The sequence below is a fragment of the Dipteris shenzhenensis genome, chromosome 8 (genome assembly GCF_047967505.1).
Source record: "Dipteris shenzhenensis isolate YYH24624 ecotype China chromosome 8, Dip_SZ_1.0, whole genome shotgun sequence".
Lineage (NCBI taxonomy): Eukaryota > Viridiplantae > Streptophyta > Polypodiopsida > Gleicheniales > Dipteridaceae > Dipteris > Dipteris shenzhenensis.
The window spans coordinates 40222256-40294344 of NC_141603.1; the positions used below are offsets into that span (position 1 = coordinate 40222256).

The 72089-nt window shown below is 42.5% G+C and overlaps 3 protein-coding genes across 3 annotated transcripts; 2 read left to right on the plus strand and 1 right to left on the minus strand.

Annotated features, from left to right (window-relative positions):
* Positions 1 to 6809: 6809 nt before the first annotated feature.
* On the plus strand, positions 6810 to 22598 carry LOC147899494 (pentatricopeptide repeat-containing protein At2g39620-like). Its single transcript, XM_087377969.1, has 4 exons — positions 6810 to 7181; positions 7267 to 9430; positions 10088 to 10119; positions 20477 to 22598. Exons 2-4 carry the CDS (start codon positions 7317 to 7319, stop codon positions 22273 to 22275), a joined length of 3945 nt encoding a protein of 1314 aa, XP_087234095.1. The 5' UTR covers positions 6810 to 7181; positions 7267 to 7316; the 3' UTR covers positions 22276 to 22598.
* A 9783-nt stretch (positions 22599 to 32381) lies between these two features.
* On the plus strand, positions 32382 to 35428 carry LOC147899495 (pentatricopeptide repeat-containing protein At4g39530-like). The gene has a single exon (XM_087378062.1). It carries the CDS (start codon positions 32825 to 32827, stop codon positions 35045 to 35047), a length of 2223 nt encoding a protein of 740 aa, XP_087234188.1. The 5' UTR covers positions 32382 to 32824; the 3' UTR covers positions 35048 to 35428.
* Positions 35429 to 52691: 17263 nt separating this feature from the next.
* LOC147899496 (pentatricopeptide repeat-containing protein At2g39620-like) lies at positions 52692 to 56077 on the minus strand. Its single transcript, XM_087378080.1, has one exon. It carries the CDS (start codon positions 55519 to 55521, stop codon positions 52708 to 52710), a length of 2814 nt encoding a protein of 937 aa, XP_087234206.1. The 5' UTR covers positions 55522 to 56077; the 3' UTR covers positions 52692 to 52707.
* Between the last annotated feature and the right edge of the window lie 16012 nt (positions 56078 to 72089).

Below are 72089 nucleotides of genomic sequence, written 5' to 3' on the forward strand. Positions count from 1 at the left end.
GTGGCTGTGAGGTGGTGGTGTAGGAATTTCTCTTGCACAACAGTGAATTGGGAACTCACAGTAAATTACAGAAAGTAATTGGAATCTCACTTCAGTCCAAGGGCATTATTGGCATTTTGGCAAGTCACTTTGGCACATTTGGCAAGTAGTGAATGCTTGATTTTGTTGCCAAACAATTGCGCGCTTGAGGTGATGCATTGGTGATGCAGTAAATGCCATTTCGATGCATTATGGATTTGCATTGGTGGATGTTGCACTGATGTTTATGGATAGTTGAGCTGAGCTCCTATTGCCATTGGTTGAGCAGGCATTTCTCTTTTGGTTCAGTGCATTTCTTACTTGGATTGCCAAGCATTGGCAGGTTACTGAGCTGCATATATTCTTGTTTATGCCTCTTTATGGCTGAGTGCTTTTGAGCATTGGATCAGCCAATTTATTTGGAGACCTGATTGGTCTAGACATCATTATATTTTTTGGTCATTTGGGTTGCCTATTGCACTATACTGCTCTTTGGTTGTGACCTATTGTGCCACAGATATGGCATCTACAGCTGGTAGTGCCCTCTTTGATATTGAGAGGTTGGATGGATCAAACTTTCAGTATTGGAAAGAGCAGATTTATGATGTGTTAGTGCAGAAGAGGCAGCATAAGCCCATTCAATGCAAAGGTGTCAAGCCTAATAGCATTAAACAGAGTGATTGGGATGACATGGATGAGCAAGCATGCTCTATCATTCAGGCATCACTCTCGAAGTCAGTCTACTTGCAGGTACAGGATGGTGTACAGGGTGTAGACTACCATGCATATGAGTTTTATACTCGTATATGCCGGATGTATGACCATGATAGTGTTATGTTACAGCATGATGGGCTGAAATGTCCTGATGGGCTGAAATACAGCCTTGATATGCACTCCAAAGGTCGATCAATTGGTAGAAACAGGTCATGTTCAAGGGGAAATTCTAGGAGCAAGTCTAGCTCTCGGACTTGTGTTAGATGTTTCTATTGTGGAAAGTATGGCCACATGAAAAAGTATTGCTGGAAATGGCTGAGAAAATACAAGAAGAAGAGCAAGGTTAAGAATGACAGGAAGAAGGAAAAGAAGCATGTTGAGCTTCAAGGCGTGGATGCCAGGGTTTCCACTGACAGTAGCAGTGATGAAGGCATTCTTTTGTCTATGTCTGACACCTCCTTGGCCACTGATGTACCCATTCTTGGTGATTGGATGTTAGATCCATGTGCTTCATATCATATGACCCCTCATAGGTCATGGTTCAGTGCATATCAGGAATGCATTGTGGAGAGTGGTTTGATGGGCATTGATCATTGTATGGATGTCTATGGTTATGGGGATATCCACCTTGTTATGCCTAGTGGCTCTATTCTTGTTCTACAGAGGGTTAGACATATACCAGGACTTGCTACAAGCAAGATCAGTACTAGACAGTTGGTTGAGGCAGGTTATCATGTCTCTTTGGGTGATCATGCATGGAAGATTGCTAGAGGCAATCTGGTTATGGCTAGGGGATCACGGGTTGGATTCTCTTATGCATTGCATGTATCAGGTGTCCAGGATAAGATGCTTATGATTAGTAAGCAGCCATCAGTTAGTCTATGGTATGCCAGACTTGGACATATGTCTACTATAGGTATGGAAGCCCTTATAACATTGAGATACATTCCTGTTATGGATGTCTCTCAAATTTTATGTCATGATTGTGATGATGATCAGCAGTCAGGATCCTCTTTTGTGAGGAAGACAGTCAGTGAGAGGTATGTTGAGCCATTGCAGTTGGTTCATAGTGCAGTTTGTGGGCCTATGCCTACCATTTCACTGGGTAGGGCCTCTTACTTTGTGACATTTATTGATGCTGCTACAAAGTACATATGGGTATATCCGATTCGGTAGAAGCATGATGTATATGATACATTTCAGCGCTTCTTGGGTAATGTTGAAAATCAATCAGGAAAGAAGCTATTGAGCTTGATGACTGATGGTGATGCAGAGTTTACCTCTTCTAGATTTCAGCATCTATGTGATACACTTGGTATCAGGAGGGTGTTGACCACTCCTCATCTTTCTGCTCACGATGCCTTGGCAGAAGGCATAAATCGGATTCTATTGGACAAGATTGGTAGCATGCTATGGTATGCAGGTCTTACCGAATGCTATTGGGCTGAGGCATGTAAGACAGCTGCATACTTGCTTAACAGGTCACCCAGGAGATCTTTGAATGGTAGAGTGCCATTTGACTTCTTGACAGGCAGGGCACCATGTTATGAGCATTTACGTGTGTTTGGCTACGAGGCTTATGCTCATGGTTCCCGATCGAGGAGGTGTATCTTCCTTGGATATAGTGAGTCCAGTGAGGACTACAGGTTATGGGATTCTTCAACTAGAGAGTTGATACGCAGCCATAATGTCTATTTCAGAGAGGATGCTATGTTTAGACAGCCTAGGACTGTGTATAGCAGGAGAGTGGTGTTCCAGGAGGGTGTAAGTGCATTGATACCTCCGAATTTTTTACAGGGGCAGCCCATATCCCTTGGAGTGGGAGGTTTTTCCCACAGTGAGCAGGTTGTAAAGTTGGGACAACCACAATTACTTCCTGATTAGACGGTCAGATGTCTCGAGTATTCCAAAGGTTTATACTCCTATGGATATTGTTGATGCATCTTCTATGGACAGTTACAATTTACTCCCAGGATGCGGAGTGCCTCTTGCAGATGAGGATGAGGCTATGCATGGTGAGGAGGATACCTTGGCTAATGATGCCCAGTATGATCCATTGGCTGGTTATGCTAGGACAGATGTGGTTTCTGCAGTTATTGACTCAGGTCATATTGCGCATGGGCAAGAATCATTGATATGTTTTCTTCGTAAGTGCCTCCATGGCCAGAAGCAATCCCCTCGAGCTTGGCTTCATAGGTTTGATACCGTTATGACAGCTCAGGATGTGATGCGCAGTGAGACAGGTTTGGATCCAATGGCTATGCATGGAGAGGGGGAAGTTACTGAGTACTCCATTGCCTGTATTGGCTCCATACTTGAAACATAGCAAGTTTGACGATCACAGATCAGTTGAGCAGCAAGTTATGGTTGATATGGTAGCCATAGTACTTCATGCATCCATGACTGTGTTGAGACTTGGTTCTCACATGTTTGCCATTGGGGCTACACTTCCAGTTCTTGCTTCCGTTGCAGTGGGAGTTGGTAGCATGATTATGGCAGATTTTGGCAGTAGGGAAGCGGTTGTGGACATCAGGTCCTTATGCTTCCAGGAGCAGCATGCAGGTGATGCAGGTTGGGTAGACCAGCAGAGGTCTATTGTAGGGCATGTGCTTATGGTCACAGGTGGTACAGAGACATTTTCTTTGCACAGTGACAGTTCGGGTGCTATGGACTTAGCATAGGAGCACGTGGTGGTGAGAGTTCACTCTCCCAGTGAGATCTGGCATGAGATCTTGGTTGACAGGCATCTACAGCTTGTCATTTTCTATCCTGCAAACCTGATGTCTACTAGCAGCTTATCCTCTATGCACTTTGCACATTGTAAAGTGCCGATGGGCATAGGATGACGGTCTGGTCATCTTGTTTTTCAGCCTATGGCTGATTGTATTGTATGTGTACTATACTCCCTTAAAGGATGGCTGATTGTATTGTATGTGTACTATACTCCCTTAAAGGCACACTGCCTTTAAGTGGGAGGTTGTTGGGGTAAAGGGCAGTGTGCCCACCCACTTGTACAGTGCCCATGTATACTCATATATATATATGATAGAGGAATAAGCTGGAGTAGCTTTTGCTCCACCACTTTTGGTGTCTCCTATCCCTTTGTGTGTGTGCTCTCCTCTTCCACATGGACTACCAATCGAATTCTACCAAGCTTTTTGGGACACACTGGGCTCGCTCCTTCTCCTCCTCTGGTAGGAGTCCAAAGCAAAGGGGTTCCTTGACTCACGGATAAACAAAGGTCCCAAGGAAGCACTAAAGAATTGGAGACTTCTTACCATGCTTAATACTAGCTATAAAATCTTTGCTAAATCCCTAGCTATTAGGCTTAAATTCAAAATGAAAGACTGGATAAGGGAAGAGCAAAAAGGGTTCATTCCGGGCAGGCATATCCTAGAGGCCATCCTAACCCTCTGGGAAGGTCAAACCAGGACATTTGCTTTCTACAACTAGATTTTGACAAAGCCTATGATAGAATGGAGTGGGGATTTGTTTTTTGCACTCTTCAAGACATGGGAGCAGGTCCTGGATTTATCTCATCCGTTGATACTCTTCTGAACCAACAAGGTGGAAGTGAACGAATCAATCTCCCCCTCGTTTTCTCTTAAAAGGTCTATTAGACAGGGCTACCCTTTAGCGCCACTCCTCTTCGCCATTGCAGTAGATGCTCTTGGTTGGCTCATCAAGGATGAGAAAGACATTGGGAACATCAGAGGAATCTAGGTTGGAAATGGGGTACAGATAATCTGTTAACAATTTGCAGACGACACGAACCTTACACTGAGCATAAACAGGGGTCTTCGGAACTAAGGCGGCTCCTCCCCAAATCCTCATAGACAAAGGAGGTAAGATCCTTAAGGAGAGTGAGGTCTTTCGTCTCCTCGAGATTCCAATGGGCTTCAGATGCACAAACAAAGATAGATGGGATTGGGTAATTGACAAGATTAGGGACAAAATCAATAGGTGGCAAGGTCTACAACCATCATTAGCTAGGAGAAAATTTGTTTTGAACCATTACATTTCCCCGTCCATTTTGTATTTTATAGCCTGTTGGTTCCCAACAAGAAAACAGTTTGACCAACTCAACAGATTGTTCCGAACGTTCTTGTGGGGGGGCTCCCTTGATCAGAACAAAAGTTCCAAGGTTAGATGGAACTTTGGTACCCTTCTGACAACGGAAGGTGGTGTGAGAGTTGTGGATATCGAAAAATCATCAGCAAGATTTATGGCTCAGTGGATTCTAAAAGCGTATCAAGAACCTGAATCAGTTTGGGCTATCCTTACGTTAAAAAATGTGAGAAAAGTCAAATTGGACCATTGCAGACACTGGAAAGAGATTCCTTTAGGCTCTCTTTTCTTTGGGCAAGAAAGGTGTGTCACGAAAGGTTCAGAGCTATGGAAAGGAATGTGGAGAGCCTAGGAAAGTATGTGGCCTTTTTTTAAATGGAAGGGGTTCACAAGGAAAATGGGTACCCTCTGTAGTCAAGACTCAGTCTGGTTCTCGATTCTGGACAGTGCTCAACCGTTAAGAGAGGATCAACTTAAAGCATCACTCAGACTAAGCAAGAGAGGGATCAAAGTCTGGGGAGATCTTTGGGACCGTGGTCAAGGTAAGTGGCACAATGACAAATTTCTCCTGGTATTGTTCAGACTAACCAGATTCAATTTTCTTCTAGTAAAGGAACGTCATGCACTCTGGACCAAAGAAAACCTCCCCTGGCTAGGTGCTCGACTACTTCCTACTACGAGAGAATTCAGATGGGTGGGTCAATGGAACTTAGCACCAGTCCTAATCTTCTATGACGGGGACAAGAGGATATGATAGCTAGACTCAACAAAACTTGGTTCCAGAGAGACGATGCGAATATTTGGTCTCTTAGATTCACCAAAGTCTGGGATAGAGGTGTTCTTGAGAAACATTCGTGTCTTCTTTGCCTTGTCTTACACCAGGGAATTCGGACTGCAATCCAAGCCCAAAAGATTGGTCATGGGAATGGATGGTGTAAACGTTGCAACAGAGCGCGGGAGGACATTCCACATCTGTTTCTCAATTGTGTTTTCTCCAAGGAAGTTTGGGACCTTCTACACAAGCGCATTGCTCCCGTCCCCCTTAGTTACTCGATCATCCTGCTTGGGGACTCTCCTAACAGGACCCCACAAAATTGGAATGGCATCAGAGCTGCAGCGCTTTGGTCAATTTGGCTTCAGAGATGCAATAAGTTGTTTAATAACGCTCTAATGGATACTAAAAGTGTTTTTGAATCCTTATACCGGTCTTCTCCACACTCAAGCCCAAGATTGTTTTTTTGTTGTTGAGGAGAGACTTGCAAATGAAGAATCCACTCTGCCAGACCAAGCCAAGGCGCTGGCAGAACTGGTGGAAGTAGAAAAAGAAGATTTTGTGAGGAACAGCCACGCCCCAGCCCCAACCCCATCTGTCTTGCTGTTTCCTCCTCCCCCCCCTCCGTCAGCACCTCCTTCTTTTGCGGGCCCAAACGTCGCACTTGTTGCACGAGTGGTTCCCCACCTAGCCATCTCTCCTCTTGTTCGTCCCTTCAAGAGGCCAATTTCACGTGCGGACCCATTCAACGTCTCTTATAAGGTTCACCGAGAAGCACTTATTGCATATGAATTCAGGGAAAGAATGCGTAACCCCATTGCCTCCCTGTCACTTTCTATTGCTGCTCCGCCAGTTTCTAATGCCTCTCCGTCAGCTTTCGTTGAAGTCAAAGAAGAACCGGTCTAAATCAAGATGTTTATCTTATGCTGCTATTGCGTTTGCTGAAACCTCTCCGGATCAGTTGTCATTCTGTTACCTTCTTGCTGTCTACATGTGCGGAGTCATGCTTCCTTGGACTGTTGTGTTAAACGATAGTTTTTATGATGTCTATCAGAGAAAGTTTTTCTATTGATAACGCTCTGGCAGATGTATATAAACTTGTAATATTGTAATATAACCCTCATTTTTGGAAATGAAAAATAAAAAATATGGAAACTTGCATAGAGGATGGATGAAGATAATTTTTCTTTGTTTGGGGGAAGGGAGGGGAGGGGTTCTATAGGGGCTTTCCCACGCGAGGAGGTGCGGTGGGGGTGTGGGCACCAGTGGCCAATGATCCTCCGGGGATTCTTTGGCCACCGGCGTCGCGTGTGTGGGAGATTTCACCTCGTGCACCGAGTGTGCGTGGGAACAGCTCCTTGGCATTCAAGCAGCTGTATCTTCTTGGAACTTCGTCCTAGACTCTAGTCATTCCCCGAGAGAGCGCTTCAGCTGGCTCTAGTTCAAAATGTATGCTTTCAGATACTGCAGGACAGATCTCAAGCACCTGCACAATTCTGGCAGTTGGTCCTGTTTGTGGTCATGCCTCGCAGGTAGCTCAAGTACCCATCTCTCATGGAAGCTGTACTTTATGGATCCCTCCCAGCGGTGGAACCAGCGGAACACCCAAGTAAGTTTGCGACGTGTCTATTCTGAATTATTCGCATAGTGCCGTAGATTTGCTAGTCTGACGAGTCGCTTTTGAATCTTAATAGACGAACCCAACATCTCTAGATTTCCAGCATAAAATTACCAAGGAGCGGCTATGGGTAGACGGCTGGTACGATCCAATTCGGTTAAATTCAGAGCCTCGAGTCGTCAGACCTGGTCAAATTCTGAAGACATTGTCTTATTGGAGTGTGGCAAGGGCAGCTTCAGATCTGGAGTACATGTGAATGCATCTAAAGCACAAGAGCTGCGAGAGAACAGTGGCTGGGAGACGCTCAGCTTAGAGGAGACACTCACTTTTTGGGAAAGGAAGCCCCAGCCGCTTTCAGTTGAGAACTTAACATGCATCTTGCGCGACTGCAGGAAAAAGAAAAATCCAATTTATACGAAGCGCCTGCATGCCTACATGTGCAAAATTGGGCTGGAAGATCATAGATCTCTTGGGAACTACCTTGTTCCAATGTTAGTGCAAGTTGGAAGTATGTACGATGCTCAGCAGGTTTTTAACAAGTTGGTTGATCGGAATGTGTTTTCATGGAATTCTCTCATCATGGGTTATATTGATTGTGGGGAATCACAGCATGCCCTCAACTTGTACGTGAAAATGCAAGAGGATTCTGTACTTCCTAGCAAGTATACCTTCTTGGCCCTACTGAAAGCTTGTGTGAGGCTGAAAGACGTGGAAATAGGCCGAGAGGTACATACTGAGATAGCCAGAAAAGGGTTTGAAAGTGATCTTTTTGTTGGCAGCAGCTTAGTTGATATGTATGCGAAATGTGGCTCCCTTGAAAAAGCACACGAAGCATTTGACAAGCTTCCAGTTCGAGATGAGATCTCGTGGAATGTACTAATTACAGGATATGCCGAGCATGGGCTTGGTGAGGAAGCTCTGAAGTGTTTCAAGCAAATGCAACTGGAGAGTCTCTTGCCAAACGCTCTCACATTTGTTTGCAGCTTGAAAGCTTGTGGCAGTATAGGAGACATAGACACAGGCCAAGTTATACATGTGGAGATTGCCAGAAAGGGATTGGAAAGAAACATTCTTGTTGGCAGCATCTTGGTCGATATGTACTGCAAATGTGGCTCGCTTGCAAAAGCACAGGAAGTGTTTGACAGGCTGCTGATTCGTGATGTAGTCTCGTGGAACATACTAATTGCAGGATACGCCGAACATGGTCTGGGTGAGAGAGCACTGAACTGTTTCGAACAGATGCAACTGGAGGGCTTCACTCCAGATGCTGTCACATTTGTTTGCAGCTTGAAAGCTTGTGGTAACATCAAAGCTATAGGGAAGGGCCAAGAGATACATGCTGAGATTGTGAGAAAGGGGCTGGAAAGAGAGCTTCTTGTCGGCAACACCTTGGTGGATATGTATGCCAGATGTGGCTTGCTTGCAAAAGCACGAGAAGCATTTGACATACTTCCAATTCGAAATAAAGTCGCATGGACTGCGCTAATCGCAGGATATGCAGAGCATGGTCCTGCTGAGGAAGCACTGAACTGTCTCGAACACATGCAGCTGGAGGGTGTCTCTCCAGATGCTCTCACGTTTGTTTGCAGCTTGAAAGCTTGTGGCAACATAGGAGCCATAGACAAGGGCCAAGAAATACATCATGAGATTGCCAGACAGGAGTTGGAAAGGGATCTTTTTGTTGGCAGCGCCTTGGTTGACATGTATGCCAAATGTGGCTTGCTTGCAAAAGCACAGGATGCATTTGACAGGCTTCCAGTTCAAAATGAGGTCTTGTGGAGTGCACTGATTGCAGGATATGCCAATCATGGGCTTGGTGAGGAAGCTCTGAACTGTTTTCAACAGATGCAACTGGATGGTATCCCTCCGGATGCTGTCACATTTGGTTGCAGCTTGAAAGCTTGTGGAAACATAGGAACTGTAGACAAGGGCCGAGGAATACATGCTGAAATTAGCAGAAAGGGGTTGGAAAGAGATCCTTTTCTTGGCAACACCTTGGTCGATATGTATGCCAAATGTGGTTCGCTCATAGAAGCACAGGAATTGTTTAACAAGCTGCCAGTTCAGGATGTCATCTGCTGGAATGCATTAATTGCAGGATATGCCCAGCTAGGAGAGAGTGAAATCGTTTTCCATATGCTTGAGAGGATGAGGCAGGCAGGCATTAACCCTGGGGGGGTCACATTTCTTATCATTCTTACTGTATGCAGCCACACGGGTCTTGTGGATAAGGGCCAGAGGTACTTTGAGGCCATGAGCAAAGACTGTGGCATCACTCCAACTATTGAGCACCACACCTGCATGGTTGATCTTCTTGGCCGTGCAGGACAATTAGACGAGGCTTTAGCAATGGCGAAGCAGATGCCTTTCCATCCTAATCTTGTAATATGGCATACAGTATTAGGTGCTTGTAGAAAGTGGGGCAATGTGGAGGTTGGAAAACAGGCATTTGAACATGCAATACGATTGGATGAAAAGGATGCTGTAGCTTATCTCTTGATGTCTAACATCTATGCACATGCTCATGTGCTGGAGGATGAAAAGGAGGTTGAAGCATCTTGCATCTCAAATTGCTTTCAAGTTCTGGTGACCATTCCATCATCTGTGAAGCTCTAAAGTTTTCCCTTGCACGCTCTTTAGAAGGGACTCTTTTCAAGAGGAGAAAGGGGACAGGTGCTAAGCTCACATAGGGTTTAATAGTGAAAAAGACACTAACCTTCAGCTTATAATTACAAGGTCAGCATCAGCCCAATCGTAATGTCTATAACGTGGCCGCAATGATGTAGATATAAGGCATCCATAGCCTAGCCTGTAATAGTAGCCATATGCATCTCATTAACACATCCAGTACTATCACAAGGGCAGCCTTCTGATGCTTGCTAGGCAAGGCCACATAGGATACATTGCCAAGTATTGCAATTGTTGAGGCGTAGATACGTCATCTCATATAAAAGGGCTCCCACAGACTCCAGAGCACTAGACGCTAAACGCTTTTGAAGGGTACGTTTGACAGACTAGGAAAGCTTGTGAAGTGAGGAGAAGGCAGGCCTGCTTGCAACAGAGGAGACTCAGCTTCAATATGCCCTCACACACAAGTGGAAGAGTAGGTTCCGGCAGGAGGCCTTGCGATGCGAGTTGGCAGAGCAGGAGTTTTGAGAGGGCAGCAGATACGTGAAGCACTACTGGCAGAGCTTCAGGAAGAGTCTTTGAGCACAATCAGCAATCTACAAAGAGACCTTGCATATACTCGTATGTAGGTGTGAGCATGCAAATCTCGAAACCGAGATGCCCAGGTCATCACAATTCAGCTCCAGCATTCCAAGAGAGAATGCCATGTGGCCCATGAGAAGCTGGCCATCGGCAGGAAAAGGGTGGTAGAGGTCTGCATGCACAGCTCGATTCAGTTCGTTCCAAATGGGACAGACTGAAAGCTAACACACTATGGGCGCCCAAGCTTGGACAAAGGTCATCCGTTTATCCAAAAGATGCCTTGCCATTAGTAGCCAAGATGGATTCTAGTAGATTTTTTGTCTCGTAGCCATAAATTGCAACTAAAACATGTATTAATAACATGTCAAAAATGCATTCCAAAAATGGAAACTTGGATGAAGAAGTATGCATGCATCCACCACAAGGATATATTGAGAATGGAGAAGAGAATCAAGAATGTTGATTGAAGAAAAGTGTATATATCTCAATACAAGCGCTCTCGAAGTTGGTACAACACAATTAAGAAGTGTTTTGGTGATCTCACAAAACTTCCTTGTAGATAAAGATGTACACGAAGAAATGCAGAGACTAGCTACTCAATCAAAATGGAAAAACATCAACAATGAAATCCACAACCATAAAGAAAGAACTATTCTTATTCAATCTTGAAACACAACATCATTACAAAAATACAAAGAAGACATCGTAGCCACTCCAACACTCATGAATTTAGATATTATTTGCTTACAAGAAACCCAGACTGAAAAAAGTGAAACACATCTCCCTTCAACTTTTAAATGCATAAACAACCGCTCCACTTGCATATTAGTACGAAATAACATCACCATTCAACAAACAAATAACATTGCACAACTCAGAATTGAAATAACAACTGCACACATCAAAACAAAAAACAACCAATACACAATTGCAAATATATACAAATCGCCATCTAGTAAATATAAATTATTCTTCCAATTATTAAGAACCACATTATCAAACATCAACAATGCAAACAACGTGATATTAAGAGGAGATTTCACCATCGACATATTAAAAAAAACAAAACAGTCACAAACATTAAAAGAAAATATGGCTAACTTCAAGTACAAGTTACAGTGCCATCACATCATGACAATATATGAAACACAATTGGATCACATCTGGAGCAACATACCAAAACAAGCCACTCACTGTGGAACATCATACGCATATTGGACGGATCATTCCATAACATACATGCATGCATAATAAGACAAAAAAACTCAAGAAATACTATACGTTGATTGATTTCTAAAGACAGGGGAGAAAACAAAGCACTACCTTCTCACATAAAACCCAAAATAATAATAGTAATACATATCAGGGAAAAGGTGAAAATCTAAAGGAATCATTGATTATCTCACAATGCTTCTCATGAAGGCCTGCGTATAGGAAAGTTCGAATGACTTACAAATGTCTGTGCAACATAGATAAAACCAAAATAGAAAAGGACCAAGTCACAGCAAAATAGGCAAGACACTTCTTTTAAAAAAAGGAACTAAAGCACTGCCTACAAGGCAATCCTAATAATGCCCCCCTCCCCCCCCAAAAAAAAAAACAAAATAAAAAAAGAATTCTAAAAAATAGGAAAACACTCGTTGAAACCTTTATAAAAAAACAAGCAGGGTGACAAAATATGAAGAGGGGAGAAGAGTGGGGATGAGGAGAGAGGGCACAGCTAGAGAGCACACCACAAATGACTAACTGTACACTAACTGTACACTAGATTTAGTTGAAAAAATATAATATATACAAACCCTTTTAGGATTAGGGTTAGGGGATCGAACCCTTTCCTTTATAGCACTCTATAAGGTTAGTGCTATGCACATATGATCACGTGATGGTGCTATGCACACATGATCACATGATGTTGAGCGTGAACGAGGCGTGAACTCTCAACACCTTCCCTCAAGATCAACATCATGAAGTAGGCCTTCCCTCAAGATGATGATTCTGGGGAATCAAAGAAGGACTGAGCATTACATTCCATCACACCCCTTTAATGGGAATGTCCTTCCTCTGCATCAAACCAAGAGCCAGTCGATGTTTCTCGAATAGCTCTTTACCGAGTGGTTTGGTAAAGATGTCTACAACATTTTCTTTGCTATCACAATGCTGCAGTGTGATGTCACCAAGTAACACTCTTTCTCTGATGAAGTGCTCTCTGACATCAATGTGCTTTGTCCTGGAGTGATATACTCGATTTTTGGCCAATGCTTGAGCCGATTGATTATCACAGTATATTGTTGTTGGCTTTGACTCATCAAAGTAATATGTTTCTGACAATAGTCTTCTGAGCCATATAGCCTCACATGCACCTATAGTGAGTGTACTATATTCTACTTCAGTCGAAGACAAAGAAATAGTTGGCTGTTTGTTTGACAACCATGATATAGCACCTTGACCAAGGAAAAATGCATATATCCTTGTGTCGATCTCCTGGTCTCATAATCTCCAACATAGTCACTGTCACAGTATCCATGCAATCGTGGATGACTTCCTCTGTATTCTATCCCAAACTGTCTTGTACCTCCGATGTATCTCAAGACTCTTTTGGCTACATTCCAGTGAGACTGTTTTGGATTTGCCATAAACTGTGCTAGTGAGCTTACTGCATAACAAATATCTGGCCGTGTGATTGTTAGATATATAAGAGATCCAATGAGCTACCTGTTGTATTTGTCATTGACTGTAGGCTTTTCTGAAACTTTAGTAAGTTTCAAACTCTATTCCATGGGAGTGGCTGCAATCTTGCAATCTGCCATATGAAACTTCTTCAGGAGACTGTCAACATACTTGATCTGACTCATAAATGTGCTATCTAAATCTCTCCAGAACTCAATTCCAAGACAATAGTGCATAAGTCCAAGATCTTTCATGTCGAACTCTACAGATAAGTCTTGTTTTAGTTTTCTGATGAAGCTATCCTTGCTTCCTATCACAATCAGATCATTTACGTATAAAAGTGCAATAGTAATGTCTTCCCCTTGAACTTTGTAGTAGAGAGTATGATCTGCATTGGATTTCATGTATCTTAGATCAGCAAAATACTTGTCAATTCTGCTATACCAACTTCTGGGTGCTTGCTTTAAGCCGTAGAGACTTTTCTTAAGATGGCAAACCTTTTTCTCCTTTCCTGGTTCAACATAACCTACTGGTTGTTGCATGTAGACTTCCTCATCTAGATAACCATTGAGAAATGCATTCTTGACATCGAGCTGATACACATTCCATTTATTGAGTGTCGCTAGTGATATCAAGAACCATATGGAATCCATCTTTGCTACTGGAGCATAAGTCTCATCATAGTCTTGACCATATTGTTGTGCAAATCCTTTTGCAATTAATCTGGCTTTGTATCTCTGAATACTGCCATCTGGATTGTACTTCACTTTGTATACCCATTTGTTTGCTATGGCCTTCTTTCCTGGTGGAAGGTCACATAATTCCCAAGTGTTATTTTTATACAAAGCATCCATTTCTTCATTCATAGCAGTTTGCCATTCTAGCTTGTCTACTGTGTCTTCGAAGTACACTGGCTCTTCTGTAGCCATGATGGTAGTCATAAGAGCATAGTTAGTGGTTTCCACCTGAATTGCTTTTCTGAGCATATGTCAATTTGGCTAGTGGTCTGCTTTCCCTAGTAGACCGTCTGACTGCTGTGGCACTGCTTGGGGTGTTGCTGGCAATTCTTGCTCTTCTTCATCAACCTGTTCTGTAGATGACTGTGAAGTCGATGCTTCTATCTCCTGTGTAGGTGAGGTTTTCCTCATCAAAGATTACATCTCTGGAGATAATGACTTTGTGGTTGATGGGATCATACAATTTGTATGCTTTGCTTTCTTCACTGTAGCCAACCATGATGCATTTGCATGACTTCGCATCCGATTTCCTGCGATGATCATCATGTATGTGGGCATATGCTATGCAACCAAATATGCGGAGATGCCCAATGCGTGGCTTGTGTCCAGTGAATGCTTCATAAGGAGTCATACCTTGTATCGGTTCGGTAGGAAGCCGATTAAGCAAGTAGTTAGCTGTAGCTATTGCTTCTGCCCAATATTGATTCGGAAGATGCTTTTCACTAAGCATTGCTCTAGCACTGTCTGCTAAAGTCCCATTCTTCCTTTCAGCTATTGCATTCTGCTGAGGAGTACTGCATTCTTCCTTTCAGCTATTGCATTCTACTGAGGAGTATTCTTCCTTTCAGCTATTGCATTTTGCTGTGAATTGTCTTCGTATGCCATGATTTTTACAAAAGTTCATGAATGTTGAAGACATGTATTCACCTCCTCTGTCTGATCTCATGACCTTGATCTTTCTGCCTGTCTGGTTTTCTACCATGGCTTTGAATTCTTGAAATCTAGAAAACACTTCATATTTCTCTTTCATAAAGTAGACCCAACAATATCTGCTGTAGTCGTCGATGAAGGTCAAGTAGTAAAGTGAACCATTGATGTTGCAGGTCTGGGCATAACACCATACATCTGTATGTATCAAATCAAGAATACCTCGTGCACGAGAGGTACTTCTGACAAAGTTGGTTCGCTTTTGTTTGACGAAGCAGCATGCTTCACAAACCTTTCCAAGAAACTGTAGCTTCGGAATCCCAATTGCCATATTCTGATTCCTGAGATCTAACAAGTACTTGAAGTTGACATGACCATATCTCTTGTGCCATTTTGCAGATAGTGGCATCTGTTGCATTTGAGCTGACATGGCATGCTTATCTGGTACTATAGCTAGCATTCTATATAAGCGTCCTTCCTTGACACCTTTTGCTACTAGCTGACATCTTTTGGATTTGTCTCTGATAGTGCATTCATCACCATCGAAGATGACTTTGTAGTTGTGTTCCGTCATTTGACCTACTGACAAAAGGTTCTTGCTAAGCTTCAGAACATAGAGTACATCTTTGTCTAATCCTTTTGTACCAGTGAAATTGTTCATAGGGATAACACCTGTCCCTTGAACTGGATTCGGTGTATTGTCTGCTGTGTAGATGACATTTTTCTATCCTTCTAATGGCTTCATTTCTGTGAACCATTCCTGATGATTTGTCATATGAGATGATGCACCGCTGTCGATGTACCAAGGATCCTGTTCCACTTGGTCGACTTGATAGCTAAAATCCTCTTTGGGATTAAAATTAGTGTCTAGGTGCATTGTATCAGTTTGATGCAATTTCTCACTTGCAAGAAACATATTTCCATGTTCATTTGCAAAATGATTGTGACTAGAATGTCCACCACGATGATTTTCTCTTCCTTGGGAATTCCCTCGATTATTGCTGGATTGACCGCCTTGGTCGTACTGCTTCTTGCAGCAATCTCTTTCATAGTGTCCAAACTTGTGACAGTAGTTGCACTGAATGTTTGACACATTGGTGGATGCATTCCCTCGTCCTTGGAATCTTCCTCGATTGGAATGATTTCCTCTTTGCTGATTCTGATGTTGCTGAGGAAGATGCTGATGCTGATGCTGATTTTGACTTTGATTTTGTTGATGATGACCACTTTTCTGATATGATCTACCTCTGTTTCTGCCTTTGCCTCTGCTTCTGTCTGAAGCTGTGAAAGCCTGATCATTAGAATGACCTTTACGTGCTTGAATGGCCTGAGTCCTGAGTTCTTTACCAAGTAGAATTGACTGAAGTTCTTCCAGTGTTGGAATTTACCATTGGATGGCAATACTCTGGACTAGATTCTCATATCCTTCTCCTAGCCCATTCAGAATGACTTGAACCATTTCTGCGGGGTTCATAGTCTCTCCTGCTGCTGCAAGTTGATTGTTGTAGTCTTTAATGCGGAGTACATAAGCATGACCGGTTTCACTACTGTTGCAAAAACTCTGGTTGATCTGGTTTCTCAAGGTGAGAATCCTGGATGTGTTCTTGGACTCGTAGAGAGCTACAAACATATCCCATGCTTCTTTTGATGTCTTGACTGTGTTGAGTTGTCCTAGCATGACATCTTGCACATTCTGCTTGATCAGGTGATAGGCATACTTGTCTTTCTTATCCCATTCTGCTTGAGCTCGGGCAATGGTAGGATCTGCTACTAGTGCGGAAACTGTTTGTGTAGATGTAGATCCCGTTGTAGATTCCGTTGTTGGTGCTGTGACAACAGATGGAGTAGAGCTACTGGTGGTTGGATCAGCCAATGGTCTAGGTGTAGACCCATCGACATACTCCCATTTGTCCTGGAGCACAAGAATGGTCTCCATTCGGTATTTCCATGTACCATAATTGGAGTTGTCTAACTTAGTAGATGCCTCCAGATTGAGGTTGCTAGTCGACATGGTGCAAAAAATGTACAAAAAAGTGTTGTGAAGATCTCTGTATGCATCAACTGCAAATACAATGAATTTGCCAAGTGAAATCTCTGTACCGTCGGTGAAGATAGAACTGCAGTAGATAAAATATGTTCTGTATTACAAGGCTTGTGGCAATGATGCCAGGAATAGCCAAGAGGCTTTACAAGGCTGAAATGATGTGCACGATGCCATGAGATAGCCGAATAGGCTTTATAATGGTGGCATGTGTGTGTGAAATCAAATGCTATCTGCCCACTGAATCAATCTGCAATGCCTCTGAACTCTGAAGTCTGCTCACTGAACTGATGAACGTAAGGTTTCAGGTAATGTAACGATGTGAAATCGAATGTGAGCATATGGACTGACTTCGAGTAGGTACTAGTCGGGAATTTCGGGCATGGCTTAGATTGGCAACTTGGGGAATTCAAAGTGTCCCCTCTATGGCGATCTAGTCTACTCTGATCTAGATCTAAACCAATCGTCGATCGATGAAAGAACAGCAAATAATTCCTTTTCTTTTGTTCTTTTTAAGTGCTAGGTCAGATGCGTCGATGTAGAGGCAAATGTGCGTGAAGGAAGTGGTTTTGTCGACGAGGCTCAAATGTGAGTGTAACTTGTGTTAAAATGTGCGCATGATGTAACAAGCGCGTAGAGCACAAAAAAACGAGCGACTTTCCTTTTCAGAGCACCCTCAAATTCTTCCTGGATCAAGAGATATGACTTGATCTAGGTGGAGGGGCAAAAGGAGTGCAAATGGTGCTCAATGATGATGTGTCACTATGAGTCACATGCAGTGATGATGTGGCACTATTCTTAGCAAGAGGTGTGCCAGTGAAGCTCTGTGCTGAGGTGGCAACTGTGTGCACATGCAGTGTGTGCACAGTGTGCTTGACAAGGGACTGTGCCTACAGGAGGTCAGTGCTGAGGTGGCACAGATGATGTCAGCAAGGTGACATGGCAATGCTGACGTGGTACTGATGATGTGTCCCTAATGATGTGGCACAGGTGACGTGGCAGTCGGTGATGATGTGTCACTAATGACGTGTCCTTGATGACATTACACAGGTGACATGGCAGTCGGTGATGACGTGTCACTGATAACGTGGCAGGTGACGTGTTTGCCTACATGGCACTCATGACGTTGCAAGCGAGGCTGATGTGGCAGATAGGATGCCACATGGAGGATAAGCGTTGGGAAGATGCCATGTGTCGAGTGGAAGGCCTACTGGAATCTTGAAGATTCTGATGGAATCTAAGAAGATTCCGTCCGTCTGTGGATTTCCGTCGATGTTGTAGTGTCAGCTCCTCCTCGCCTCTCTTGGGCCATCCGCTTTTGCATCACCCTCGAGACCTCCTGTGCCCTTGCTTACCTTCACGAAGAGTGCCGCGAGACTCCTGAAACGCTGCACCCGCGAATCAAGCCTGCAACCATCCAAGTTGATCTGCCGATAGACTAAAAGATCTGCCCCTCGCTACTTACATGGCGCACTGATTCGTTCTGAATGACCATGGAGAGAGGCTCGATGTTGCAGAAATTGTTGTTGAGTCACCGCAGAGAAAGGAGTTCGTTGTTGCTGTCGGCGGACAGTTGTGAGGCTGGAGATGCTTACTCGTTGGCGGAGCTTTGGCTCGTAGGAGGTCGGCCCTGCACTAAAAGTCAGGCGCTGCTATAGACTAGAGCTATGGCGTGGTAGGAGAGGCGTCAGCTAGTTGTGCGAGGCTGAAGCAGAGAAGCACTGTTGATCAGAGGCCCGTGGACGTTACTAGCTTCTAGAGCGTGGGCTGCTTTGCTGGAGGTGCGACCGTTTTGCTGGGTGGCGTAGGCTATTGCTGATGCCGCTGTTGGAGCCGAAAGGTGAGTCGAATGAGTCGCTTTGTGCCTTGCTTGCTTGCTTGTTACAAGAGACGGCTACAGATGTTGATGCTAGCTGAAGATGTGCGGTTACTAAAAGGTGCGCAGCTACAAGAACTATGGCACTGGAGGTGCGCGGCTTCGAAGGCAGTCGAGCATCTATTGCGTTGTAGAGGCTGTCGGGGCTTAGAGTTTGGATGTTCCGTTGCAGCAGCTGAGCCTAGCTTGTGAGCTTGGCGATATCATGGCCATGAGCTAAGTTGTAGATTGTTGGAGCGGGTTGGCTGGAGCACGGGCATCGATGGAAACTGCCTTGTAGTTTGGAGAAGGCGTAGGGCATCGTCTCTATTGTCTGCTTGTTGAAGAGTTTGTTGAAGCTCGTTTGGAAGGCCTTTCTCTTGCATATAGTTGCAGAGTTGCCTATCTTGGAGTTGTATGCAATCGAGATGCTGATAAATCAAGACAAAGCTCTCAAAACAAAGCTCTGTTTCTCTCAAGCCGCATAGGTAGGAGGTTGCTCTCTCTCCTTAACAGAAGAACAAATATCTTTCTCAAAAGAATGACGGAACCTCTCAATGAAATGCAACAGAAATCTCTCAATGCTCACAATGACGGAAATATCTCTCATAAACGGAATTGAACACTCAATGAACAGAAATGTCTCTCTCAACAGAAGTGAACTTGCTTGAAGAACACTCAAGAGAAGCTCTCAATCTCTCTCACACTTTCAAGAATCACAATGTCTCAGCAGAAGACAAGGGAGCTCTGATACCATGACAAAATATGAAGAGGGGAGAAGAGTGGAGATGAGGAGAGAGGGCACAGCTAGAGAGCACACCACAAATGACTAACTGTACACTAGATTTAGTTGAAAAAATAGAATATATACAAACCCTTTTAAGGTTAGGGTTAGGGGATCTAACCCTTTCCTTTATAGCACTCTATAAGGTTAGTGCTATGCACATATGATCACGTAATGGTGCTATGCACACATGATCACATGATGTTGAGCGTGAACTCTCAACACAGGGCCATAGTGGCACCGCCACCTTGTTTTTTTTCTTTTTTTTGCGTTGTACTGAAACTAAAAGTGCGAACAACACGTCCATACGGGGGGTGACCAAGATAGAATCCTGATGAGCTGGCCCTGCGGAGAGGTGCCTCCATTGAGGTATTGTGGAACAGGCCTCATAATTTAAAAGAGTAGATTGCTAATGTGAAAAATTCATACTCTCCTTATTTCAAGCATAAAATTACAAGGGAGTCGACGAGGATTCAGAAACCTTTGTGAAGGTGAAGGACAGCGTGGGGTGTTTGTAATCTTCCAGGTGCGTGGCTCTTGATACTGACATGAGGGTGGATTCCATGGAGTGCCCTAGGTTTCCCTCTTTAGATGGTTGTTGTACTTCAGAAGGGGACAATATAGGATTACACAGGCTATTGGTATGTGCCTCGATGAGGTGCATGGTTTGCTTTTAGAGCGAGCACACAGGCAGTACGACAATCTCTGGTATGCACTTGATGTTCTTAATTTGAGCCTTTATAGCATGCTGTGGAGAGAATGTGCTCTTCAACTCTCTTAGGTAATGCGAGATTGGAAGGAATTGGCTTCTTGGGCCTTTGATTGCTTGGTGGAGTGTGGCAAGACTGGCTTTACGTTTTGAGTGCTGGCGAATGCATCCAAAGCACCAGAACTTCGAAATAATAGTGCCTGGGAGTTTTGAGGAGGCACTTGCTTCTTTGGAACGAATGCCCCAGCTGCCTTCGGTTGAGGAACTTACATGCATCTTGCATAACTGCAGAAAAGAGAAAAATCTAGCGTGTGCCAAGCGGTTGCATACTTATATGAACAAAAATGCGCTGGAAGGTCATAGTTCTTTTGGGAACTATCTCGTTCCAATGTTGGCGCAGGTTGGAAGCATGTGCGATGCTCAGCAGCTTTTTTATAGGTTGGTTGATCAGAATGTATATTCTTGGAATTCTCTTATCAGGGGTTATGTCGAATGCGGGGAGTCACAGCATGCCCTCAACTTGTACCAGAAAATGCAAGACGATTCTGTAGATCCTAGCAAGTATACTTTCTTAGCCGTACTCAAAGCTTGCGCTAGGCTGAAAGATGCAGAAAGAGGCCGAGAAATACATGCTGAGATTGCAAAGAAGGGATTGGAAAGAGATCTTTTTGTTGGAAGCACCTTGGTTGATATGTATGCCAAGTGTGACTTGCTTGCAGAAGCGCACGAAGCCTTTGACAAACTCCCAATTCGAGATGAAGTATCATGGAATGCACTTATTGCAGGATATGCTGAGCATGGGCTTGGTGAAGAAGTTCTGAACTGCTTTGAACAGATGCAACTAGATGGCATCTCTCCGGATGCTCTCACATATGTTTGTAGCTTGAAAGCTTGTGGCAGTATAGGAGATATGGACAAAGGCAGAGAAATACACTCTGAGATTGCCAGGAAAAGGTTGGAAAGAGATCCTTTTGTTGGCAGCAACTTGGTCAATATGTATGCCAAATGTGGCTCGCTTGCAAAAGCAAAGGAAGCCTTTGACAAACTGCCGGTTCGAGATGTGGTCTCATGGACTGCTCTAATCACAGGGTATGCTGAGCATGGTCATGCCGAGGAAGCACTTGAGTGCTTTGAACAGATGCAACTGGAGGGCTTTGCTCCGGATGCTGTTACATTTGTTTGCAGCTTGAAAGCTTGTGGCAGCATAAGAGCCATAGATAAGGGCCAAGAAATACATGCTCAGATTGCCAGAAAGGGATTAGAGAGAGAGCTTTTTGTTGGCAGCACCTTAGTGGATATGTATGCCAAATGTGGCTTGCTTGCAAAGGCAGGGGAAGCGTTTGACATGCTTCAAGTTCGAAATGTAGTCTCGTGGACTGCACTAATCGCAGGATATGCTGAGCATGGGCTTGGTGAGGAAGCCCTGAATTGTTTCAAACAGATGCAACTGGAGGGTGCCTCTCCAAATGCTCTCACATTTGCTTGCAGCTTGAAAGCTTGTGGCAGCATAGGAGCCATAGACAGGGGACGAGAAATACATGCTGAGATTGCCAGAAAAGGATTGGGAAGTGATATTTTTGTTGGCAGCACGTTGGTTGATATGTATGCAAAATGTGGTTCACTAGCAGAAGCACGTGAATTGTTTGACAAATTGCCACTTCGAGATATTGTCTCATGGAATGCACTAATTGCAGGATATGCCCTGCTAGGAGAAAGTGAAAATGTTTTCCATATGGTTGAGAGAATGAGAGGAGAAGGTATAAAGCCAGGTGGTCCCACTATCCTTAGTGTTCTGACTGTATGCAGTCACACAGGTCTAGTGGAGAAGGGCCAGAAGCTCTTTGAGGCCATGAGCAATGACTCTCACATCACTCCAACTATCGAGCACCACACGTGCTTGGTTGATCTCCTTGCCCGTGCAGGCCAATTTGAAGATGCAGTAGCGATGGTTAAGAATATGCCTTTACATCCTAATCTTTCAGTGTGGCATAGTGTGCTGGGTGCTTGTCAAAGATGGGGTAATGTGGAGCTTGGAAGACAAGCCTTTGAACATGCAGTGCAATTGGATGAAAGGGATGCTGCAGCTTATGTCTTGATGTCTAATATCTATGCAGATGCTCGCATGCAAGAGGAGAGGTCAAGCCAATGGGAGTGAAACAATAAGCATGGAAGCAGAATTTCAGAATGCGGGATACAAGGCATTCCCAAAGCAAAACTATGTATGCAAAGCTAGAAGATTTTCCCTCAGAAAGGGGGAGGGAGAGTATGTCCCAGATTTGCTTTTGATATCTTGTCACGGGCACTTGCAGCCCGTGGCGTGCCTCAGCTACCACAGGAACAGCCACAGGACTGCCCATACGGTCCCACAGCCACGTGGATAGCCACGGGCTAGTGTCAGCAGCAGACAAGCTGCATAAACAGCCATACAGGGCTGTATAGAGGCAGGGCCTGCTGGTTTAATCCAGGAGTGGCCCAAGAGCCACATTGCAGGTAGGGGCATGTACATCAGGGTCCGGGGGGGAGGGGGAGGGCAGCTACAGGCCTGTCGGTCATCTACAGTCTGAGTCTCTAGTTACAGACTGGTCAACCTACAAGGGAGTGTTGGTAGCTGACTACCTAAATAAGCATCCCTTCCCCTCATTCAGATCCATCGTCCAAGAGTAGATCCAGCAACAGCGGTCGAATCTCCATCAGGAGCAGCAGCCTCACCTACTTGAGAGCAGCAGCTTCATCAATCTCAGTAGCAGATGCAGCTGCCTAGCCTCTTCAGCAGGTCTCCGCTTTTCCTGAGGAGCCCCTACAGTTCCTTCAGTACCTTCCCCTTCCATCCTTAATGGTTACATGTTGAGAATGGTGTAAATTGCACCATTGAGATAGTGTTCGAGGGACAAACCATAACTCTAATCCTAACCCTAAGGGATTGATGTATATTTTCAATTCTTTGGAATACAACCTAGTCCAACATGGTATTAGAGCCTACGGTGCTCACACTCCGTTCATGAGCTTAAAGTCCTTGCTCTTTTCAAGGCAGCAAGCCCTCCTTCTGAGACCACCTCCCTAGTGAGAACTTTGTGAGGCTCATTCTTTTTGTGACATCATAGGTTGTCACATCATCAATGTCACATGGTAGTACCACATCATCACAATGCCACATGGCATTGTCACATCATCATTTGTGAGCTCAACTGCCACATCAGTACATTGCTACCTCACAGTGCTAATCGGCACATTGTGCTACAGAGACACACTGCTTTAGTGTATAAACACACAATCCACATCACTATTATGGGTACACCTATGGACAAAAGTTTGGCAATTTTTCAAACTGCGATAAATTTTTTCCTTTAAGAAATTTGGAGCTGCAAATAAGAAAAAATGCTCGTCTGCTCAAGCTCCACACACTTGTTATCTCAGATCTGAATTTTGGCATACCCTTAGTGCAGTTTTTTACTCAAATCACTTCATTGAAATCAACACTGACTCAGTTGCAGCCTGTTTGAATCCAGCACGTAAAAAGAACCCAGAAAAGAAATCTCTTGATGCATTTTCCTCGCATCATTGTGTAGTCTAAGTAGACTAGCATATGTTACACAAGATTCTACTTTACCAAGCTAATTAAGCCCTTGGCTGAAAACCTGAATTTTTTACAACAGTGTCAGTCCATTTGGTTCTATCATTGATACTCACACATGTGATACCCTATCAGTACCTTGGTAGTGGGCAATTATGACTCACTTGGCATCATCACCGAAACACAAAAGAGACTTGAGCCCCTGCCTACAAGTTCAACTCCCTCGCTCTTGATGAGTTTCAAGGCTAACAAAGAAACAGTCAGATTGGGATGAGAAGACTCGGCTAGCATTGAATATGATAAATCTTAATGTTAAAGTTGTGTCGAGTTTTTGTACACCTCACCTAGTAGAGGTGCAATTCCTGGTGCAAGGTTTTGGTTCAATAGTTCTTTGGCGTTGTTGCAAGCTCTTTGGGAAAACTTTTGCAGGTCCCATGCAGAACACCTGCACAGGATGGGGGAGGATAGCTACAGCCAAATGAAATCCCCTGTTTCGAAGGGAGATAGAAGGCTACAATTCTCCAAATTAGAATGGTGGGGCTTGCTTGTGATAAATGAGAGAAAAGTGCTAGCCCACCAATGGGTTTGACTATAAGTTGTTTTGGTTATTGATAGAGGATGACCATATTGACTAAAGGGAATTTTCATTAGGGGAGATTTAGACTCAAAAAAAGCCCTTAAGATAAGGCCCTTAAGATGGGTCTAATCCTTGTTTAGAATTTAGACCAATGAGGAGGCTCAAGCATTAGAAGTTTGGAGGATTTCTTGTTGCTCCTCATTGGTGGAAAGAGTTGGTCCCCACTCCAAATTACTTTAATCACCAAGGTAGAGGGAATTGTTACCCTTAGGAGACCTTGTGCATCTCTATGGATGGTTGGATAGTATCATCCAATGGTTGTAGATAGGAGAGTAAATACACACGGTGGCGGTTGGGGCTGAAAAGAGATCCATAGATCTTAGAAAGATCTAATGGCTACAATACAATAGAAGAAAGCCCCGCATGCATGCTATTAGATGACAATTTGAATCAGACAATGGAGATTCGGCACTTCACGTGCGTTGTCAAATCAAGTCTGACATGATCCAATGGATCGTATGCGTGCAGATGGCGCGTGCTCGCATCTCGTTGGATGCAGATGAATCTACGGTCTAGAATAGGTGCTCACCACTTGCTACGCGCATCGCTTTGGACCATTGGATCTCTTTAGATCTAATGGTTGGCATAGGCTATGTGGGGAGCCACAAGACACGTTGCATGAGATGCACCTAAGGACAACCGTTAGATCCTTGCATGATCCAATGGCTAGAAACTTAATGGGGTGCCCACTGGCAAACAAAAATTCAAGATTAGTGGGGCTTATCATTTAATGCATTCATTGATTTTCCAACTTTCCCCCTTGAAATTAAGGAGATTAGTAGGAGATTTCTCATTCCCTTATCTTCGCTAATGTTGCTCGACTTCAGCATGGGTCTCATTAAGTTCATGGTACAGAATCGAGGTTGGTGACCTGAGGCGTGTATCACATCCTATAAAATCTTGGCTAAAGTACTCGCATTGAAGGCTAAATAAGTGGTGCATGACCAGCTTAGAGCAATTGATTCCTAGGTGACATTGAATGATACAATGGCTATAGTTTTGAATCTAGCCCATGATTAGGCATAGGACTCAGTCCCACCATGGGGTGTTATCATCAAAGTGTTGGAACACATTGATTTGGTCTTTTTATTTTGTATTGCAGTCAAAACCGTATGTGAAAGTGTTGAGTAGCTATGGACAAATCATATGTAGGTACAAAGAAACTAAGGAGATTGTCAATTTTATGAGTGAGTTAATAGAGGAATTAGTTGGACTACTTTCAATTGTGCTTTGAGCTATGACACATTTAATCAAATGGCTAATGGGCACGTCACAAGCACAATTAAGGTCCAAGACTTGGGACCAAACTTGTGAAAAATAGTGAGATTGGGACCAAAAGGTTCCCTAAGCAATACGAGTGTACAACCAAAGCACAAGATACCCCCCTTACTTTCTGAGTGCATTCTTCCTAAAGTTATGATACTCAAAACCATGCTCGAAGATAAGTTGAGAGCCATAATCAATCAAACAACGACTCTACCAGATCTTCGCATTAGATGAGCAAAGAGAGTGCACATACTTGAACGTTTTACTAGGAAGAAACAAAAAAGATACCATGATGAGAAAGCAATAGATTTTCATTTCAAAGGAGCTTTGGTCCTCTTTGATTCTCACCGTGAGCTTGGGTCCTATTCTCACCATGAGCTTTTCCCTTGGAAGATCCATGTATATGGCTCAAAGTGAATCTACCTTGCTACATCTCTCAGTCTTGGAGCTAGGTTCTTGCTAAGCATAGCGTTTGGAAAAACTACCACATCATCCTGTCCCTATACTAGTCTACCCATTAAGTATGAGAGGAATGATAAAGGTACTCTCCTTGTCTAGGGAAAATAATTTGATGTAGGACGTAAGAATATTGCCAAATTGGCAAAACCTTCAAGCAGATTCTTGGACAAAATTAATCTTTGTTACTTTTGACATGTCCAAGAATTAGGCGCATACAATTGTGTCAAATCGATCGATCTCTTAATGCAAATGTTAATTAATTTTTCTTGTTCAATTATTTATGCAATTCTGTGATTTTGTATCAAAGTGATTGTGAATGTAGGGTAATTGTGGCCATATAGAAATTTTGAAAATATAAGAACAATTAAGCTTTCATCTTGATACCACAGTTGTGACATTGTGAAATGTAATGTAATTGTTGCTGTATCAAAATGTTGAAGTAGAAGAACACTTAAGCTCTTCACATTGGTCTCATGGTTGTGATATAGTTAGTATAGGTAGTGTTGTCTTTGTATGGTGCATCCAAGGGATCATAAAGCAAGGATCAACTAGTATATTACTTCTTATAGGGCATGGTAATATTACAATGGGTACCTCTCTAGGTGTGAAGATCATAGGAGTCTCCATGTTGATGATTTGATAGATCAAGGGTGAATACCAAGTTCTCAATCCATTCATGAGATATTACTAGCCTCAAAAGCCTCTAAAATCATATGTAACTTTCAATATGTCAAAAAACAGTTCCGATAAAAGTCATACTTGCCTAGATAGCCTAGTTTCTCTCCCCATGATATTCATTGCTTTACATTTATTGGTAGTGCAAAGTGAACTGGGCGTACTACAAAGAACTTTTATGAGCTGCCTCGCTACAGAATCTAAATTTACGAGCTACTAGGAATTCGAGCTTGCTTGTACTAATCATGAGTTGCCATGAATTTGTGATTTGTGTGTGATTTGGTACCAAAATGGGGATGTGCACACTTGCTAGTTGCTAGTTGACAATCTTGCCTTGCTATTGACACATGCATGTAAGTTCCAAAATCTCATGCCATGCCCTACTAGACCATGCCTCAAATTTTCATAATAGGTCAGCTATGTGTAGTGTCTAGAATGGAAGGATTTGATAGATCTATGAAAAAATTGGATCATGAGGGGCATCCTAGTATTATAAAACTACCCGTAAATCCAGGGGCTAATATGAACTCCTACATGCAACTTCTATATGCAAGTTCTACGTGTAGAGAGAGAATGTCTTACAATTCCTACATGCAGAGAGAGAAGCTCTCCAACTTGTATAAATACCCCATAATGGAATGAAGCCCACACTCTTTGGGGCATTGTGTTTTCTACTTTGGTATTCCAAGCAAATGTCTCAAGTGTCTATGCTTCCTTGCACTCCACATCCAAAAGCATGTCCTAACCTTGCAACTCCTCCCCTCTCCTCCAACCTTGCAACCCATCCTCTCCGTCTCCTTCTCCCTTCTCCTCCTCCCTCTTCCTCCTTCTCCTTCTCCCTTCTCCTCCTCCCTCCTCCTCCTCCTCCTCCTCCCTCCTCTCTCTTCTTTCCCCCTCAGTCCGAAGATGGCTCTATACCCCAAATGAACTAGTTTGGCCACTATCCCACCAATGCATGTTCGTTGCCCTAGCATGTGACCATAAAACTTCTGAGCCTCTTGGTTCTATAGAAGGCTATCACTCAACCTCCTTACAACACCACGGGATGGCATGAATGAGTCCAAACTCTATACGACTCCTCATCAAGGAAGAAATCTTATGTGTGAGTGGTTGTCTTAAAAGATCCACCTATGGGAAGCAAGGTTGGTTTCAAAATCTACCTTGTGTGTCCTTTACCATGCTTAAACCCTAAACTCCATCCAAAAGGAAAGATCCACTAATATCAGTTTAAAATTGACCTTGGGAATCATGTTAGGTCACCAAACATCTCCCCCGCTCTTAGGGGAGGTGCTATTAAGGTTAGTGTCCTCCACCACTGCTAAGGCCCTACTTTTGCAAAAGGACAAGTGTGAACAAAGCCACTTTTAAAACTGACCTAGGGTTATCTCTTCCATTTCAAAAATTTTCTCCCTTGCAAGGAGAGATAGTACCAAGATTGGTTTTAATGCCAAGATCGTGTATCCTCGACCTTATCTAAGCCCCCCCCCCTTCCAAGGTTGATCTAAACCTCTCTTTCTAGCTTTTGTGTGTTTGTATGTATTTGTATATGAACGCGCGCGTGCACACACACACACACACACACACACACATGCACACATGCACACAAACCCCCTTTCTCGGCTTCCCTCATTTTCCTGTGGGCATTATCAACATCAATCTATGTTTAGGGGTACTATTGGCATGATTTTCTCATATCTATGGTTAGTACATTCATGCATTTTTTAGCTTTATAAGATTTATCCACTTTTTAATAACTGATATAACTGAACCCCCTTCCCCCCCTCCCATATTTTTTCTCTCTTCTCTTGCATGATCTCTTTGTCTCAACACTTATAGCCTTACCTTTCCCTCTTTAACAACAATGACTTCTTTGACAAAGCGTTCAATGTTTTATAGCAGTACTTCCCACCCCCACAATTTTTCATCACCACCACCTTTCCCATGCATGGTTGGCCATAGCCTTCTTGCTAGTTCAATCGGTCTCTCTCGATGGGCTTTATATAAGTGCTTGCATGTACACTCCCATCATACTCTCATGTCTCCTTATTAATTCATAGCTTCATTGCCTTCACCTTTCCTTATGGTTGCCACACTCACTTAGGGCACACCCCCTTCTCGTCATCCTCAGCTCTCGGGTTACCCCTTGCTCAGCCTTAGCTCCTGACGTATGCTTCTTCCAGGCGCCTATGCCTACTTGCTTTCTCTTTCATGGCCGTTCTTACTAAAGAGTTGTCTCCTTGTGCCTCTTTATTATCCATAGCCTCCCTTCATGGATTCCTCTTCTCCTTCACCGTTGCCTTGCTTTTGAGCACACGGTGTTATTGCTCTTTGTCTTGCTCCCTCTGTCATTTCAAGCTTCCATCAACACCTTGGATTTTAGCTGCATCTCCTTAAACAAAGCTATATTTTGGTCTATCTACTTGCTGAGGTGACTGTCTCCCCTCAGCTATAGCTTTTCTTGCTTCAAGACCCTTTTCGTTGCTTGATTTCTACTTTAGTCAACGGTGTTCCTTCAATGGATATACGCATCAGCGCATCCACACTCTTAGTGGATAAGAAGTTTCTCGATTTGTTTTTTATTTAGTTTTGAGTGCTAAACCTTCGCTCACATGATGCAATACTACAACACTGCAACATAGCAATCCTAGCCAGTCTCAATAGCATAGGATACTTTTCTCTCATTGTAATGTTTTTCCCTATCCAAACCGATGTATCTCTTAAGCCCAATTCTCTCAACTCGTGTTGAGCTTGTAGCTTTAAGTATTGGTACTCCCTTTTTGTTTGATGTGCATTAATCAATGCCTCAAACTCCTGACCGTTGCCTCTTAAGACATTTCGGCCATGAAAAGATACTGCTTATCAATTTCTACATGACCATACTCTCGAAGATGTCAATGGAAAGCTAGATGGAACCAAAGCCTTAAAGCAAGCTAAAATACTATTGTCACTAAACCTTTCTTTTAGGTTTTGAATAACTAAGCTAGCAAATTATCTTTGATATGCAATAGACCTATCTAAATCACTTCCATCAAGCTCTCTGTGTATGTGAATAGTTCGATACATATTACAACGAAGAGATGAACAGAGAGCATATAATTGACCCCTAAATGAACCAAAGTAAGGAAGGATCGTATATCTAGGATTATCAAAACTAAAGGCATTTATGTCTATCTGGTGCTCAGTAATAAATTCTGTCATAATTATTTCTATCTCAATATTAATGAGACAAGCAAATGAAATCTTAACAAAGGTGTTTTGAAACACTTTGCTAAGAATTAAAAGCCTCTCTAGAATATTTGCCATAAACTGAAGATTATATAGAAATTCAAAGCTAGATATTTTTCCAAAAAGAGAAGCATTCTCTGTTTTTGTTAGTGCCAATAATGGCTCAAGGGATTCAAAACTTTGTGAATGTCTACTCAACCAGCGGACTTTATGAATGCAACTCATATGCAATATGGCTCAACCAAACTCAATTTCCAACTTCTTAAAAAGTGCAATTTTTTAAAGCACTTTTTGAGAATAATCCAACAATTGAGCTCATACATTCATTGATATACTGTGCAATTGGAGAATCTTTAACTGCATTCGCTGATACACATAGACTAGCTCTATGTGCAACACAATGAATATTTTTCATAAAGGGATTATCCTTTTTCAAAAGAGTGGATAATCCTCGATGATGACCACTCATAGCAGAAGCTCCATCAGAGCCAAAGAAGATTATCTTTCTTATATCAGGACCTAGACAAGATAAAAATTGCATGGTTGCATTATGAAGACTCTCTGATATTCCACTCTCACAAGCCTTAAAAAATAGTTTTTGCGCTAGAATCCTCCAAAAAGGATGCATAGACAATAAGATGCTGAGTCACTGCAATGTCATTAGACCCATCCATCATTAGACTAAAGAAGGGAGACATCTTTACTCTTGAGATATGTGGGTTGAATGAACATAGCACAACCTTTGTCATTGTGATACATGCCAGGTGGCAATGCTGGAAAGTTACAAAATGAGAGTAGCTCTAAGGTAAGGGCATACTGGGTAAATGCAAGATCTTATTTTGCTACATGATATGCAGTAGCAAAAAGATTTAAAGTTGCAAGATTAGCCTTATCTTTGTTCTTGCTTAAAGCCTCAGTTATAAAGTGCCCTTTCTTTTCCATTTAAGTATGATGCTATTTTATGAGCTCGGGTCTTCGCATGTTCAGTAAGAGCACTATGCTGGATATTAATGGATCCAAACTTGCTTAGCATTCTGGACTCTGGAGCACTGATAGGAATTATAATCGAAGCACAACTCTCTTGGGTCAATATTCCATGCCTTGCAATCAGGATCTATGGTGATGTTCGTAAGGACTCGGGTTCTTTCATGAATTTGGACTGGCATAAGTGAAACTGCAAGTTGTTGGAGGCTTGCAGCATCCGAATTCCGAAGTCTGTATTGGTTAATTTTTGCACTAAAAAGTCACATTTCTATCAGCTCGTGCACTGCCGCAATATTATTGAAGAGCGCGGGCAGCAGCAAGTTGGGAAATCGATGGCTCTTCTTTCACTAGCCACCACTGATGTTTTCGTGGAAATCCCTAACAATGTAGAAAGCTGAATGATCAAATGCTCAAGGCAAACTTTGAGGCTTCTGAACATAAGCTTCAGATAATCGATAAAATTGAGTTAGGCGTTAAACAATAGTGAACAAATAAAGGCTTCGTAAATGATTGAAAGCATTGAGCAAGCGATAAGTAGCCAGCTCTACGAAATTACAAATAGCAAATAAAATTGATCGTTGAAGCATTGAATCACAATTTGCAAACTTCAAAGTACCTAGAGTTTAACTTTGGACTGTGGAGGTTGTTGACTGCTTGGAAGTTGGGAGTCTGGATTCGTGAATCGAGAGTATTCAAGCTTTCTTGAACTTTGAAGTTTGGTGAACTTTAGTCTTTGAACGTTGCATGCAGTGTGAGCAGCAAATCGATTTAAAGTTTGGTGACTGAGCTTTGAATATAGTGTTCATTGGCGAAGTGTGCAGTGTGTGCTATGTACTAGTTAGAAGGCTGTTGGAGTCTTGAGACTGCGGAAGACGATGTCACATTGAGTGACGAGTTTGGACTCTCAAGTCTTGAGTTTGTGGGACTGGAGAGTGAAAATTTCATTGGCTCAATCTACGGCTATAAAGAAATTAGATCTACAGCTATGAATTGATCTACTGTTTAGTGTTAAGAATTTTAAATATTCTCTTTTATATTATATTATATAATATATATGCCTAATTTTTAAAGTCACGGGTATTCTAAAGCAACCTTTAATTGTAGCCTAGATTTTCAAGGCGAATATTTCAAATACCTTTAAAATATATTTTCCCAATTTAGCAACCTCCTTGGCACAACTTATGCCGATTTTTTTAAATTTTAGCCGATGCAAAATACACAAAAGGGAGGTTTTTGGCCTTCCCTCATGGGAAGGTCTAATTGGAGGTAGTTGGAGATGAGAAAAATACATGTTTTAGAAATTAGCATTTTGATTTTTATGATTGGGCCAAGCTACACTTTCTATTTGCATCCCATCTTTTTCTCCCCCTCGTCTTCTCTCTCTCCGGGCAGGCCACATGAATGAAATTCATCTTGTTTTCTAGCACTCGTCTTGAGGGTTACTGAGAAATTCAAATGAAATGCGTTGCTATGATGAAAGTAGGAGGCACCCATCCTTCTCGCTGCAACGAAACCATGCAGCCTTTTTGTCGCCCACGTGCGTGGCAGGGAGTATTTCATAGTGGAGATCCACACCCTGCCTGCCTGCAAAGGTTCGTACGTCAAGCGCTCTCACCCATTGAGAGGCAGTGGAGCGGTGGGGGCTGCTGGCTTTACTCCCACTGGTACTGCATAGCAGACCTCAGGTTTTCACTACCGAGGGAGCAAAGAAAATGTGCAATGAGTCTGAACGAAATGATTTGCACAGGTAGATTGGCTAGTCTGACGAGTCTATGTAAATCTCAATAGAGAAACCCAACATATCACGATTTCAAACACAAAATTACGTATGGATAGAAGGCCTTGTGCAATCCAAGGCGCGAGCAAAAGGAGCTCAGAAGCAAGGTAATGCACCAAGCCAAAGCATTCAGAGGTCATGCCAGGTCAAACTCTGAAGACCGTGGTTTGATGGAGTATGGCAAGGTCGGATTTAGGTCTGGATTACAGGTGAATGCATCCAAAGTACAAGAACTGAGAGACAAGACTGGCTGGGAGAAGCTTAGCTTAGAGGATGCACTCACTTCTTTGGAACAAATGCCACAGCTGCCGTCAGTTGAGACCTTTTTGTGCATCTTGCATAACTGCAGAAAAAGGAAAAATTTAGCATATACCAAGCATTTGCATGCTTACATGTGTAGAAGCGGATTCGAAGATCATAGATCTCTAGGGAACTGCCTCATCCCAATGTTGGTGCAAGCTGGAAGTATGTGTGATGCTCAGAAGGTTTTTAACATGTTGGTTGACCGGAGTGTGGATTCCTGGACTTCTCTCATCAGGGGTTATATTGCACGTGGGGAGTCACAGCATGCCCTCAACCTGTACCAGAAAATGCAGGACTCTGTACATCCTAGCAAGTATACGTTCTTGGCCATACTGAAGGCTTGTGCTAGGCTAAAAGATGCAGAAAGAGGCCGAGACATACATGCTGAGATTGCCAGAAAGGGATTGGAAAGAGATCTTTTTGTTGGCAGCACCTTGGTGGATATGTATGCCAAATGTGGCTCAATTGGAGGAGCACAGGAAGTGTTTGACAAGCTTCAAGTTCGAGATAAAGTCTCATGGAATGCACTAATCGCAGGATATGCAGAGCATGGGCTTGGTGAGCAAGCTTTAAATTGTTTTCAGCAGATGCGACTGGAGGGCATCCCTCCAGATGTTGTCACATTTGTTTGCAGCTTGAAAGCTTGTGGGAACATAGGAGCCATAGACAAGGGTTGTGAAATACACGTGGAGATTGCCAGAAAGGGGTTAGAAAGAGACCTTTTGGTTGGCAGCACCATGGTTCATATGTATGGCAAATGTGGCTCACTTGTAAAAGCGCGGGAAGTGTTTGACAAGCTGCCATGTAGAGATGAGATCTTGTGGACTGCACTAGTTGCAGGATATGCTGAGCATGGTTTTGGTAAGGAAGCGCTCAACTGTTTTGAAGAGATGCAACTGGAGGGTGTTTCTCCAAATACTGTCACATTTTCTTGCAGCTTGAAAGCTTGTGGCAGCATAAGAGCCATAGACAAGGGCCGAGAAATACACGCTCAGATTGCCAGAAAGGGGTTGGAAAGAGATCTCTGTGTTGGCAGCACGCTGGTCGATATGTATGCCAAATGTGGCTCGCTTGTAAAGGCACAGGAAGCATTTGACAGGCTTCCAGTTCGTAACGTAGTGTCATGGACTGCACTCATTGCAGGATATGCTGAGCATGGGCTTGGTGAAGAAGCTCTGAATTGTTTTGAACAAATGCAATTGGAGGGTGTCTCTCCCAATGCTCTCACGTTTGTTTGCAGTTTGAAAGGTTGTGGCAACATAGGAGCTATTCACAAGGGCCGAGAACTACACGCCGAGATTGCCCGGAGTGGGTTGGGAAGAGATCTTGTTGTTGGTAGCAGTTTGGTCGATATGTATGCGAAGTGTGGATCGCTTGCAGAGGCAAGGGAATTGTTTGACAAGTTGCCAGTTCGAGATCTAGTTTCATGGAATGCATTAATCTTAGGATATGCACAGCTAGGAGAAACTGAAATTGTTTTCCATACACTTGAGAGAATGAGAGGAGAAGGCATAGTGCCAGGAGGTGTCACATTCCTCAGTATTCTTTCTGCTTGCAGTCACACTGGTCTAGTGGAGAAGGGCCAGATGTATTTTGAGGCCATGAAAAAGTCTGGGATCAATCCAACCATTGATCACTACACCTGCATGGTTGATCTCCTTGCCCGTGCAGGTCAATTAGATGAGGCGGCAGCTATGGTGAAGAAGATGCCTTTCCATCCTAACCTTGTGGTGTGGCATACATTGTTGAGTGCTTGTCGAAAATGGGGTAATGTAGAGCTTGGAAGACAGGCCTTTGAACACGCAGTGCAATTGCAAGAGAAGGATGATGCAGCTTATGTCTTGATGTCCAACATCTATGCAGATGCTCACATGCACGAGGATGAACAGGAGGTTGATGCAATGAGAGTGAAAGAGCAAGAATGGACAATGCCAGGACAGAGCTGGCGGACTGACATGGGCCGAGTTGTGCAACCATTTTTGGTGGGGATACAAGACTTTTCAAAACCAAATATATGTATGGAAAGTTAGATCTTTCCCTCAAAACGAGAGAGGAAGGTTATGTCACACCTTGGCATTGGGTGTTATGGGATTTATCTGTTGATGCGAAGAAAGATAGATAATGTGTACATGTCGAGAATCTGGCTATTGCCTCTGCCCTAATCGATACATCCTTGGAGAGTAAAAAATCTTCAGGTTTGTCATGATTGTCGTGTGGTTACTGTAATTATATCACAGATAGAGCTGCGAAATATTCTTGTGAGAGAATGGAAAGTGTGCTTGCGGGGACTAGTAGTGACGCCACCAGTGCACCTAGCCAATGTCCCTCTTATATGGAATGGTACTGCTAGAACAACTATGGTTTTTGTTATAGAGAGTTGAATTTGTTAAGATGGTGAATCTATTGCTAAAAACAAGCTGGTATGATTGTTAAACCTGCAGTTTCAAAATCAAGCCTGCAACAATCCATGGAACACCAGAGAAAAAAAGTTTTGTATCAGTACAATATCTAGGTTGTGCCATTTTGGTAGGCCTTGCTATTTTGGTGGATCCGCCTTACTAACAATTCGGCATATGCACATTTTGAGTGATCGGGGTTGGACTTTGTGGGACTGCACCTTCACTTATCTCAGGGTAAGTATTACTTAGGTGGCCACATATTATTAGTGGATCTTTTGAGTGGTGTGGATTGGACTTTGTGAGACTCACTCATGTTAGGGTAAGCATTACTTATTATTGGCCACATATTATGCAACACGGAGGGAAGAGACCAAAGCCACAATCAACAACAAAGCAAGCATGATTGCAGCATTCCTTAGGGAGTAAATTTGTCGGCGTCCATTGGGAATTCTCATAGATAAAAGAATTTCTTTAAGAAATGTTTTAATTGAGAAACTCATGAAATGACCACGATATTATTTGCCATTTTTTACCGACTACATCCCATCACCCGCCCTCCCCCCTCCTCTTAAGCTTGGGTGAAATCATGGAAAGGCTTGCCTAGATCAAACACAATGCAAGTTATTGATGATGTGTCCACAACCCAAAGTTGGTCATATCCCCCTAGTTCAAAGGGAATACCTCCAACATATCCTCTCCTTGTCTGGAGAAGAATCGACAGAGAACTTCAAAACACCTTTCTAGTGTATTTCCTTATTGCTCCATATTATCTTTCCCTTGTCACAACCCATGAAATAAAAGGTGAAAGAGTTGTGAGGAAGTTTCTTGGATGGCTTTAGTATCAATTAGCTTCTCGACAGCAAGCTCTATGCATATGGAATGGAGACCATTCCCATACTTTGATGCATTCATATTGAATGTCGATGGCATCTTCAATAAACAACTTAAGCATCTTAATAACTTGGCTTTCAAAATCAGCCATTTCTTCTGGAACCTTGAGACTCAAGGCATCAACCAGAGAAATGTCACTTCGATCTCAAGGTCATCTACTGGCATAGCCATTAGTAGTGACCTCAAGTTTGTCGGCACTCTCAATTCATCCAATCCTTTGAGCACTTCTACATTCATGTTTTTCAAGGGAGGAGAAAGGGCACCTGAAGGAATAAATGTGTAGATAGACTTGCTTGAGCTTGGCATGGAGAATCCCCCCCGCCCCCCCTGCTGTCTTTCCCCATTGGAGCTTATGAGAGCAAGGGAGCCATTGTATCTAGCTTTAGCATGCAACATCTTATCATCTGATTTTTATTTTTTTGGTGAAAGTTTGCAAGAGATGCACATGTGAAGGATTAGGATACTTTGCGCAGTAGTGTACAGTTTGGTTACAACCATGACAAGATATTGTTACCTTATAATGTAGTGCTCTTATAGCCTTAGTCTTCATATCTATCAACTCAAGTTGGAGTTCATTAATTGTAACTGGTTGTACATGGTTGTCCCTTTCTCTGGTTGTAATTGAGATCTTTTGATGCTTGTAACTGGTTGTCCCTTGTAACTGATATCTTTTGATGCTTGTAACTGGTTGTCCCTTTCTTTAGAAGTGCTTCTTGTTATATAATGACCAATGTATTTCACACAAAAAAGTGTGGGTATGCGTGTGTAGTAGCAGCAATAGCAACAACGACAACAACATAGCTCCTCTCGTAATAAATTGAGCGTTGAGACATTGTGAGCACATTTAGCAGTTCTAATAGAATAAGCATAGCGGAAACACTTTCTAGACAAAACTTGGACGTACTTGCAAAATCATGTTCTAGAGAAGAAGTCTAGCTCTAGTGAGAAAATATCACTGACTATGGACTAACGGAAAAAATGAGAACTCCACTCCATTTTCACTGCCATCTAATGTAGAATTTGATAATTCAGAAGTTAGTGAGAGAAACAACACATGTATTTTGAGGTTGAGGGAGAAATATAAGTTGAGAGAAAGAGGGATCTCTTACGCATTCTAGTGCTACGTAGATGTGATTCAATATCTTCTTGTTTGACTCACGAAAACTATCTACTTAGGGCCTTGATATTAAAAGCTTCTCTCCAATCCTACACTCAACTGTTACCACGAACAAACACTTAAACATGATGTACACACAAAACTCAATGCCGAATTTAAAACAATAGGTCGTGCCAAACTAGATCCCTGATTACACTAAACTATCAAGGAGCTTGAATCCTTCCGACCCTGGAATGTATAGCAGCACCCAGGCTACAATTGTGAAGGGATGGTGAGATTTCTCCCTCCTTAGTAGAGAGGTTTAGTGGGATCTTGTGTGTAACTCAAGCTTGCCTCCAAGTCATCTTTGCAACGACTCTCATTATGCACCTTCTAGCATGCTACTCCTCCTTTTGGCCTCTTGCTCATGCCATGCAACTTCCAGCAAGCCGCTTTTTCTCTATGGCTCTAGACCTAAGACTTGAAACTACGTCACATTGCTAAGTCTGTCTCTCTAGCAACTGTGCAACAGCCCTTGCATGTAGCAATTCTAGCCACACTCACTCCTTTCATAGACAGCCGAGCTTCCCTTATGAGTGAAGCTCCCCTCCTACCCGCCATCATACAAATGTGATGGTTTTATTGTGTGAATGATGCATTGAATTAGTTTGGCAATCACAAAGATCAACTCCTGATATCTACTAGCCAATTAAGGCAACCTCTGAATCAATGCAAATGGAGAAGGTTTTAGTTGTAGTGTAGCAATCACAAAGCTCAACTCCTAATATGCACCAGCAGCTATTAAGTCAATCCCTAAATCAATGCTATGGTTTTTCATCTGGGATGTCATAGGTCTACTTGACATCCAACTCCCACCATACTGGTGAGTACTATGACACCACATATATGGTTCTATCAAGAGGACCCTGATTCAATGACACATTTGAGCCTAGGGTACCAAGTTACTATCGGCCACCACAAGACCGGGGGCATAGATGAATGAGCAAAATGAACCAAGAGAATTACATTGCTTAGAACATTGGCTTCCTAGCCACATTTATATCCAACTTGGGAAAGGGACCTCAAAAATCCGGTAGCTTCTCCGTATGGACCTATGCCCAACATCAATATGCCTATGCCTAGGGCACCATCAATGCACTTGGCAAGACCTAGCCATCTATGTATGCCACTCCCAGTTCCTAGTGGGTTAGGTCTACCGATCCTACTTTTGTTTGCATGATCTCTTTATCGATGAAGCTATGCGGATCCTTGTGCAAGAACTAAGAAGGGGCGCTATGCCACCAACCTTTATCGGAAGGGATACTAACCCTTCAAGGAGTAAGCCGGCCACAATCTCCAAGATTATCACAAAATTCTTAGGTGAAGGAGACCTAGTGTCCCATGTTGAGAGGGTTGAGAAAATTTGTGGAACTTTGGGAGCATTTGAGACCTAGATAAAGACAATTCCTTCGTATTGAGCCTGGATGGCAAGGTACGCCAATGACCACTACTCCCTTCCCCCCCCCCCCCGCGGCCCCTTCGACCCCTCCTCCCTCTTCTCCTCCCCCCCTTCAACCCACTACTACTTGTGCTACTCATGTGCTCATCGAAATCAGCATCACCAATGGTAGGCTCATCCTCACGGGATTGATGGACACTTGTCTATGTAGATTGTCAATGGTTGTTGATCAATTTCCAATTCTGAACCTTTCCTAACACTATGGCTATCATGTGTGTGTCTCCTTTTTGGTATCAGGGTGTGTGTCACCACAGAGTATCATGTTCTCCAAGATTGAGTATGAATTCTATATTTTTACGATGGCCATCAAGGCAAATGGGCTATTTGTGAGTGTCACAAGATGATATACATAGCTTGAGTGGTGTGAGCATTTGAATATTGTAAGGTAACATTGAACGAATGGATTGTGCCCGATATTAAATGTGAGAATTTCTTCCACAAAGTCACACAACTAATTTTGATTTATGCAATGTGTCCCACTAGGATCCAAACATATTAATGGGTTATCTAGAAGTGATAATTTATCAAAGACACCATTTGTGATGGCACGTGCTATTGTCTTCACATTGATCGAGATGTCAATGATGCTTTTTGTGAGTGTTGCAAGATGATATAAATAGCTTGAGTGGTGTGAGCATTTGAATATTGTAAGGTAACATTGAATGAATGGATTGTGCCCGATATTAAATGTGATAAATTCTTCCACAGATTCACACAACTTGTTTTGATTGATGCAATGTGTCCCACTAGGATCCAAATAGATCAATGGGTTGTATAGAAGTGATAGTTTATCAAAGACACCATTTGTGATGGCACGTGCTATTGTCTTCACATTTATTGAGATGTCAATGATGCTTACCAGATACATGTGAAATGGATGCACTTGAAGCACTGCCTTATGTAATTTGGTTCATAGTTGACTATATACTTCTCTTGTAGACTATTATTGTTGCAGCCAGACTAATAGAACTATTAATATTGTCTACTAGATGCTAACTTCTTTGATCCCTTGAAACATGATTTCAAATTTCACAGTAGAATCATGGAACTTTGTCTCGGAATTTGTTGTGCAAGAATCGTAACTTCAATTCAGGATCATGCAAGTCTTCAAGCTTGGGTACTCACACAAGTTCTTGTAATGATCTTCAAATTCTTCTATGTTACCACTCAGAGGGATAGAAAAGTTTCCATTCTTTGGATGATGCAAACAATGAGCCGTGCTAAGCGAACATCAAGGGGGAAAAGGAAAGCCTCTTCCTTTCTTCACACATGGAGTCGAGAAATTTACAAGCGTGTTACATCTGCTTGTCATGTCTGTTTAAAATCTTTAGCACCATAACAATCTCTTAGGATCAAGGCTACCTCCGATGCTTTAGTACCAGCGTGCACTACAAAGAGCCTTGCAACATTTCTCTCTTTGCACCTTATATAATATGCTCATGAAGGATGTTGTTCATATTAGAAAAATGGACATTGAGCAATAGTGAATAAAGAAATTCTTCATACTACTCATAGGCAACACCGAGCAAGAGTGCAAGCATTACGGCACACCATTAGCATACTACTCGTAGCCAAGGATGAAGATGATTCAATGCTGTGAATAGCTGTCATCTAAGCTCGTCTCTCTCACTAGAGCTCATCACTTTCAACCTTCACCGATCCTTTAGCTCTTCCCTTGAGCTCTATTCTATTTCCATATTCTGTTGCTCTTGCTCTTTCTTCTTTTTCTTGATCCTCAACTCATCAGCCTCCTAGCAGCTTTAGTGTAATCCATACTAGAGTTCCTCTGCCATGCAAATACTTTGGAAATTGTTACGTTAGTCATTGTTTTTATAGAGCCATGATCTAAATCAGGTCTTTTCTATCTACTTTTTGCTTAATTGCCTTCCTAAATGTGTTTTCATCTCAATTAGATTTTTAGCTTTCAGCTTTATTTTAGCCATTGGCATGCTAGCCTTTTTTGCACCACTTACTTTCAGCTTTTTATGGGATTTTATTCATCCATTACTGTGATGACACGGCTTCTTCTTTTAAACGATTTGCATCTCCATTCTGCTCTTTTAGCGGCGTCTATCAAATCATTGAAGCCGTTAATGCCTTGTATTTCCAATCCACTTTTACTACGCTACGTATCTCTTACCTCAATCCTTTGCAAAAATATTCCGCCAATGTCTCGGTTGTGGTTCTTTCCGCCATATCCACCCTGGCATTGAGGTTTCAAAATTTCTATGCGTAATCTTCCACCATCAATTTCTTCTATTGGAGTTCTCACAATTTCTTGTGGATGTCGTTTGGGGTTTTTTGTTTTTGGAACCTATGCAGGAAAGTTGTCTTCAATCCTAGATAATCCGCAAACTGTGCCCGGCCATACAGGCTAAACTAGTTCATCGCCCTGCCACTCAAGGTACCTGCAAACTGTTGTAATTTTTTTGAATCCCCAAACATTGTGCCGAAACCGCTCGCCCACCATCAGGTCTCAAATTGTGCTACGTGGCTATCCGGGTCATCCTTTTTTCGACTGCAAAACTCAACAAACTTGCACTTCAGACTTGCTACGTTCAGATTATTTGGATTAACCAGTGGAATCGGTGGCGCTGCTAGTACTGTTGGCATGTGTGGCACTATTGGCACTACTGGCATTGCGGCACTGCTGGCACTTGTGGCACTACTGGCACCGCTAACACTTGTGGTACTACTGGCACTACTGGCATTGCTTGAACTACTGGCACTACTGGCACTTGTGACACTGCTGGAACTGCAGGTACTCTGGCACTGTTGGCACTATTGGCACTGCTAGCTGGTTGATTGGTATTGTTGGGTTTTTGTAAGCTTCCATATTCCACGGACCAACCAAGTTTTCCCAGCTCATTGGGATTTCTAGTACCAGTGTTGGTGGGAAGAACCGACTTAATGGATCTTTCTACTTGTCCGAATTGAATAAAAACTCCTTAAATGGGTTCAATGCGATGCTAGGCTTTGCTAAGTCTTTCGGTACTGTATAAGCTGGCTTTTGTACTAGCCTCTCCTTTCTCCTTTGTTCAGTCCGATCTAGTACCTCCCGAAGGGTGATGGCTCTGATGCCTCCTTTGGTTGATGTCGGATTCATATACCATAGACTATTGTGAGTGCTACTAAACTGCTGATTATCGTCAAATTCTTTGGTAGCTTCCTCGGCTATGGGTTCCAACCCCTCTGCTTACTGGTGGCATACGAATTTCCTCATCTTTAGCCAGATTCCTTTGTTCGATCCCTCGAACTTGAAGTGGGTCATACCATAAGCAACGGTTGGTTCGCCACCCACTGAGCCAATGCCGTAGCACCGTTGGGACGTTGCCATTCGCCCGGACGGTTCTGCCCTTACTGTTGTTTCAACAGTTCTTGGTTTTGCATCCCGTTCTTGCGACGGTTGCTATCGCAGCCACATATGAGATGCAATGGGTCCTGACTAATCCATGAAATCTGATATATAGACCGTCGCCTGTTACTTTCCATTCCACCAGTATTCTGACTCCTCATATCAAATCTTCATCAATGCCATAGTAGAAATGATTCTACCATAGGACTACGTCTGTTATCCGCCCAAAACCTTTCTTTTTTTGGCAACTATGATCGCAGAGTTTGCAGGGTACACATACAGTAGGATCACCAGTGTTTTGGGGTTCATCTGGAACCCGTAAAAGTACTCCTGAACATACGTACAGCAGGAACACCAGTGTTTTGGAATTCCTCTGGAACCCACAAAAGTATTCAAGAACAATAGAAACACAAATTGCAATGCACAATTCATATATGTAGTATAGAACATCCTTACGAGATAATGTAGAGAATACATCATTGAAATCAGGAACTCACAACACCATTTGAACTCCTCAAAATAGGTCAATAGATACAGAGGGAGTAATATCCATTTTAGAATGCAAAATGCTTACAACAGTCGATCCAAAAACTCCCTCCACACTCTTAGTCTCAAAACATCACATTCTGGCTCTCATACAATTCCAAGCATGGATTGAAGAGGCACACCTATAAGGTGGTGACCGTTCATATTTGTAAGCATTAAACTATGCTAGAATATATTTAAAATACTATCCGGATAATATCTGCTTATCAAATCATCAAAGGAACACAGGAGAGTAGAAAAAACCTTCAGGTCAAGATACAACATGAAAGTTGTGGGATTATTCTAGGTACGTAGCATCTTAATCTTGTTTTTTAAGATGCCTTGGATTTTTGATAATTTTGCAAGTTCCTCTATTGAAATGAACAATGAATATCTTTCCACATTCCAACATGTAGTAATTTAAATGTTAAATGTTAATACAATGATTCTTTGATTTTATAATGAAAGTATGAGGTATGGGATATAAATGAATCACTTCTTTAAAATGACCGCCACTTTTAGAAGTAAGCTTGAATTACGGATCAATTTTTTAACTAAGCTTGAAATTACTAAGATTAAAAAATCCCAGTTGAGTAGAAGAGTAGAAAGTTTTTTTATTGGTTCAAGAAAATGCTTTTCTCTAGCACTATGAGTCAAGACCATCTAATGACACCGTCCATAGATATAAGGGGGTTATATACTACTGGCAATCTTTCTCGAGCTGTGGGCAGGCAATCTTGCTCGTCCATGATCCATGGGCATGCCCATAGTGGCCCATGTGTAAACACCATAAGTAGCTGAGTGTTATTTTAGGTGGCTAAAATAGCACAAACCCATTTTAGGATTTAGTAACACTTCCTCCTAAGAGGGCTTCCCCACATGGGTGCTACTAGCACTGAGGAGCTTGCTGAATTCAACAATGTGATATGGATAAAAGTACATCCTCACATGTTGCTCATAAGCTACCCACGTTGTGATTGAAAGGGTTGCATCAACCACAACCTACTTGGTAGGTTTCAAGCATGGGAAAGGGTTAAGGGCTATAGGCTCCCCCCATTTTTTGTGAGATTCTTGTGAAAGGATCTGCTCTCCCTTCTAGAGCCCCAACTCTAGGTTGGTAGAGCCAATTTTGAGGAAGCTAGGTTGGTGTTGCAATGCATTGTAAATGCTTTCTTAGTGCCTTTCATGGAGAAAACAACACATCCATCTTACCAAAAATATAGTTAGCATTTTGCTTCATGCTAAAATATAGTTAGCATTTTGCTTTTTGCTAAAAATATTTTTCCCATCTTTCTTATATGAGGCAATGCCCATGTGCAGTTGTGCATTGTTGTTTGCGGACTATATTATATATGTTGAAACCACCAAAGTCAAACTTTATTTTATAAAATATTATTTTCCAACCTTGGTGCTATTAACAATGTACATAGATTGTAAGAGCCAGTGCACACACTTCTGTGAATGTAAAGTCTATGTGCACCCTCAAACTTCATAGATAGATGTCACTATTCCTTTCATATTCCTAAAATGCCAAAAAGGCCCCCAAAAAAATAGTATAAATTCTACACACACCGTGAACCATTGATCAAGTCCCCTCTTTATCTCAAGAGAAAGATGTATAGGGTATATTTTCTCCAGAGGTCCTAAACCTTTAGTAAGGGCTTGGACCTCTTCTCTTACCCTAATTACAAAAAAGGACTAAAGCTAATTTTCTCCACAATGAACACTATATCAATAGTCATGGTTCACATTCAGCTTTAATTTGAAAACTTCTACGATTTCATAAGGCCCTATCTTACTAGCTCACAACATTTCCCCTAAATCACATCTTTGAATAAGGTATTCACAAGTTATGTATAAATTTTCCATCTTTGTCATAAAGATGACTTTGTTGCCACAAGTAGTCTAGTGGAAGGATAAACTCTCATAATGCCACCACATATTTGTGTAAGCGGGGTTGATCTAAAAAGTAATGCAATGGTTTAAAATTGATACTTTGAATGAAAGTATGAAGTTAAGCTTCCACTTTTCCATTGCTTCTTGCCTTGCTTCTTAGACTTCTTTCATCTAGAAGAAAATAACACCAATTTTGGAGAGATTTGTAAAGCACTCACAATCATCTCCGTGTATCTCCCTCTTTTCAACCCAAACTAAACTGCTCACTACTTGTACCTTCATTGCATCACTCCCATTCATTCCTATATTGATGGCATCATACCATGCTTATTTTGGTTTAAGTGCATCATGGTCACTAATGTCATGCAGTCTTAATCTGTTATTTGGAGTCGCAACATTTATGTTGTAATGGCCTTGCTCATGAGGACGACACCCATAGCATCATTGTCCATGGTCGAAGGGTTCATCTTGACAAATGGCTCTATGTGGACATATTTTGTCTTGCACCAATTCCATTGGGATTGTCCAAGCGAGATCAAGTGGCATTAACCTTCACAACCCTCATCCATCATAACATTGATCTCCCAAGAATCTTGTATGAACCACTACATACCATTAAGTATCCTTTACACATGGCAAAAGAGTACTTATTCCACATGTTGGGTAAAAACAAATGGTTTGTATGTGTGTTGAAAAAGACTTACTCAAGAGAATGTACTTTTTGAAGCTGAATACGAGCGAAAAAGACCATTTTTTGATGGAAGGTAGTCGAATGAAGATCATAGAGAAATTTGAGCCAGACTAGAAGTCAACTACTATAGATGGGAATTGTAGGCACTAGATAAACAAAGCTTCTCATGAGCTATCCATCATCCTATATTGTTTGAGCCGTGTCATCACTGCAATGAATGTTTCAATTAGTAATGAGAGACAAGACCACAAACCCTTGCATGGATACACCTTCTCACATTATGATGAGCTTTCCAAAAATATTGATTCTATTTGATTACTATAAGAGGTGCTAGGACTCCTAATTTTAAGGATTGAATATCAAAACTCTATTATCAGCACTTGTAGTTTCAGCTTCATTGCCATAGTGAGGTCAAATCGAGTTTCTCATTTAAAGGATTTGATATCAAATCTCTGTTATCAACGCTTGATTATGTGAGAAGAAAAGCTATTTAGGGATCTTTTCTAGTCAAAGGCAATTGAAACGCACATTCCTATCACAGTGAAGTTTTGCACTGAGATCCTCATTTTGCAATCAAAGAGGTCACAATCCATCTCTTGTAGCCATCTATAGGTATCTTTTGACGTCAATAACTATGATGCTATCATAAATTTGAATCAAGGTAGTACTATTAATAAGTACAATTCCAAACTTGTTTCCAAATTTTATGCATACAACAATACTGGAACAAACTATGAGGAAATTTTTGCACGAGTTGCGAAAATGAGAATTGTTAGAATAGTTATCGTTCTAGCATTATTGCTGTAGCCTGCAAACATTGGTAACTTGACACTAAATAAACTTTAAATGAAAAATCCATCATCCAAACATTGATTACCTAAGCTTGAATAGACTTACAATGACAGTATTGAGTCGTCTTTGAATTAGGAAGGAGAAGTTTACCCTACCCAAAGTCATCACTAGCTTGTGGTCCGAAACTGCAAGGGTGGTCCAGTAAACATGAGTGGAGGTTTGTATAGACAAGGTAGCCAATTGATTTTTTAACATTAGCATTTAAAAAAAGAATATTGGTAGCCAGTTCTTTAGTGAGTAAGCATATTTTCATATTGATCAATTTGTTGAGCACATTTGTGCATATATCAATGTGTTGACTTTGTCAATATCATTGCCATTGTATTGAACTCTATCAGTATCATTTTGATGGACTTATGCATGATTGCTAAACAAGTACTATTATACTCATTATAGAGTAGAAAATCATGATTATATTGACTTACCACATTTTCGCATCTCATCTAGGTCTTTTCTTGGGATCAATGACCCTTGTTCCAACATACCATCTCATTCAAAAGTTCCTTATCAATCAAATTCATCTATATTTTTGTGAACATTGTGGATCACTTAACTACTTCTATTGCATTGTAGAATTCATGATCCAAGGTTGATGCACTCAAGCACATGTGGTCAACATTTGAAGATGCTTTCCTTGAGATGCCTCATGATTAGGGATTACCTCCTGATTCTCATGTTGGGACAAATTGATGTAATGGGTCAATACCAAGGTCTATTGTTGTAAGTGTGATCACATGAGTGAGTGTGTGAGCACGTGTGTGTGTAAGTGTGCCTAGGTTAGGTGTGATTAATGATGTGTCACTCAGTAGGTGTGATTGAAGGAGTGTGGTGTGTGATTGAGAGATTCATGGAGAAATTTATGGATCTAGATGCTCTCTTGAGCTCATAGTTACATTGTATCTCTTACCTATATATTGGCCATCTCTCTCATGAATGAACAAGCTTCTTCCATCTTCTTGTTCCTCCATCATGTTTCCATTTCTTCTCCAATATGCGGTATCAGAGACACCATGCCCTCCTTGAGCCATTTTTAGCCATGTTATCATTTTCTCCACCTTTCCCATCCTTCCTCTCATTTTGCCCCTTTTTGGCCTGATCTTGGAGCTAAAAATTCTATGAATGTAGGCAACCATTATCCAAGCCATTTCAGCCATAGATCCCCCTCATATAGGTACACTTCCACTCTAGAGGGTTTCTGGAATTGTCTTTTCTCAGCCCGTGCCACCATGATTACTGCTTGACATACTTTTGCTACATACGACCTATAGAAGAAAACTTTCAACCAGCCCTCCTAAGTATAGCTAGGCAACCTTATGAGCTACCTATTGTTCAAGTTTGAGCATATTTGGTCCACATACGAGGGAGAAATCAAAGAAAAACCAATCAATTTTGAAGCAGTTATCATAGGCGACCTGGCGCATATTTCAGCTATCCTCTGGGTTGGATATTCTCTTGTATATAAGCTTTATTGTGGCATAAAAAGCACCTTCATTAGCTCTTCCATCTATGAGAATTCAGCCCTCCAAGTTACTGCTATCTCTGGTTGCTATTTTGGACAGTTTTAGCTTTGAAAGTGTTAACCAAGTCAACTAAAAATTGGGGCTTTTTATACTTGACTGTTTGAATTTGTTTATTATGTTTCACCATAAGAACTCAGTTATGAAGCTTATATTCATCATTATACTCTTGCTTTTCTATGCGGATGATATGATGCTTGTGGTCTCGAAGAATATGTTCTCAAGTTCCACTTGCTTGAGTCTATTTGTCAAACCTTGTAAGGCATTAGACACTACCCATGTGGTAAGGCCTTGCCTAGAATTGGATACTTTGCTTCACAGTGACAAAAAGATTATGCTTTAGTATACCAAGAAGATACACAAAGAAGGAAGGCTTTGCTTCATCAACACCAAGTATAATGCAATGGACAATCAAGTTTATGAGTCTGATACAATGGTGGCTTGGAAACGATGCCAGAAAAGGATTGCCATCAAGGGGGGGAATTTCCCCACATCTTCAACTTAGAATTTTTGTGTGTGGTCAATAAGGGTTCTCTACTCTGGGATGTCCCCCTTAACTGATTCTTTGTCTTATGTGAGTTTTACCTTGTTAGACCCATGGGAATTTTGCATGCATAGTCATTGTCCAGTCTTCCAATTGTAAACCAAGAGACCAAAGTTAGAGTGGGATCATGTTGGGGTGAGGATACCCAAATGAGTCTATTGCTGATGCAACTAGAGTGAGTGCCAGGTTGGGATCATGAGTGTTGTCACTAGAGGTGGGCAAGCCATGAAGTTTCCCATGGACTTCTGCTAGGGTTGAGGTCATCAATTTGTGGGGGGGTATGTTGGGACAAATTGATGTAATGGGTCAATATCAAGGTCTATTGTTGTGAGTGTGATCACATGAGTGAGTGTGTGAACACACACACACACACACATGTGTGTGTGTGTGTGTGTGTGTGTGTGTGTAAGTGTGCCTGAGTTAGGTGTGACTGATTATGTGTTAGTCAGTAGGTGTGATTTGAAGGAGTGTGGTGTGTGATTGAGAGATTCATGGAGAAATTTGTAGATCTAGATGCTCTCTTGAGCTCATAGGTACATTGTATCTCTTGCCTGTATATTGGCCATCTCTCATATGAATAAACAAGCTTCTTCCATCTTCTTGTTCCTCCATCATGTTTCCATTGCTGCTCCAACATCTCATTCTGAGAATCTGCTTACAAATGTATTTTGATGCAAAGCTTGATTGTGCGCAAGCATTGTTTGGTATTTTTGTTTTAGTATCAACTTAAATATTAAGTTTGTGCCGGTTTCTTTCATCACTATGGATATGAAGTTTTGTTGACCTTAAGCACACTTACATGTGCTTTCTTCTTTCTTTTTCATTAGGATGACCATTAGGATAAATCCAACCCACATTCTTTGCAAGTTATAATTTCCTTGGATTTCTATGTAGCTAAAATAAAATAAAACTCTCTCTTCTAAAGTAGCAACAAAAGCCTGAGGTAACCTTTTGTCACAAGTACAATTCTATGCATGATCTATAGTTGCTAATTAATCACATTTCTATTTTACTATAGTCAGCTGCATTCATTTTAGTAAGATCTGCAAGTCTGATTCGATATATGAATAATGTTATAACCATGTCACTAAATTACTTATACAACACTTTCCTTGAATTGTTTGATTTCTCTAGCTATCATAGTTGGAATGTCTTCGTATTTTGAGACAGGTTGCATGGCAACATATTCCAATTTTAGATTTGAGGTGATCTATAGAAATTGCTTATCAAAACAACCAGTGCTTCTTGTAGGAGGCTTATCCATCTAAGTGGTGCCTCCCATAGAAAGCTGAGGATTCCTAGACTCTGAGCAAAGTTTTCCAAGCGAAGCAAATTCCGAGCAAATCCCTCTAAAATAAGTAGTCATTTACATGAAGAAAGCACAATTGTAAGGCTTAGGGACTGCTTCACTCACTTGGAAGGTTTATGTAGAGATCTTATCTTGTTATGCTTTGCTATGGAAGGATTTGCTAGATTTTGGCTAGTTTTCTTGATGCTTCGAAGATGGCAAGATCCTTCATGACTGGGAAGGGCAAGAGTGGCATGCGCTACGATGCTAGCCTAGGTGAGAATGTGAGGTGGAGCAGGGCCCTGAGTAAAGAGGACAATCCATTAGCACTTATAGATCTTCCATGTGCCACAAGTATGCTAAAGAAGAGATTACACCTTTGAGAGCAATTGTAGGATGCTAGATGGGTAGATTGGAAATCTATTGAAACAATGAGTGGGTAGCTTCAGCTAAACTTGAGGGAAGTGGATTTGAGCACAAAAGTTCTTAGAGTAGTCCTTGTGGGTTGGCCCTCCAATTACGTGGTCTCTCGCTCTTAGACAGTGAGCCATTGGAAGCTGAGGGGCAAATTGTTTAGAAAATCCTTGCCTAAAGACATTTACAAGTTTTGCTAGAGAAGTGTTTAGAAAATCCTTGCATAAAGAAGTTTACAAGTGTTTGCTAGAGAAGAAGAAACTAGTTCCCTCTCTAAATTCTATATGGAATCTAAGGAGAGGTGTTGGTTGGTGGAAATGACAACTCAATGGAATTTGGAAGCAATGCCAAGTTGGGAAGGCTCAATTAGTGCTCTAGAAATTTGTACATGATTAGCAGCCGATTGGCTAATTAGCTCTGTTTTATGGCCCTGTTAAGGGCAATTTAGGGCTGGCTATTGCCACCTAGTTGGGGCCAGTCAGCCAACCAAACTAGCGTAAGGTCAAGCCGACCACAAGAGGTTGGGTTAGACAACCCATACCAAGTCAGGTCAGGTCAGCCAGCCTGTAGCTATTTTACCATAGCAGAGTATGCAGCAAAAGTATGCGTGTGGAAGAGAGATGTAGAAATGCAACTAGAGAGAGAATAAGCTGTGACTAGAGAGAGATTGAGCTGTGACTAGAGAGAGAATGTTATGCACAACAAACTACAATGGAATGCAAGGAACGAGTGCTGGAAAAACTCTGCTCTTTAGGCTGTAACTGTGCTTAGAAGGCTCCAAACAAAGGCTAAAATCTGCACCTGTGAATTAAATGTTGCAATACAAGGGCACATTGGCCCTATCTATAGGAAGGGCGGTAAGCTGAAGGTAGCCTAAAGCCTTGGACAAGGAGAGAGCACTTAGGACAGAAGGTTTTGCCACTGATGGAAGCAGTGGATGGTCAGAACAAGGAAGAGTGGCCAGAAGGAGATGTGACTAAAAGCATGGTTGATTCAAAGCTCGCACCCTACCATAAGCTGTAGTCCAACGAGTTCCATGCCTTTTCAAACACACCAATTGTAGGTGCTTCCTTCAGGCACCTTTTTTAAAAGCCCTAAAAAGATACCTGATGCCAATTCTTCTACATGGCTTTCAATGTCTCCTATGCCTCGAACAAACGTATGTGGGAGCACTTGGCGTCACTCTACAACAGGGTATGTGCTGACCCCACGAAGTCTGCAACTACGTGGGAGCACATCAACAAGTAGCAATCTCTTCAACCGGAGGGCCTTCAAGCTAGGAAAGAGTAATTGTCGAAGGATATGGCCATCAAGCTACTGTCCCATCGTTTCTCGCAATACTCAGCGTTTTACTCCTCTTTGATCACTAGTAGGAGACTCTCCCCTCAGAGGAGCTTGTGCCAATGGCACTCGACCAAGAGCAATTTGACAACCCTCCACAAGGTGAAGGATCAGAATCCTTAGCCGCCCACAAGCGAAAGGGCGAAACAACCACCACCACGAGGGTAAAGTAAAGTCTTAAAAAAAGAAGTCCAAAGTACATTGTGAGGCCTAGACTGCAAACCAGATCTGTAAACACAGTGGCAAGAAGGGCTATTACTGGAGGATGTCCCTTAGCAGAGCCATGAGAAAGGTACAGATCACCACAACCCCAACATTTGTATATGTGGAGCTGAGTACCAGGTTGCTTGTCAAGCTGCATACAAGATGGTGTGGCTACGAAGGCTACTTGGCGTGGAGGCAAGTTCGATAAAGGACATGAAGCCTCTTTAAATGGTCCATCAACATTTCAGCTCCCTGGGTTTGAATCAACATCCAAGAGCTGAGTTCTGGGCATCTCTTGTTTGTACTATAGGGACTAGGGTGGGTGTGCCTGCTCAAAGATATAGTAGATCCTTCTTTAAAATACGCAATTAGTTGGGTGTTGTGCCAGGGCATTTAGCCAAGGCAAGTAGTCATGCTAAGGGGCTGAGTTAAGGGCCGGTACCAGACCTGGTCAAGGGAAATAGGACTGGCTATTGCCAAGTCAGGCCAGCCAACTACCCAACCAATGGGTTGGATCGGCTGACCTAACCAAGTGACTAGTCGGGTTAACCATCCAGGCAACCCAGACAAAGTCGGGTCAGGTCGCAACATTCATCAACAGACGCAGATTTCAGCCATGCCATTGTTTGGAGTCTTCCAGGGTGCAGTTACAGCCTTGGTTTGTATATTTCCAGTTGTGGTTTTCTCAGCAATAAAGAGCACCTTGTAGTTTGTCGTGCAGAACATTCCCTCTCTAGTCACATGTCTTCATCTCTCTTCCACACGCATACTTCTGCTGCATACTCTGACACGACCGTGGCAGCAGTGTGGCCTTAATCTAAGGGCTGCCGGTATCTTGGCAATCTGGGCTGTGAAATTAGTTTGGTGTTTGAGGGAGGTACATCTTTCTCTCAAAGAGAAAGATGTACCTCCCTCAAACATGAGTGTTGCAGCTCGAGTAAAAGACTCCCTACGAAGCCAATGCCTCTGTGATGTTGGTATGCGTATCTCCTAGCTGTTTTCTTGCTGCTTGGGCCACCTGCAGCGTGCCCATCTCCAGTTGGCCTTTAAATTTTGTAATGTTCCCTTGTCTTTTTGGGGGTGACTGCCCCTTAATATACGCCAGCAATTTTTGTTTTTGAAGAATCCTGATTTTATATTGCAACCAACAAACCCAAATCAGAAAGTATATTTGCTTTGGATACATCTTGTATCCCCCACTGAAGAGACATGCAGACTTCTGCCAACATCAGTCCACCAATTCTGACTTCGGTTCATACATGCTTGTTCTTTCTCTCTCATTGCCTTAACCTTCTTCACGTCCTCCTTCATGCAAGCATCTGCATAGATGTTAAACATCAAGACATAAGTTGCAGCATCCTTCTCATCCAATTGCGCTGCATGCTGAAAGATCTGTCTTCCAAGTTCCGCATTATCCCACTTTCGACAAGCACCCAACACAGTATGCCACACCACCAGATTAGGATGGAACGGCATCTTCTTCACCAGTGCCACAGCCTCATCTAATTGACCTGCACGGCCAAGGAGATCAACCATGCAAGTATGGTGCTCAATAGTTGGACTGATGCCATAGTCTTTGCTCATGGCCTCAAAGTACTCTTGGCCCTTATCCACTAGACCCGCATGACTGCATACAGTCAGAACAATAAGGAATGTGACACCTCCGGGTTTTATGCCTTCTCGTCTCATTCTCTCAAGCATATGAAACACAACTTCACCTTCTCCTAGCTGTGCATATCCTGCAATTAGTGCATTCCAAGAGACCTCATTTCGAACCTGAAGCTTCTCAAACACTTCACTTGCTTCTGCAAGTGAGCCACATTTGGCATACATATCCACCAAGGTGCTACCAACAAATAGATCCCTTCCCAACTCCTTTCTGGAAATCTCAGCATGTATTCCTCGTCCCTTGTCTATGGACCCTATGCTGCCACAAGCTTTCAAGCTACAAACAAATGTGACAGCATCTGGGGAAGTTCCATTCAGTTGCATCTGTCTAAAAGACGTCAATGCGTCCTCACTAAGACCATGCTCTGCATATCCTGCTATAAGTACATTCCACAAGACTACATCATGGACTGGCAACGTGTCATACACTTCCCATGCTTTTGCAAGTGAGCCACTTTTTGCATACATATCAACCAAGGTGCTGCCAACAAGAAGATCTCTTTCCAACCCCTCTGTAGCAATCGCAGCATGTATTTCCTCGCCCTTGTGTATGGCTCCTATGCTGCCACAAGCTTTCAAGCTGCAAACAAATGTGACAGCATCCGGAAAGACACTGCCCAGTTGCATCTGTTCAAAACAATTCAGTGCTTCCTCACCAAGACCACACTCAACGTATCCTGTGATTAGTGCATTCCATGAGACCACATCTTGAACTGGCAGCTTGTCAAACACTTCCCGTGCTTTTGCAAATAAGCCACATTTGGCATACATATCCACCAAAGTGTTGCCAACAGAAGGGTCTCCTTCCAGCCCCTTTCTAGCAATCTCTGTGTGTATGTCTTGGCCCTTGTCTACAGCTCCTATGTTGGCACAAGCTTTCAAGTAGCAAACAAGCGTCAAAGCATTTGGAGAGACACCCTCCTGTTGCATCTGATTGAAACAATCCAGTGCTTTCTCACCAGCACCATGTTCAGTATATCCTGCAAGTAGAATGTTCCAAAAGACTACATCTCGAATCGGCAGCTTGTCAAATAGTTCCCGTGCTTTTGCAAGCCAGCCACATTTGGCATACATATCAACCAAGGTGCTGCAGACAAAAAGATCTTTTTCCAACCCCTTAATGGCAATCTCAGAATGTATTTCTAGACCCTTCTTTATTGCCCCTATGCTGCCACAAGCTTTCAAGCTGCAAACAAATGTGACCACATTTGGAGAGACACCCTCAAGCTGCATCTGCTCAAAACAATTGATTGCTTCCTCACCAAGACCATACTCTGCGTATCCTGCAATTAGTGCACTCCAGGAGACCTCATCTCGGGTTGGGAGTTTGTCAAACACTTCTTTTGCTTTTGCAAGCAAGCCATATTTGGCATACATATCAACTAGTGTGTTGCCAACAAAGGGATCTCTTTCCAACCCCTTTCTCGCAATCTCAGAATGTATTTCTCGACCCTTGTCTATGGCTCCTATGCTGCCACAAGCTTTCAAGCAGCAAACAAATGTGACAGCATTTGGAGAGACCTGCTCCAGTTGCATCTGTTCAAAACATTTCAGTGCCTCCTTCCCAAGACTATGTTCTGCATATCCTGCGATTAATGCAGTCCAGGAGACCTCGTTTCGAACTGGAAGCTTATCAAATGCTTCCCATGCAAAAGTAAGGGACCCACATTTCGCATACATATCAACCAAAGTGTTGCCAACAAAAAGATCTCTTTCCAACCCCTTTCGAGCAATCTCAACATGCATCTCTCTGCCTTTTCCTGCATCTTTCAGCCTAGCACACGCCTTCAGTAGGGCCACGAACGTATAGTTATTAGGATGTACAGAATCATCTCGCATTTTCTGGTACAGGTTCAGGGCATACTGTGACTTGCCGCATGCAATGTAACCCATGATGAGAGAAGTCCAAGAATATACATTCCGATCAGCCAACTTGTTAAAGACATGCTGAGCATCATGCACGCTTCCAACTTGCACAAACATCGGGACAAGGTAGTTACCAAGAAATCTATGATCTTCCAACCCAATTTTGCACATATAGGCATGCAAGCGCTTTGTATATGCGACATTTTTATTTTTCCTGCACTGGTGCAAGATGCACGTAACCTTCTCCACCGAAGCCAGCTGGGGCCCGCCCTCCAACGAAGCAAGTGCCTCGTCTAAGCTGAATGTCTCCCAGCCAGTCTTATCTAGGAATACTTGTGATTTAGATGCATTCATGTGTACTCTGGACCTAAATCCAGCCTCCCCCACCACGTCAGAGTTTGCCCATGCCTGACCACTGGATGCTTTAGCCCTGCGCATCCCTTGTTTCTGGACTTCTCTTTCTCGAGCCTTATTTCAATCCAACCTAGGTTGTGCCACCCATCTATGCATATCGACTCCTTATAATCTGGTTGGGTTTTGTCTGTTGTTAGGTGTAACTGTAGACTCGTCAATCTACAGCTTTACCTTTGCAAATCGATCCGTCCAGACGTGTCGCACACTTGCTTTTCCCAGAACTGGGAAGGACCCATAAGGGCGTTTCTTCCATAAGCGCTCGGTACATAGCATGAACACGATAGAAAACAACTGCCATAAGCGTGTAAGTGCTTGCCGTCAGTCGTGTAGTACCTGAACAAGAGCAATTTGAGGTAATTGGCCCAGAAGCAGCCGAAGACGACTCCATCGCCGCTCCACTGCCTCGGTTGGTCCCCATGAAGGCTAGGGGGAAGGTGATAGCCTGGGCAAATGAGCTGCCAAACTTTGCCGGAATCCGAAGGATGTCGACCTGCTTGTCCAGTGTACATCTCGAGAAGGGCAGGGTGGTGGAAGGAACGTTCTGAATCCAGGGGATTGTCTTGTCGCAATGCCAGGAAACGTGAAGACATCTAGTCGTTTGCTATGATCCGCATTCCCGATTTTCTGGCTGTCAATTTCCGGCATCTATTCCCGGGGTGGCTGCATCAGCACGACATGTGGCATCAATCGTAAGCGTGGTTGTCGGTCTCAACCTGTGCCAAGTCGAAGGCACAACTGTCTGGCAGGTGTCTCGATTATTCTTCACCTAAGGCTTTTTACACACCGCCAAAGGGCGTGCAACGTGTGGGCACCCAAAAACATTCATGGGCGAGCTGGAATGGGCACCGCCCATTACCCACCAGCCCCCATTACCCACCAGCCGCCCATTGTGAGATCATTGAAAAATGGGTGCCCGCGGATGGGCACCCCTTTTACACACCACCCAAGTACAAACCCCTTTTGTCAAAATGAGGGGCCGGATGGGTGTGGAGCTGGGGGGACCAAATCGTGATGGCGATTGGTTGGATCTAGCCTTGCCCATTGGTAGGCAACCAAGCTTGGCTACCCAAGGAAGGCCTTTCTCAAGGCATGACGTCGACTCCACATTGGATTAAAAGGTCTACTGTTGGGCACTGTATGTGTGAAGAGGTGCCCGCCTAAACCTTAAATCGTGGCTTTCTATTGGTCCAAACGGCTGCCCAAACTTGGGCGCTGTTTGATGTGTAAACAACCTAAGCCAATTTCATACTTTACCATTAAGGAACAACATGCATCAGACAGTGAGGATTTATCCCTAAGCCATTGACAGGGGGCGAGGGGCGGGCAACAGGGGATGTCCTCTAGGTAACCATTGGGAAGAGGGTGATGTGGCAACCATCACCACTCCTCTTGAGGCCATCCACTCCACACAAAGCCTACCAAGGTCTTCGAGCATTGAATTTGGAGGGTTTTCATGCAATGTATGGGGACAGTGTTGAGGATTCATCTAAACATCATGTGTTATCATATGTGCATAGCACTAACGCATAGAGTGTTAAAGGGCACAAGGGTTGGAAACCCTAAACCTAAACCTAAAGGGGTTTGTATATATTCATTATTTTCACTAAATCTAGTGTACAATTAGTTATTTCTGGTGTGCTCTCTAGCTGTGCCCTCTCTCCTCATCTCCACTCTTCTCCTCTCCCCTCTCCATATTTGTTCAAGGTATCAAAGCATGGTTTTGCCTTTCCCTCAACCGCCATTCTATTGTGAGAGTGAGAGATTGAGTGATTGAGAGTAACACACTATTCAAAATTTTTGGACTTTCTCTCTTGGTTTGGACTTTTTTTTGGAGCATATCCTCTCCACTCAACTTCACTTAGTGAGCTAAAAAATTTGGTTTTTTTGAGGACTAAATGGGTCACTTATATACAAATATGGCCTTATTAAGCTAAAAAGTCAAGTGGTAACCTCTAATTTTAAAAAAAATGGCTCAGTGAAGCTATAATTCCCAAACTCGTGCATGGTGCCCCCATCCAATAACTATAATAATAATAATAGTAGTCTCCTAACTCAAGTTCAATTTTAACACTATGAAGTGAAAATATGACACCATATGAAAAGAGTTTGTTGAATTCAACATATAAGTGGTGTATAGATACACCATTTTTTTGAAAAAAAAGAGTTTGTTACAAAACATTATCTTATGCATCTGAATCTCGTTCAGAGTCATCAGATTCATGTAATGTATTTGAGCTTGATGGGTCAAGTCTTGCCAAATGATGTTTAATATGGACACAACTTGGATCAGAGATTGTGATACATTTTTCAACATTGTATCCATGCTTCTTTTTAAAACTTCGTGTCCTCGATTTCCAGCAATGAATAATGCTACTGACTTCCACCTCTGTTAATCCCTCATTATTTGGAACCCATTCACGTTTCTTTTGCAAGCATCCCTCATAGAGTTGTTTTATTGTATATCTTCTCGGGAGATTTTTCAATGGCTTTGGTTCATACCATAAAGCTGTAAATGTTATAGGAGTTCCCTTGTCATCCCTTTCTATCTTAGCAACCTTTGCAACCCAAATTGGGCCACCTTGGTCATCCAACTCTGAACCTGGATCAGATGCTCAAACTGCAACAAATAGACCCTCTTCAATCTCATTAGATGGTATAAACTCTGGTAAGGGTTTGTCTCACTTCCTGCCACAATATTTTCGAGGTAAAAGGCATTCCTCTGCTTCCTCCATATCTATTAACATATTTATATCCAAAGGAAAACTTGGTGACCTAGCTTGTTCCGGTCAAAAGGATTCAGAGTATTCAATGCTCATTAAGTTTTCTTGTCTTTCTAAAGATTGAATAAGTGCTTCAATTGATTTAATTGTCTCCAAATTCTTAGTTGATTGCTCATGATATTTCTGCATCATACTTTGAAGATGTTTAATGAAGGCTTTCAAGCCTTTCATTTCATCTATGTCAAGTGATTTGTTTTTTGCAAGAACAAATCTAGTTTCCTCCAATGGAATTATTCGTTGTAATAAAGCATATGACTCACTCCATAAATGATCTCCATCTACTGAGTAGTGCTTCCATTGCATCACTGGAATATTGTTATGCATGTGAAACCGAAAGTAGTGTGGATTTGTGTGTCCTATTAGGGCATCATCTCCTGTTTGTAAATGTGGCTCTATGAATGCTCTCCAATCTACCATCCTCTCTAAGATAGCCACTTCTGATTCTTCCTTGTGAGAACCTCCAATTTTTTTCCCAATTCGAAATAGCATATCCTCCATTGTCAAAACATCCATTGCCTTCAACTCACCAGAGATAACACTGAAGATTTGATCTATGTCTTCATCTGTATGGCCGACAAGAAGAAAGCCAACTTCCACTTCTTCAAATATTTTCAAACCAACCAGCATAGAGCATAAAGCAAATATATATTTATTCTTGTTCTCTCTCCAACAATTATCAGCTTGTATTCGCAATGTGTTAGGCAAACATCCGTGAGCATCTCTGACCTTTCTTATTGCTTTCATGATTGATGTAACAACCTGGTTACTATCATGGTCATGCAAACTATCAATCCATACATCACAAAAGATTCGGTATCCATGTACTAATACTCCACACAAGTGTGTTTTTAGTCCACGTTTGCCCTCCAATGCCGGTGGGATACGTCTATATCGTGGCAAAGTGGTTGTATTCTGGTCCATGCCATCAATGGTGATGCACATGGACTTATCGACATGTGAAATAGCTTCCTCTCTCCAAGAAGCATACAACTTTCGAGCATCCTGCACATGACGTAAATGGATTGATCGCCATTTAATATATCTTCCTCGCTGCTGCTCACATTTACTATGTTCAATGGCATTTTTTAATTCATCACATGTCTTATATTTTGACATCCTTTGCTTTGATGGTGTCTTGACATGGCAAAAATCTCTATGCCAAATTTTGTACAAGGTTGATCGTGAAATCATGCTCTCGTCTCTGTCTTGTAAAGTTTTATTGACAGTTTCTAGGACAACCTTCTTTGTCATTCCCAAAGGAAGATGTTGTTGGCATTCGACACGTCCATCTAGCATTGTTTATTGAAGATGAGGCTGCGGTAATGCATGGTCTTCGAGAACTTGCTTTAATGTTACGGTTGCATTTATAGTGCTTCCATGGCATTTAAGCTTGTAGGTATTTCCATGAATTGTATGAATAACTTTTTCTTTCACCTCTACCCAGATGGTCCAGTATGTGCCATGTGATAGTCCAGTTAACCATTGATATCCTTGATTGCAAATGGGTCTCCCATTAACCATGGGTTTCAATCTAGGTTTACAGTGTCTTGTGCTCAAATCTTGATTAGTGCCTTGATGAAGAAAGCATGAAAACTCTTGAAGAAGATAGTTATGTCTATTAGGCGCTGTCTTACTCCAAATACCAAGGCGTATGGCTGCACAATCATCTTTCCCAACTTTTCTAATGCAAAGTCTCTTGCAATAAACTCGCATAAGCATCCTTTCCATATTCTCCTCGGAGAGCATCACATGTCTCTTTGGTTTTGGAATTGATGCCATGATTCTTCGCCTCTTCGCACTCACATACTTTCTTTTTGTAAATAGTGTCTTGCATTTTCTAGTTGTAAGACCATCAAACCTCGAATCCATTTCCCTTGAATCTTCATCTTTATAATCAAATGTTGTGTGGGCTTGAGAATTATTTGATACCTTATAATATCTTGGAAATGGCAATCTGGTCGACATGTTCATTGATGTCAATTTGTTGCCAATGCCTCTTGAATTTTGTGGTTGAACTATTTCTCCTTCGTAACTCAAGATTCTCCCATCTATATTCTCTGGCATGCTAGCAACAATATTACGAACAACATGACAAGTCTCAGATTCTCTGTCCCTTTTGCCTTGTATTCGAGTGGTAACATCATGATCATTGTCACTAATATTATCAATTCCTGTTATTGCATCACTTATCCCATCGATCTTTGCGTGTATTTTTCTTTGTGGTCCCATCTTATTATTCTCAATACAAGACAAGTCTTTTATATCAATAAGCATGTTTGAGTCACTTGCAGCACAAGACAATTCTTCTATACCAGTGAGCCTGTTCGAGTCACTTGCAACACAGGACAAGTCTTCTATACCAGTGAGCCTGTTCGAGTCACTTGCAACACAAGACAAGTCTTCTATACCAGTGAGTATATTTAAGTCACTTGCAACACAAGAAAGCTTTTCTACATCAACATCTGTTACCTATAATGTCCTCAATACCTGTGAGCATGCCACTATGATACTCTTGATTACTACTATAGCTTCTTATCAATTTGGATCCCATTTGTGTTATAGTCTTTTTCTTCTGATAATATTTTGTTGTGTCTTCCATGACATTGAAGGAAACTGTCTTGGGCAAACTTGATTTCAAGAAAGCTAACCCCCATTTACAAGTACTATGAACTTGTAGTTGAGACGTAGTATTATGGACGTCTAATTGTGAAGTACTATCCATTGCATTTTGAATGACACCTGCACTAGTCAACTTAATTCTCTCCACTATACAGAGAAAACTCTGAGCATAGCCCTGAAAGTTGCCAATTGCTAAAACTTCTCCGGAGCAAGATAACATCTCTACTTTTTCCCCTTGAAAATAAGTTTTCTTGATATCTTGAAAGTATGTCTTTGGAACAATTTCGTCTTGGTCCCAAAGTGTTCTGTGTGCTTGCATATCAAATATGTCACATTGTAAGATATCTCCCAATGTTTCAAAGTCTCCATGTGGATATTTTAAATGTACTTCAGGATTTACAACGTTGGTGAATATCACTACACATCTTCTCTCACCACAACGTTGGAAATGACACACATTCATAGGATCAAGACTATGAATTTGTCCAAAAGCCACCACTTCATTCTTCTTATATAACACCACATCCATACCCTCTGTTAGGGTGAATACCTGTTTTATGTATAAAAGTAGATTAGCAACTCAAAATGAACATAATAAATAATCATTGAGCTTATTATTACTTAATAACTTCTATATCAAAACTAGCAGAGAAGGCATTAAACCTAAACCCTACATCCTAAACTTTAAATAATTAATACCAAAACATCTTAACCACCGTAAATCCTAAACTTTAAACATTTAATTCCTAAACCCTAAATCCTAAACTCCTAAACAATAAATCCTAAACCTTAAACCCTAAACTCTAAATCCTAAACCCTAAATCTTAAATCCCAAACCCTAAATCTTAAATCTTAAACCCTAAACCTTAACCCTAAAATACAACCAAAATTTAATGAATTTTTTTAATTTGTGCAATAGGTTGGATATATCCCCCAACCTGTTGCTTGAGCAACAGGTTGGATATATCAAGCAACAGGTTGGGGGATATATCCAACTTGTTGCACAAATCAAGAATTTTTCTTATTTGTGCAACAATTTGATATACAATTGGGAAATATATCCAACCTACATTTGAAAAATTTTCTTGATTTGTGCAAGGTTGAGCAATAGGTTGGAGGCCTGTTGTTGGATATATCCCCCAAGCGACAGGTTGGGTGGAGGCCTGTTGTTGGATATATATCCCCCAAGCAACAGGTTGGGGGGTATATCCAATCTGTTGCACAAATCAAGAAAATTCTCGATTTGTGCAACAGGTTGGATATACCCCCCAACCTGGAGGCCTGTTGTTGGATATATCCCCCAGCAATAGGTGGGAGGCCTGTTGTTGGATATATCTCCCAATATTTCCCCCAACCTGTTGCTTGAGCAACAGGTTGGGGGTATATCCAACCTGTTGCACAAATCGAGAATTTTCTTGATTTGTGCAACAGATTGGATATACCCCCCAACCTGTTGCTTGAGTAACAGGTTGGGGATATATCCAACCTGTTGCACAAATCGAGAATTTTCTTGATTTGTGCAACAGATTGGTGGATATACCCCCCAACCTGTTGCTTGATTTCACAAATCAAGAAAATTCTCGATTTGTGCAACATGTTGGATATACCCCCCAACCTATTGCTTGGGGAGTATATCCAATCTGTTGCACAAATCAAGAAAATTCTCGATTTGTGCAATAGGTTGGATATACCCCCCAACCTGTTGCTCAAGCAACAGGTTGGGGGTATATCCAACTTGTCCCCCAACCTGTTGCTCAAGCAACAGGTTGGGGGTATATCCAACTTGTTGCACAAATCAAGAAAATTCCTTAATATTTACAATAGGTTGAGTGCACCATTAACCTATTCGACTTGCAACAGTTTGGAGGATATATCAAACCTATTGCACAAATTGAAAAAAATCATAAAATTTTGATTGTATTTTAGGGTTAGGGTTTAGTATTTAGGGTTAAGGATTTAGGGCTTAGGATTTAAGATTTAGTGTTTAGGGTTTCCTGTTTATGATTATGTTTTTGGGGTTTAGGGTTTAGGATTTAGGGTTTAGGGTTAAAAATCTAGGGTTTAGGGTTTAGCATTTAGGGTTTATGATTATTGTTTTAGGGTTTAGGATTTAGGTTTTAGGGTTTAGTATATAAGATCATGAGCTTAGAGTGTAGAATCTAGGGTTTAGAATTGAAAATTAGGTTTTAGAATTTAAGTTATAGGGGTTAGGGTTTAAGGTTTAGGGATTATAACTATTATATAAGTTTAAGAGCTTAGATTATATAACCTAAGATTTAGGGAACTTTAGGATTTAAGATTTAAGATATATAGACTATATAAAATATGCATTCTAAAGTATTTAGTTTAGATATATATAGACTATATGTTATATGCTTTCCAAAGTGTTTTGTTTATAGGTACGATACATTGCAAAGGCTTTACTTTAAGTAAGTATAAGTCTACCTAGTCAAAGTATCCTACTGATTAGGGATAAGCACATAGGCTAAAAGCACACCGATTCATATTTTTTTACATTCATGCTGCATGGTGTATCAGAAGGTACGATCCTTTGCAAAGGCTTTACTTTAAGTAGTTACAAGCCTACCTAGTCAAAGTATCCTACTGATTAGGGACAAGTACATAGGCTAAAAGCACACCGATTCATATTTTCTTACATTCATGCTACATGGTGTATGAGAAGAAATGAAAAAGTATGTGATAAGAAATATTCGAAGAAATATGTATTCCATATCATGGATACCATGGATATCTGGTGGTTGCTAAAGTAAAAAAATGATATGGTTGCAATGATACTGTAGTCTTCTAGATTCTATGGTTTTAAATACCTACCTTACAAATACATTATCTAATTTTGCATTCTTCGACTAACTAACAAGTATTATACACATGGAATCATGGATATCTGATGGTTGCTAGGTTAGCAATATATTCACTAATTCTTCATTGTTTTAAGAGTAAGTATTATATAAAGCACATATGCTAGAAGACCTCCCTTTCAAGTTATATTTTTTTAATTAATGTATTTATATATTTATTTATATAATAATTATATAATATTTATATTAATTTATAGATTAATAATATATATTTTTAGCAAAATTATATTTTAACATTAGTTAATAAAAATTTATTATATTATGGAGTAAAAATATTATAAATGGATTTCTTATATTAATAAATGTAGTGAGAAGAGTTTTTTCGAAAGATTTATGATTAAATTTTGTTTTGAAGTTGTTGCGTACGCAATAGGTAGGGACATTTGAGTGGTTTTGAGGTTGATAGAGAAATTTGTAATAAAGTGTCGTGAGAAGAGTTTTTTGGAGAGATTTATGATTAAATTTTGTTTTGAAGTTGTTGCGTACGCAATAGGTAGGGAGGTTTGAGTGGTTTTGAGGTTGAGAGAGAAATGTGTAATAGATTGTTTTTTTTTTTAAAGGAGTTTTTTGGAGAGATTTATGATTAAATTTTGTTTTGAAGTTGTTGCGTACGCAATAGGTAGGGAGGTTTGAGTGGCTTTGAGGTTGAGAGAGAAATTTATAATAGATTGTTTTTTTTTTTTAATGAGTTTTTTTGAGAGATTTATGATTGAATTTTGTTTTGAAGTTGTTACGTACGCAATAGATAGGGTTTGAGTGGTTTTGAGGTTGAGAGAGAAATTTGTAATAGATTGTTTTTTTTTTAAAGGAGTTTTTTGGAGAGATTTATGATTAAATTTTGTTTTGAAGTTATTGCGTACGCAATAGGTAGGGAGGGGTTGTGAGAGTTTGAGGTAAAGAGGAAAATTTGTGGGAAAAAATATTTAATGCAAAAATGGTTTTTTAAGTTGTTGCGTACACACAAGTTTTTGAGAAAAGAATCGGATTTGAAAAAAAATTCAAATTTATAAAAACTTGATTCTTAGAAGTTCTTGCGTACGCAATAGGTTAGAAATGAACTCACCTCTTGCAACATTTTGAAAATTTTTGAGAATCCTGCAACAGGTTGATGAGAGGAGAGAAGCGTGGAGTGTAAACGAATGATCTTTGAATGAAAGAGAGAATGAAGAATGTTCTACTTATAGTGAACCTAAAAGAACTAAAAAAACCTTAAAAACTAAAAAAAGCTGACCTGACCTAAAAGCTATCCATTTCCTATAAAACTCTACTTCTCCTCATTCTGTCTCACAACTCTCTTATTCTCTCTCACAACTTTCCTGGAGCTCCACCACCTCTCCACTCAGGTACTCCCTCCCTCCCTCTTCTCCAGCTTCCTCTCTCCCCTCCCTTGCCCTCCCCTCCCCCTCCCTTCCCCTCTCCTCCTGCTTCTCCCCTCCCTTCCCTTCCCCCTTCCCCTCTCCTCCCTGCCTTCCCTTCCGCTTCCCCTCCTCTCCCTCCCCACGGGCCCTTTCCCCTCCATTCCCCCTCTACCGTCCCTCCCTTCCCCCCTCCCCCTTGCCCCCCTCTCCCGCCCCGCCCCCTTTCCCTCTCCCGTCCCGCCCCGCTGCCTTCCCCTCCCCCTTGCCCCGACCCCTTCCCTCCGCCCGCCCCCTTCCCCTCCCCCTTGCCCCCCCCCGCCCCACTGCCTTCCCCTCCCCCTTGCCCCGCCCCCTTCCCTCCACCCGCCCCGCCCCCTTCCCCTCCCCCTTGCCCCCCCCCCGCCCTGCTGCCTTCCCCTCCCCCTTGCCCCGCCCCCTTCCCCTGTCCCTGCCCCCCCCCTCCCCGTCGGCTCGGGGCAGGGGAAGGGGGCAGGGAAGGGGCAGGGGAAGGGGGGCTCGACGGGGAGGGGGGAAGGGGGAAGGGAAGGGGGCGGGCGCGGGGAGGGGAAGGAGGCGGGGCGGGCGGGGAAGGGGGCGGGGCGGGCGCGGGGCGGGCACAGGGGAGGGGGGCTCGACGGGGAGGGGGAGGGGAAGGGGGTGGGAAGGGGGCGGGGCGGGCGGGGGGGCAAGGGGGAGGGGAAGGGGGCAGGGGGAGGAGGGGAAGGGGGGCGAGGGGAGGGGGAGGGGGTGGGGGCGGGGAGGGGGGGCATCGCCCCCCTCACCTATTGCGTGCGCAACAGGTGGGGGATCCGGGGGCGGGGAGGGGGAGGGGGGGCATCGCCCCCCTCACCTGTTGCGTGCGCAACAGGTGGGGGATCTGCGCACGCAACAGGTGAGGGGGGCGATGCCCCCCCTCCCCCTCCCCGCCCCCGCCCCCCCCACCCCCTCCCCCTCCCCCTTGCCCCCCGCCCGCCCTGTCCCCTTGCCCGCCCCGCCCCCTTCCCCTCCCCCGCACCCTTCCCCTCCCCCTTCCCCCCCGTCCCCGTCGAGCCGACGGGGACGGGGGGGAAGGGGGAGGGGAAGGGGGCGGGCGCGGGGGAGGGGACTCGACGGGGAGGGGGGAGAAGGGGAGGGGAAGGGGGCGGGGCGGGCGGGGAAGGGGGCGGGGCGGGCGCAAGGGAGGGGGGCTCGACGGGGAGGGGGGGAAGGGGGCGGGGTGGGGCGGGGGGGAGGGGAAGGGGGAGGGGGGGCGAGGGGAGGGGGAGGGGGAGGGGGCGGGGGCGGGGAGGGGGAGGGGGGGGCGATGCCCCCCTCACCTGTTGTGTGCGCAACAGGTGGGGGGATCCATGCGCAACAGGTGAGGGGGGGAAGGGGAAGAGGAAGGGTGCGGGCGCGGGGGAGGGGGCTCGACGGGGAAGGGGGGGAAAGGGGATGGGAGGGGAAGGGGGCGGGGTGGGGGGGGGCAAGGGGGAGGGGAAGGGGGCGGGGGGAGGGGGGGAGGGGGAGCGACAGGGGGGCGAGGGGAGGGGGCAGGGGCGGGGCGGGGAGGGGAGGGGAGGGGGATCCCCACCTGTTGCATGCGCAACAGGTGGGGGATGCACGCAATAGGTGGGGGGACCCCACCTGTTGCGCACGTAACAGGGGCCCCCTCCCCCGCCGTCGCCCTGTCCCCTCCCACTCCCCCTTCCCCGTGCCCATCTATCTCTTCTTCTTTATACCATATTGAAGTCCCTTAGTAAGATGGTGTTATCTTTTAGGGTTTTACCTTCCCTCGCCCCTTTCCCTCCCCGCGCCCTGTCCCCTCAAAATTAAAAAAGTTAAAATAAATAAAACTTAAAAAAATTTTAAAAATTAAATTAAATTTCAAATATAAAAATAAACTAATTAATTAAAATAAAATAATTAAAAAAAGAAAAAAATTATTTTATTTTAAAAATTAAAAATAAATAAAACTTAAACTAATATTTAATTAAAATCTTATTTAATATTTTGAGTTTGAAAATCATTGTAATCCTCATTTTTTATTTTTGATTGTCTTTCAGAAAACTATGGCTTCCAGTTTTGGTTCCAAGGTGTCTTTCAAATACCTTGAACATGCTTGGTATTTTATGGAGCGCAAATCAAAGTATTTTTTGGTGATCACTGCAGAGAATATATCAAGCGTGAAATATTCTACAGAGGCAGTAAGAAATGGTGGCATGGTCTCAAACATCAACATTAAAGAAAATAATTTGATAGAAGTTGTGTGCAAAGGAAAGAATGACGAGGTGGTTTACAAGTTATGAGTTACTCCGAAGCACTTCTTGAAGCCGTTACCAGATTCAATTGAGGGATCCCAAGAATTACTTAGTGCCTTAGAAGCATTGAAGAAAATGTAGGATGCATTTCCAAGTGGTGGTGTTGTACCTTCAGCAGTAGTAAGTACGCCATCTATAACATATAACCCTCAAGTACCGTCAATATCTGTGGTGGTAACTCCGGTAACTCCAGCAAGTGTAACTACAGTATCTCCAACTGTACCTACACCATCGACTGCTGCAACTACAAGAACAAGAAGGAGTGATCGTGGAGCAGATTCAAGTTCTACAGCTATTCCCAGAAAGAGAGCAAAAATAACTCCTACTCCACGTGCAGATCGTTCGAGTGTAGGCTATTTAAAACCAGGTGAAAAATTGGATAGCGATGAAGAGGAGGATCCGCAAGAAGAAGATACAAGTCTCAAAGACTTTTCTATAAGTGTGGCAGACTTACATCCTCCAGAGGATAAGGGATACATTTGGGAATTTTCACAATTCAGCGTGGCCACAATGCTTATTGACCGAGCTTCGTTGTTCACAAATCAAAGAAAGCTCGATAAGATATTTGCACGCAAATTGTATGAAGATACGAGGAAAACAAGAACTCCAGTTGCCACTAATATCACTCTTCGTCCTATGGCCTTTAAGAGACTTCAAGAAGATGATCCTACATTGCCTGATGTCATATTTCAAAAGCGCGTGGACTTTCTTGATGCTTTTGAGAACTTTAGAAGGAGTGACTTTGTTCGTGGAGAGGCTTTGTACCAAAGCCGATATGGGAGTGACATCGAGAAGAGATACATGCTGGCAAAGAATAGATTCTTGAAAAGATGCAGGTTTGAGCCCATTGATGGGCAACACTTTTGTGAAGCTTGCAGGATCACCCTTGATGAGGGAAGAAAAGGAAACTTGCCACAGATTGAGTGGATGGAAAAGTTTCAACGGGTCATTTGTCATATATGCATATTTAACGATGACTCGAAGTACATTCTAGAATCAAAAAGGCTGAATTCTGCTCCATTTAGGTTGAAAAAAAGCTCTTCTCTTTCTGAGATCTTGATAAAGGCAAGGGAGTTATGGATGGGTTGTGGAAAGCCACAAACAGTGAAGGGCAGGAGACCTACATCTGAGTACATGGCAAAGAGGACTCCGTTCTATAGATGCTTGAAAGGTGTTGTAAGCAATACGCAAGGCATACCAGGTAATAAGGTTGAGGCAAAGGATTTGAACACCGCCGTTGCAAGATACAGGGATGTTACTTGCATTGTCTTCCGCGAGGACTCAGTGTTTCAGAGCATCATGGATGTTTGCCAAGCATATGAAACAGGGAAGATATCCTTTGAGGCACCAGAGCACATTGCAACTCAGAGGAAAGAAATAAAGAAACCGATGTCTATTGTTTGGTGGAGAGCTTTAAGGTTTGTTCCAGATGCAATAACAGAAGAAGTATGCAATAAGATCCTAAGTGGTGACTGCTTCTTTGGAAAGAAGAGTAAGCATAGCAACTTAGATGAAGTGGTCACCCGAATGATTCAAAGTGAGGCTGCTCTCTCGGCACTATTATTTTTATTGAAATCTGATGATGAGTTAGCTGGCAAGTCAATTGATGTGGATAAGAAGAAAGCACTTAGCCTAGGTCAACTCCTTGATAAGACATGGGCTAGAAAGTGGTTGGCTTCAATGGATGCAGATGCCACACCAACAAAGGATCTAAGAGCTAAAATGCCAAAGGTTGTTGAGATAGAATATATGGACATCAAGAAAAAGGCCTTGCAGTCCACTACCCAAGGTAGAGCAATTGGTGGTTTAGATGATGGTTCTCCATTCAGCTTCTCTTATGATATCCTGCTATCAGAGAATGATACAAAATTTGCACACATCAATGGCATTGATACAGAGCATTTCATAACAATGAGCGGTCATGCTTGGGAGAAGCCATGCGTATTTTTCATAGATGAATTGCAAGACCTTGAAGTGTCACAGATAGTTGAACTTGTGCGGTTTATCGTAGAAGGTCCTATGGCAGATAAGAAAAGATCAACGTTGGTCCTGTTCGTGACAGAATCACAAAGGGATGCCTTATATGCGAGTTTGACATCTGCATTTGGGTATTTACTTTCAAAAGTATACCATGGTATAGTCCTACGTAATCATATGACTTCTTGGAAGGCACTGCCATTCAAGTCTTGCAGCCTTTCTTGACGTGCTTCTTATCGAGGGGTGGTGGAAATCTAATCCAAATTCCTTTAAGGACTCTCGATCTTCATTACTTTGAGGACAATAAGGTTAAGCTTGATGCAGCAATGGTGGATTACAGAAAGCCGATGGATCCTGATGTGATACTAGAGATGACAAAGAATTTAGTGAATGATGGGTGGGAAGTAGCATTGTATCGAATGGGTTTTGCTGCTGAGAAATTGCTACGCCAAGGTAGAAATGTAAATGTCATTGATACCCCCCATCAAATTGAGTTCTTTGACACATATTACAGTTGCACTACCTTCTTTGAAGAGGAAAATGGCAAAGAAGAGGGTAGTGAGTCTGAGGGTGATGATTCTAGCTTAGGTGATGATGAGGATGAAAGCTCTGCATCCGATGACTTACGGCAAGAAGAAATCCGCACAAAGAATAAGGGTGATCAATTGTCAACTAGAGTCAAGGAGGTTCCACTCATCATACGGGAAGGCTCGCGGCAGCAAGAAGTTACAGTAGTACAGCACGTCATAGGAAAAGGTAAGGCTAAAGAGGTGGAAGCACTTCCCTTAAAATTAAAAGTGAGGAAGGCACCCTTGATCTTGGGTGAAGGACAGGCAAGTGGATCGATCTTGGGTGAAGGACAGGCAAGTGGATCAAGCAAGGAAGCCTTACAGACTCCAGAGCGCCTACTAGTCAGGAACCTAGTAGCCAGGTCCCTACTTACCAAGAACTTGGTCATGAGACTCTAGAGCAGCCTACTAGTCAGGTGCTTGGAACTGAAGAGCAAACGACTGAGGACCTTGCTACTGAGACTCCAGTCTTAGAGCAGCCTATTAGTCAGGACCCTGGTAGTCAAGGGCCTGGCATTGAGGACATTGGTACTGAGTAACATGATGGCTAACGGCTTTGTAATCACAAGTTTTGAACTTCTATGTAAAGCGAATATCTAATAAAAAGTTTACTACTTTTTTGATTTCTTTACTCTCATTATTGTGTATAAAGATTGTTTATAAGGGTCATTTTATACTTAATGGTGTATTTTAAACTTTATATCAAATGTATTTTTATAGTTAAGGGTGTTTTTTAATACCAAGTGTGGTGTATATGTACACTGCTTACACATAAAAGGATTTATCTACACTACTTTCTAAGGGCTTTATGTACACCACCTTTCTAAAAGAAATGGTCATAAAGGTGTGTGCTCACCACTTATACATAAAGGTGTTTATTTACACCACCTTTCTAAGAGAATTGGTCATCTATTATTGGTCATCTATTGATGTTCTTAGGTGATAGTAGCTCAATTCACAAGAAGTTATGAAGATGTTTATGTAGACCACTTTGTAAGAGATTTTTGTGAAGTTATGAAGATGTTTATGTAGACCACCTTTGTAAGAGATTTGGTTATGCATTGATGTTCTTAGTACTTAATCATTAAATCTTTTGTTTTGAGTTGGAAAATCTAGTTCAAAAAACAACATTACTAGTATATTCAAAATTTTTGGACTGTATTTTAGTCCATTTCTCAAATTGGACTTTACACAAGTCCAAAAATTTTGAATAGTGTGTTGAGTCCTCGAGCGATTGTGAGTTCACTTTCGTTGAGTGATAGAATGTCTAAGAGAATTTGAGTCCATGAGCGGTTGAGAGACGTCCATTCTTCATTGATAAATTCCATTCAATTGAGAGAGAGCCATACTCTCTTTGTATTCCGAGAGAGAGAGAGAGAGAGAACTTTGCTCCAACAAAGAACTACACAGGAAAGCAGCTTCTGCAACAACTTAGGACAAACACTTGACCTACGACCTTTCAGTGCTTGCAGACATCAAGGCAAACAAGGCTTCAACAATGGCACAGTAACTTGGCATCCATGTATTTAGCCTCGACAACCACAATGGCAGCTCATATTATAGGCAACCAGCTATTGCACCTTGGTATATGCAATTGCAATGACCATCTTCAACAACCACCTACATCAAGGCAAGCACTCAACATGGCTTCAACATCGGCATGAGAACTTGGCATCCATGTATTTGGCCTCGATGACCACAGAGGAAGCTCATATTTTACAGGCAACCAGCTATTGCACCTACTGGTTTTATACACAACTGCAATGACTGTCTACAACGACCAGCTTACACAATTGTGACTTTCTACAACAAGCTAGAATGCAAGAGTGGCAACACAGAGGCAAGAAACTTGCTACCTCCAACGACACAGCAAAGAACAACACGCAGCGACTACATTTGGCTCCTACAACAACTTACTTCCTGTAAAGGATGGAACAACAACAGTGCCCACCGAGCTTGGCCCTCTAGCCCACACACGAATCAACTGGTCTTCAATGACAATGAACCTACCTACAATTCGCATGAATGAACACAATGCACACAGCAAGGGCGAGGCAAATACAAAGCCTCACACTACATGATGCATCGAATAGGCGCCTTCTACTCCACAACG

What these genes read in the sequence shown, in the direction of transcription:
- LOC147899495 (XM_087378062.1), top strand. Translation starts at nt 32,825, where the DNA reads ATGCACCAAGCCAAAGCATTCAGAGGTCATGCCAGGTCAAACTCTGAA.
- LOC147899494 (XM_087377969.1), top strand. Translation starts at nt 7,317, where the DNA reads ATGGGTAGACGGCTGGTACGATCCAATTCGGTTAAATTCAGAGCCTCG. An exon ending in CTTGTGGATAAGGGCCAGAG is followed by an intron (nt 9,431 to 10,087) that starts GTACTTTGAGGC and finishes AAGGCCACATAG; the next exon opens with GATACATTGCCAAGTATTGC. An exon ending in AGTATTGCAATTGTTGAGGC is followed by an intron (nt 10,120 to 20,476) that starts GTAGATACGTCA and finishes ATGCGCTGGAAG; the next exon opens with GTCATAGTTCTTTTGGGAAC.
- LOC147899496 (XM_087378080.1), bottom strand. Translation starts at nt 55,521, where the DNA reads ATGCGCAGGGCTAAAGCATCCAGTGGTCAGGCATGGGCAAACTCTGAC.